The following is a 72,089-nucleotide window of genomic DNA, read 5'->3' on the forward strand; positions in this document are numbered from 1 at the left end:
CCTGGGAAATCATTTTTAATTATCGTCTGTCTCATTTTTAGTGAAGAAAGTGGCTGTTCTTGAATGTGAGACAAAGACAAGCCAAAAAGAATCTATTTTTACTTTTTAAAATCTGACATCTGTAGGTTCTTGATTTACATGGTCTACTATCTAAAAATTAAAGATTTATAGGTAAGTCTGTTATGTTTGAACTTGTCTATATGAGCGTATCTAAATAAAAGACAGCTATCCGGGCTAAAATACCTTCCAATCTGATCCTATTCCAAGGTATACATGGTCGAATAATTGTCTTTGGTTCTGCTGAAATAAATTTCAAGATCCAAGATGGAGCTGACTGTGCCCAGGGTGCCATGGCAGCAAACCAAAACTGAGATAACTTTCGTGTTCCTGTAAATATTCTGCTTGACCAAAGACACAGTATATTCAGTCAGTTAATCCCCAAATGCCAAGTCAATTCTGAGCTCCATACTTATTTCTTTATTCCTTCATAGTTTTCTGTTTTTCTCTTCCTCATTCCTTATTCTTTACCTATAAAGGCTTCCTGCCTTCCACCCCATTTTGCTCTTCTCTGGAGCCTTGGGAATGGAGACTACCCACTTCACAAAGTGTTAAATGGTTTTTTGTGTCACCTAATATTTTCTTAAATCATTTTTAATAGTTCTGACTCATCCTCGGGAGAAAATGCAAACTCCATGAAGACAGGAAGCACGTCTGTGTTCTTCATCACAGAATGGTCAACTCACCACACAGTGCCTGGCTTAGAAAAGACTTAAGAAAATACTTAATAAATAAGTATTTCTTAAAATGAATAAAAACAAGACACATAAAACATAGCTAAAAGGTGCTGAGAAGGAAGGAGAGGAGTTGGCTCTATCAAAGTGAAATAATAAGCAAGAGATCCAGGAGCCCTGAGGACTTTTGGACCAGGACCCTTAGGCTGTTTCAAAGCTGGCATTTCTGCTGCTGCTGCCACCCAGGTGGAACCTAGCAACATGGAACCAGGGAATGAACTCGGTATCCTGCCTGCCTCCGTTGACTGCACAGTCCTCTAAATAACTGCAATAATTGCAAACATTTATTGAACTTTAATGACATATCGAGCCCAGCTCCAAACACAGAATTAGACTTGGTGTCTCCCCATAAAACAAATCCCAAGAGCTACCAAAACACCATCAAATAATGACTTTCAGCTCAATATCTCGAGACAAATATGCATATGACCACAAAGGTTAAGAGCTCTGCTCCCAATTACTTAAGAGTGCCAGTCTTCTTCATTTTTAATCATCTGTTTTATTGCTACTATGTTGTCAGAGTCATCATCATGGTGCCTAGCACATTTTTTATACAGTTAATGCAGATCTTTATCAAGTGTGAGAAGTGTGCTCATTTCCCCTCTTAATGCCAGGCTCCCTCCATGAATTGTCTCTGACGGCTACAATGGGATGAATGCTGTGTGGGATTAATGAGAAGCCACTGGCCCCTCTGAAATCCTTTCATTTACAGGCCCGCTTGAACATTAATATGATCAAAGGATTTCAAAGAGGCCAGGACCACTGTTCACACGAAAGCAAGAAACCCATCCAAGAAAGAACGGCTTTTAAAAACAAATGTAAAAGCCTGTTCTCAAAATTTAAACAGAATGGAGAATCTTAAACAGCTTCACATGCAACTCAGTGTTTGTTAACCAAAGGATAAAGATAAAAAGATTAAAAGAGAGATTTGTTCATCCAGAGTCCCTGGTTTTCTCCCCCTAGCCCAAAAGACCATTTTTGCCAGCGGTACTTTGACATGGAGCTACATGTCACACTCAGAACACAGCATGGTGATTTCAAATTGATAAATCATATGCATGTATTGGTATCTGAATGTATTAAATCACCAAAGCAAGGTGATATTTCAATGCAAGCACATGAGTGGGCTTTAGCATAAAACTTCCAGCAATCAGTACTACATACAAAAGGGAAATGTCAGGGACAGAAATTTTCGCCCTTCAAATAAATAAAAGAACTTCAGTGGAGGAGGCCGTGTCTCATTTCTATCTTGACTTCTGGCTGCCTGATGCCTGCTGTATATCTTCTGGATTTTTACATGTGCCTTTTGGAGAGAAGCCTACTTTGTTTAACAGGACGATGTGACTCCGAATGGAAACCATGGTATTTTGGGGTGGCTGAAGTATTGTTGGCTGAAGGTAAAGGCAGTGGTTATTTTTATCTCTGCAAGTAGTTTTTCTACTTTTCTAGAGGGAAAGTCTAAAGTTCATTAGGTACAAACTGCTATTATGATCTTCAATATTTTTAATGAAATTTTGGTTCTTGCAAAGATAAAGCAAAGATCTTATTCTGGAATGGGAATGACAGACTCAGTGCTGCTAAACACATCAAGCCGATCGTGGTGATTGGTAGCTTTGTAGGAAGCAGCCTAGTTTAGTGGTTTACACTGACACTAGTTATACCTAGGTTCAAATCTGAGCTTCCTCCATTTACCAGCTATGCAACTTAACATAATTTATCAATCTCTTTGTGCCTCAGTTTTCCCACCTGTAAAATTGGAAAGCAGTCTTCCTCATAGGGCTACCTGAAGATTATTTGAGTTGATATATAAGTTGATATATATAAGTCATTTATAACAGAACCTAGAAGGTAATTGTCTCTATATATGTGCTAGCTTGTTATCTCTCTTGGCCAAGTTTCATTTCATAAATTAATTCCCTTTAGGGCAAAAGGAAAAACAAGCTTAAGGGCAGGGAGATAAAGAGACGTTGGCAACAGGGCAGCACTCTGGAGCTGGCAATAGAGTCATAAATAGTAGTTCATGAATGAGGCTTCATTCAAACAGCAGCCATATCTGGTATCCATTTAGATTTCCTTAGTTACAATCATTTTGATTACTCTCAAGTATTCAGTTAAAATCTCTTCAATTTTGCAGGCTCATCTCAATCATTATTGTGGGAGGAGTGATTTCTGAATAAAAAAAACAAAGACCCACAGCTAGACCATGGGCTGAGGGAGCGAGGAATAACCAGAAATAACCTCCATTCTCTGAGGAGTAATGGATACATGCCCTGAGACTTTCCAGGGACAGATGGATGGAAGATTCCGGTAAATGGCTTAACAAGCAGGATGGGGACTTGTACTCTAAGGATTTGGCCATAAAATGGAAGCATGGCTTTATTCCATGATCATGTGTGGATATTTAACTCCTTGGCTGCCTAGTCCCATTTCCAGTATATGAGGCATTCCCATGAGCCTTCAAGTAAAAATAATTACCTTCTCCACCCCTCAACTCTAGAGCCAAATTTTAGCCAGTCTGACTGCCCTCATCTATAACTCATTTTTTAAAAAAGATTTTATTTATTTATTCATGAGAGACACACAGAGAGAAGCAGAGACATTGGCAGACAGAGAAACAAGCTCCCTGCAGGGACGCCTGATATGGGACCCAATCCCAGGACCCCGGGATCACGACCTGAGCCAAAAGTAGATGTTCAACCACTGGGCCACCCAGGTGTTCCCTCATCTGTAACTCCTAATCTGATGGCACAAAGAAGCAAAGCAGGATAGATTTATTATGGGAGAGGTGGAAGCAACACTGAGTACTACTAGGAGCTAAGGTTGCGGTGCTTCTGGCAACACAGTCCCCTATAACCTGTTGCAGGGTATGATTTGGGCTATGGTCCTGGTTGCCAGGCCTCCCTACATTCCTGTCCTCGCCCAAAATTTGGGTCTTTAGAAATGTTATTTCTGGGCCCTACTCAATGTCCTTCAAAAAAATTTCTTTATTAGGGGTGCCTGCCTGGCCCAGCTGGTAGAGCATCCAACCTTTTATCTCAGGGTCGTCAGTTCAAGCCCCACATTGAGTGTAGTAACTACTTAAAAAAACAATAACAACAACAAATAGAAGTCTTTGGGGCACCTGGGTGGGTCAGTTGGTTAAGTGTCTGACTCTTGATCTCAGCCCAGGTCTTGATCTCAGGGTTGTGAGTTCAAGCCCTGTGTTGAGCATGGAGCCTACATTAAAAAGGGAGGGGGGGGGGATGTCTTTATCTATTTAAGTTAACACAAGTTAGTTTTTGTTGTCTTACAGAAAGAATCTTAACCACTACAATCAGGTCATTTGAATTATACTTGAAACATGAAAACAACTTCATATGGGTCTTCCTTATAAACAGAAAAATAAAACACCAATAATAGAACATTTTGAAAAGAACAATTTAAATTTGGTTCAAAAACACAGTCTTACAGAGAGGACCACAGAATTATTGCCAGGTCCTCAATATTTCTTCAGGTTCAATAGTTTTCACTGAACATAACCACCCTTAGCAGGGTCATTGTGATGACATCTCTGACTGGAACATCATATTGTGAGAGAAGTGTTGTGCAATTCATCAAATCCACAATTGTGTACAAATCCCTGTCAGCTCAGATGGCTGCCTGACAAGCCACACCCCCAGCCAAAGGATGTCCTGTGAGCCCTAAAAACTCTGCTCCTAATATGCCTCCCAGCCATCCAGTTCTATAGCTGAGTGGTTGCCCTATAAAGTCACTGGTCTAAATCAAACATTTTGCTGCAGTGAAATTTTTTTAAGTGGTATTTTCATAAAGCTGGATTTATTCCATTTAAATAATTGGTCTTTGTTAAAATAATTATGCCTATACTCCTTTTTATGCCAAAAATGTCCAATTCTTTGTGAAATAATGATGAATCAAAATTGTAATTTGAAGAGGATCTTAATCTCATTATTTGGCAGAGTAAAAAGTTGAAAACCATTGGTTTTCATTTGCTCAGGAAGTTCAGAAGACCTGGAGCTTCGATTAAATGAATACCCCACCACTCCTGGGGTTCTCAAATAGAGAATAATTGTCATTATTCACACTCTACTGATTTCTCTGGTGACCAACACACTTGAAGAATAAGACCTATATTAAATGGAAGAATTTCACTAGACTAAGGCAAGAATGATAATTAGAGACCCTAGTCATTGAGCATCGGAGACCTCAAAAGGAGAGGGGAGACATGTCAATGATGATCAGAAGTGGACTCCTGCTCTCCTTGCAAGGAACAATCATAGAGCAGTTTGTGCCTAGTAGTGCTCTATCATGGGGATGTTTTTTACTACATGACTTCATTTGTGATTAATTTTTTACAAATTTCTTTTCATTGGCAGACTCACCCAAGGAAGAAGCCCTAGTGGTGGTAGGGACTTCCAGAATGATGCTGTCCTCCCCTACCCCACCCTGGATACCTGCTACTTTTGAACCATAAGCCATGACCATATGGCCTTAGGAAAGCTGAAGGATCAGCCTGGGAACTTGTCTCTTTATTTAGTCCCTAATAAGACAATAAATGTTGTTTTTAGAGGCCTTCAAAAAAAAAAAAATCTGCCCTAGCTCTACCTCCAATGCACCAAAGAAGCTACATGTAATGAAAATAAACTTGTCCCATCAAGATTTTTTCCTTCCTGGCATAGCCCAATCAGATTCTGCTGCTTTCCCATTATCCCAACAAGTGCCTATGAGAAGTTTAAGACCTTGTTCTTGTCTTCATGAATATGAGTACTTGTGTAGAAGTTTTCCTTTGCCTGCTTTCTGCATTTATTCATTCAATATTAATGGAGCACCTACCATATGCCATGCACTGCGGTAAGAAAAGCATATAGGACACAAAGTCCCTACTCATCAGTGGCTTGTAAGCACTCTAAGGCCTAATTTGATCTTCTTCAACTGATACCTTTAGAAACACACTATTGTAGAATCAGCTTTAATAATGAAAAAAATGTAAATATTTATTATTAATCACTTCTTCAGAAAAATTCAAAATTTATTCAATATACATCCTAAATACACTGGCTAAAGTTGGAATACCCCAGGGAAGTTTGTAGGAAGGGTGAGTGGAAATATTATTTGAAGTGTGAGGCCCAGGACACCACCTTTCTCCAACTTGAGGTAAAACCACAAGAGATATCTGAGGAGAAACTGGCAGGGAGTATAGACCTAAGGAAAAGTAAAAATATGATTGAATCATTATGATTCATTATAATCATCAGGGGAGCAGAAAAGGGAGAAAGGGACAAGGGTCAAGGAGAGGAATGGAATATCTACAAAGGATGTCTGCTCTTCTATAAACCCTACATTTGAGCCATGAAGAAAGCAGATAGACACTGCCATGCCCCAGGGCGTAGAATTAGGACAAACAGGACCAAGTGTGGTGTTTCATTTGAACAATTACGAAAGGAGAGTGCTTTCAGAGGATCTGCTTCCAAAAGTGATGTGCCTCCCATTGCTGGGATTGGTAAACTGGGGCTGGAGGAAGCCCAGCAGGCATACAGCTAAAGAGGCTCCCACTCGGAGTGAAAAGGTAAATAGTACAATCTACTCTCTCAGTGGTAGAAACACTAGCAGAAGTGCCTGAAGAATTACACCAACTAATTTTACATATAAAATAATCCCTCCCAATATGGAGTTTTTATAGTTATGAATAAGGAGCTGGCTTTTTATATATCATCACAACACAGTGACTCTCTCCAAGGGCTCTGCCATTAGAACATTTCTACCCAAAGGGAGCGCAGACCCGGGAAGTCATTTATTACAATGTCATCTCTTTTATGAAACAAACATTCTTTAGTATTCCTTTCATCACAAGAGACCTCCTTAGGACTAACACTTTAGTTATGAGCATGGTAACTAGAGCCAGCCAGGGACCTGAGTAAGAAATTTCATTTTGTCACCATTTGCTCTATTCATTATTCCTCTCTTTATATTTCAAATCTTTGCCAAGTTAGAAGATTTTCTATAGCAGAGTTAGTTACTACATGGTTGTGTCTGACAGTTAAAATGAATGAAAACAGAAGCTTTTCAAAGGCCTACTAAGTCCCAAAGAGCTCAGCGTGGCTTAAGTGATAATTAAATGAAAAGTAAAGCCAACATACATTCTCTATGTTGTAGAATGAGGCATGATATTCCAGTATAGAAGGTACATAAAATGGACCAAACAAAACATTCAACTCATCAACCTCCTCATTATTTTGTGTGGCTTCCCATTTTACAAATATTTTGACTCTTTTGCCCTCATAAAATTCTCAGAACAAAGCTGCGAGTTGTCAAAGAAAGAATTGTTATCCCTGTTTTAAGTGAGCCTTTGAGAGGCTGGTGAGACCAAGATTGCAGAACTAACACTTCGACCCCAAAGTCTGTGATCCTTTCTGATGACCTTCAGTAAGGAGCCAGATCTGTATTTTTTAAAACATTCAAGGATGTGTACATCTGAATGATTATTCCCAGCGGTCACAGGTGGATACTCAGAGACAACTACTGGTGCTGTCTGGACAAAATTACATATGTATTAGCCAGTAGTTCTTCTAAATCTATAGGATGGTCTTTGCATTTTTTCAGAGGTTGCAAATCTTTGTTCACAAGAGGGAATAACCATATTTGTAGCTGGGCAACCTGGGGCTAAATATATTCCACTGTTCAATGTAGTTTTATAATTGGTGAGACTAAATATAGGAGCCACCCTGTTCTTATTTTCCTGTTCCATCTCTTTTCAATCACAGACTAAAAAACACAAAATCGAGTAAATACTGCAACTGTTTTACTACCTTCCTCTCCATCTAGGTTTTCCACTAACTTCTGAGTTCAACATGTACAAAATGTAAATCATCTTCCCTCTGAATCTATGAGCCTTCCTTTTTTCTGTGAATAGACCCTAGAGCATTCGAAAAAAAATTTTTAAAGATTTTATTTATTCATGACAAAGAGAGAGAGAGAGGCAGAAACATAGGCAGAGGGAGAAGCAGGCTCCACACAGGGAGCCTGACATGGGACTCGATCCCGGGTCTCCAGGATCACAACCTAGACCGGCCTTCGAAATTCTTGACACTTTCTTCCCTACATTTCCTTCTCCCCATTCCCATGTTCTCTTGCCCCACAAAGCCACCCATTCTAATGTGTTAAATACATTTTTAGATATATTTATATCTTTGAAAGATGTTTTCATTCATTTATTCAACAAAATATTATTAAGTGCCCCTTTTATCTGCCAGGTACCGTTCTCTAAGCTTGTATAGCTGCTAGCTTTTGCTGCATAACAAACTACCCCAAAACTTGGTGGCTTAAAAATGACCATTTGTCTAGCTTGTGATTATGTAAATCAATATTTTAAGCTGGGCTCAGCTAAGCAGTTCTCTGCTAATCTTAGATGATTTCTGTTGGCCTCTCCCATGCTCTTCCAGGTCATCCGCGGGCTGGCTCTATCATACCACCAGAGCCTCAGCAGCTCCCTGGAGGTCTCTCATCATCCAGGAGCCTAGCTTGGGCTTCTGCACATAGCCTTCTCAGGGTCCAAAAAGCAGCAAGACCAAATAAGCCCCAAGGCACAAATATTTGCAAATCTCTAACTGAATCACATTTATGATTTTCCCAGCAGCCAGAGCAAGTCACACGGTCAAGTCCAGAATCAGTATGAAAAGGGACCACCCAAGCACATGGGTACAGGGAGGTTTGATTAACTTGGCATCTGTGACCGCAAACCATCTTAATTATACTGGAGATTCAAAAATGAACAGAGATGATGTCCCTGCCCTCATGAACCTTCTTTTCTCACATCATTCATCAGCATTTTGCATTTATCCAATTCCTAAGGCTGGCCAAGCAGAGAGCTATAAGCCAATATTCCTTTGTGGTTTTAATTTATCTGATAAATGATATGGACAAACATTTCTTTATACACTTAATAGCCATTACATTTTCCCTTCTATGAATTGTCTATGTGTCTCGCCTATTTTCTATTCGATTTCCTATGTTTTTCTTACTGATCCTAGGAACCCATTGTACATTAGGTAACAAACTCCTATATTCATAGATGAAGGAAGCTGTGTAATAGCCAAAAGTCCCCTTAGTTTGCTAAAACAGGATTCTCACCATGTATATTATTTTACTTTGAATATATCATATAGAGACATTTGTATAAAGCATATATGTAGAATTTAAAGAATAGCTATAAAGATCCTTGTACCACTGCCCCAGTGAACTTAGCATATCTTATTCCTCTATGATTTGAAATGCCACCTTTAGCATATATGATTGTCATTGTACACCTAGATCTATTTCTGGACTTTATTTTGTTTATTTTCCACTTTTGAGTGCTTTTATCAAGAATTAATGTTGAATTTTGTCAAATGTCTTTCAGCATAGCTGACAACGGTCATATGATTTTCCTCTCATATTAAAGAAATATGAGAAATTTCTTCTCATATTATTCCTGGAATAAACTCCGTTTAATCATGTTGTCTCATTATTTTAATGTGCTGTGGAACTCTCCTTGCTGACATTTAACTTAGGATTTTGCCTCAATATTGGTAAATGAGGTTGATTCAAAGTTTTTATTTTCTGCATTATTTGCCAGATTTTGTTACACTTGTTATAGAGTGGTATGCCTATTTTTCTATGAGCTGGAGCAGTTTAAATAGCTCTGGAATTATCTTCATTTTAAAGATAAGGTACACTTTGGAGGTTTTACCAAAGAAGAGCTCCTTGACAATTCTATATCCTTCATGAAAATCAATCTGTTTAGAATATCAATTTTTTTCTGAACTTATGATAAATTGCATTTTCCTAGACATATGTAATTTTTACCAAACTTTCTATTTGTTTGCAAAGATTTCACCAAAGTAGTCCCTTGCCTTTTAACTTCTTTTGTTTTCATGGTTATTTACCCTTTAACCATTCTTTATTATTCATATTTTCACTTTTACCTTTTTTTTTTCTTTTGGCTCAGGTAGGCCTCCCTTCATCTAATTTATCATTGACTTCAAAGAATAATCTTTTGCTTTTATTTATTAGTTATGCCATTTACTTATTTTCTAATTTACTGATTTATTCTTATACCTCTACTATTTTTCCCGTACATTATATTTTCATTTATTTTGTTTTCTTCAAACTTCTTGAGTTGAATGCTTAATTCTATTTTTTTCATTCTTTGATATAGGCCTTTAGGTTGTATCTCCTGTTAACACCGTTCAGCAGTGCCCCACAGCTGCCAGTGCACAAGGTTTTCTCTTCTCATTAGTTTCTGGAGGGTCTGCAATTTTGATTTAGATCTTGTGTTTGAACCAAGAGTTGCTTAGAAAAGAATATCTTACTTCCTAAGAGATAAAGGCTTTCATTTTTTGAGATTTTTAAAATTAATCTCTAGTTTTTCTAGTTTATTAAAGAATGTTTTTGTATATTTTTTCCTTTTTTTTTTTTTTAGTTTATTGTACTTATCTTTGTCAATTTTTTGACACTGGTCCATGAGTACTTGAAAAGGAAGAATGAAAAAAAAAAGAAAAGGAAGAATGTTCTGTGTTTGCATGGTATAGAACTTTACGTAAATGTATATACCAATATAAAAATAAAAATATTAATGTTGATAATACTATGCATATAATAATTAGGTCCACTTAAAATCTTCTTAAAGTCTCCTATGGTCTTACTTACTTGCTGATTTGATTTTAAAATGTTTTTAGAATCCTTTATAGTAGTAGTTATAGGGATTGTGCTAACAGTGGAGGCTAACTTTTTTTTTTAGGGTTTGAAAACAACATTTATTGGTTATAACGTTTGTATCTTAAATGTAGATTTCTTTTTTTCTTTTTAACTGACATGTAATATTGTGTTAGGTTTTAGGTATACAACTTGTTGATTTGATACACTTATATACTGTAAAATAATTACCACTGCATTATTAGTTAACACCTCCATCTTGTCACATAATTACCATTTCTTTTTTGCAGCAAGAACGTTTAAGTCTTACTCTCCTGTCAACTTTCAAGTATATAATCAGTATTATTAACTATAATCACCAGGCTATACATTATCCCTAGGACTTGTTAATTTTTTAACTGGAGGTTTGTACCCTTTGACAAATATATCCCCACTTCCCTTACCACCCCCACCCCCACTCCCAGGCGACCATCATTCTACATTCTACTGTTTCTCTGAGTTCAGCTTTTTTAGATTCCATATATTAGTGATATCATGCAGTATTTGTCTTTTATTGCCTGAATTATTTCACTTAGCATAATGCTCTCAAGGTATATCCAAATCATCACAAATAGCAGGATTTCTTTCTTTCTAATGGCTAAGTAATATTCCATTATATATATATTAAATATAATACATAATTTTATATATATGATTAAATATAAGAGTATGTGTATATATATGTATATTATGTATATCTATATAATATTTTTTATCCATTCATCTGTTGATGGATGATTAAGCTTATTTCCATGTCTTGGTTTTTGAATAATGCTTCAATGAACATGAGAATGCAGGTATCTCTGCAATATCCTATTTTCATTTCCTTTGGATATATACTCAAAAGTGGGGTTGATAGATCATATGGTGTTTCTATTTTTAATTGTTGAGGAACCTTCTTACTGTTTTCCATAGTGATTGATTTACAGTCTCACCAACATGTACATGGGTTCCCTTTTTCTACGTCCTTGCCATTACCTCTTGGCTTTTAGATGATAGCCTTGTAAATGAAGTGATATCTCATTGTGGTTTTGATTTGCATTTCCCTGGTGATAAGAGATGCTGAGCACTTTTTCATGTACATGTTGGCCATCCATGTGCCTTCTTTGGCAAGAATGTCTATTCAGTTCCTCTTCCTATTTTTAATTGTGTTGTTTGTTTTTTTGCTATTGAGTTGTATGAGTTCCTTATGTATTTTGATTAGCCCCCTTACAGACCCAAAGTTGCAAATATTTTCTTCCATTCAATAGGTTACCTTTTCATTTTGTTGATTGTTCCCTTTTCTGTGAAGAAGCTTTTTAGTTTTACATAGTTTGCTATGTTTATGTTTGTTTGCTTTTGTTTATGTTTGCTTTTGTTTATGCTTGCTTTTGTTGCTTGAGCTTTTAGTGTCATATCAAGGAAATTGCTGGCAAGACCAACGTCAAAGAGCTTTTCTTCTGTTTTTTTCTTTTTGGGATTTTGTAGTTTCATATATTATATTTAAATCTTTAATCAATTTCAAATTAATTTTTATGAGTGGTGTAAGATAGGGGCCAATTTCATTTTTCTGCATGTAGTTAGGTGGAGGCTAACGTTTAGGCTAATATTTATTTATTGAATGTCTGCTTTGTGTCAGATAATGTTCCAAATTCTTTAACCCAGATTATCTCATTATCCTGCTAGCACTATTCTTGTTCAAGCCCTCATCTTTCACCTAAACAACCACAGTGCCCTAAATGTGTCTCCCAATCTGGCTATGTCCCACTCAAATTCCTACTCTACACAGCATAGCACCTAAATGATCATCTAGTTGTGCTCTGAAAACTTCAGTGGTGATACTCAGGTTATGCTCCAACAATTCAGTCCACTGAGGGTCAGGCCCAGGAAACTCTACTTTTAAGAAACACCTTGGATGGTCATTTTGCAGACCAAAGTTTAGAACCAATTGTCTACAGGGGAAAAAAAGCATAACATCTTTTCAATATAGCATAGTATTCCATTTTTTAAAGAAAAATATGTATTTAAAATTACTTATGTAATAAGTTAATATTGGGTAATGTGTACTGGGTAATATTACTTGGGCAATATATTACCAAATATATGGAGTGAACAATGAAAGTCCCATTTGATCATCCCCCAACCTCAACCTCATTCCTCTCCCCAGAGATAACTAGTGTTTGGTGGGCACACAGTCCTCTTTTTGTTTATTTAGATCTATTTAGGTCTACTTATATATACATTCTATATATAGAGAGAGAGCAAAACAGAGAGAAAGAGAGAGAGAAAGAGAGAGAAAGTATATGTATAGTAATAGAGGTCTACTTCGCTCTGTTCAATAGCTGCATGTGTGAATCTACCATAATTTATTTACTGACTCTTCAGTTGATAGACATTTAGATTATTTCCAATTTTTCACTCATTATAAACAGTCCTGCATGTGCCCAAGTATTTATTTACTGTATTTATTTACTGTAGATTCATAGAAATTAAACTACTCAGCTAAAGCATATGCACATGTATCAATTAGGAAAGACTTGAAACAATGGATTCCACTTCTTCGCAACCAACCATCTTTTCTGCCTTCCCTAATATTTACTTCTTCCCAAGGATAAATCACCTCATGAATCCCAGTCAGCTGCCAACACAGAGCATCATGTTTCCCATCTACTTCCAGCAAGAATAGAGAAAGGGCCTTGGCTCTGAATTCTAAGCAAGAGTCTTGAGATCCTGCTTTGATTAGTTTAGGCCAAATGCCCACTTCTGCACTATCAATCATTGTGGCCAGAGAAATAGAATGTTCTACGGACATTTAGAATAGCTAGTCACACATCGCCCCTCTGTAATTGTAGGTAGAACCAGCTTACTTGGAAGTGCTTTGTTTCCCAAACAGAAATCACCAGAGAGAATTTTTTTTTTATTTTTTTACCAGATAGAATTATATATTTGGACATATCAATGACAAATTGCCTTCCAAAAATTTACATGACCATCAGCCATGTATGTAAGTAGCCGTTTCTCAATATTCCCACCAAAATTTTCTGTTATTTATATTTTATTCATTTTTACCTAATTTAGTATTGATAAGCATTTTTTCATGTTTATTGGCCTTTTATATTTCTCCTATAAACTGCCTATTTACAACCTCTGCCCATATTTCTATTTTTGAATGATTTATAGAAGCTCTGTATACAATCTACACATAATCAGTCATCCATTAAATGTGCTGCAAATAGTTTTCTCTGTATGTTACTCATCTTTTAACCTTATCATGCTTTTCATTGTTCAGGGATAATTTTTAATTTTTATGAGGTTATATCTGTCAATCTTTTTCTTTTATGGCTTCTGGTATTTATGTCTTATTTTAAAAGGCCTTTTCCACCTCCCATTTTATTTTTAAAAATTTGTTTCAGTATGATCTCTCTTCATATACATTTATAATTTCTTTTGTACTCAGCTGCTTAACTCACCTGAAGCTTACTTTTATGGATGGTTAGGATAATAGTCTACTTTTCCTTTTTTCTTAATCAATAACTAATTTTTCCACACACTATTTATTGTGTAGGTTATACATTCCCCCATGGATTTAAAAATACCAATTTTATTATAACCTAAATTTCTACAAATGAATGTAGATCTCTTCTGGTCTCCCTATTGCACTGATTGGCACTCTAATCTATGACACCATTTTAATCATGTCTTTAACATGTTTTTATCATTGCAGAGCAATATCTATAGGACATGCCAGGGCCTAACTCTTTAGCATGATATCTGATAATCTCTAAGATGTGAAGACTATTTATGACTCCAGTCTTCTCACTCATCATCTAGCCTCTCATCTTTTAGAGCTTAGTAAAACCAAAGGTAGATCATTCCAAATAGAGATAATTGTATTTATTCTATTCTATTCTATTCTATTCTATTCTATTCTATTCTATTGTTTCTTTTTTGAGGAACATCCTCCCCCTCCTTCCTTACTGAGTGACTCTTACTCATCCTTTAGAACTCAGCTCAATCAAAATTACTCTTTTACTAACCTTTCCTGAACTTCTACTGTCCCTGTTTTCCAATTGTGTCATCTACTTCTCTTAGAAAAAACCTCTTCATACATGTCTTTCTTGCCAACTTTCCTATGACAGAGCTCATGTTTATTTTCTTTATACTTCCAGCAAGTAGTACAGTCCTTATACATAGGAGATACTCAAAAGATAATTGTTGATTGAGTTATGTACTTTCCCTCATTTTATTATGACTTATATTCTATAAAGTTTATACCTCTATCATCAGTAGAATAAACTAGTCTTTTTGGAGACTAGATTTGCAAAACAAATGGTAAGAAAAGGTTATTTTTATCTTTTTAAAGATTTTATTTATTTATTTTAAAGAGAAAGAGAGCACAAGCAGGGAAGAGAGAGAGAAGCAGTTTCCCTGTGAGCAGGGAGCCCAATGTGGGTGCTTGATCCTAGCACCCTGAGATCATGACCTGAGCTGAAATCAAACACTTAACCAACTGAGCTACCCAGATGCCCCAAGAAATTTATTTTTAGAAATTCATGTCAGCTTCATCCACCAAAAAGTTTCTTATGATTGAGGGAATTTCCTTTTCCCTAGCACATGCTACAGAAACAGGTTGTAAGCACAGCTCTAGTTCAAATATCTGATAACTGAAAACAAATATTCCACTAAATCCAAATCACAGGTGTTATACTTCATTCTGCTTTTTGTTAAATTGCATTTTATTCTTCCTGAAGAATAATCCCCTTAAAGTTGACTGTGTGAAATCCATTGCCTAGAAATTTTGAGAACTTTCAAAATTCAAACCTATCATTGATTATTGACTGAGTTTCATATATATGCTGGAACCATATCAGGGGCTTGAAAAATGAAGAGAAATACCCTTGTCTGTTAGAAGTAGAACCTCATGAAAATAATATAAGCAATAATGACTTATCAATACTAGACTAAAAGTATGTAGGGAGTTTGGAGGGGCATAAAGTATTCTTACATTTCTTATATTACTAGATCAGGAAAGTAGACTGTAAACATAGTACTCTAAAAAATGGTTGCTCATCTTCTGGAACAAAAAGCCCTTATGACATCCAGTATTCTCTTCTCACCAAAAATGCATATTTTAAGTTTTATCACTGAAGCTTGAACCGAGCTACAGTGATTCTAGGATTCAGGCATGTCTGAGGATAGGTGGGACAAACCTAGCAAAATTACCTTCACAGAAGAGAACCAGCAACCACTTCAGAGGGAAATTCTAAGCAAGGAGGACAGAGGAGCAGAAGTCTCATTCATCCAAGGACCAGAGGTGAGAGTGGGAGGGAAAGAGTGACTTTGAGCACAGCAGAGATTCTATAAATGAACTCACTCTGCAGGCTCTTTTCCACCTGTGCAGATCCGTTATCGGCTGAGTAACTCATTCTCTTCCTGATTCATCTCTAGTGAATGGTCATTTCAGAACAAGTGTCATGTTCCTCATTATCCCTTTTTCATCTCCCACTCCAAGAAGAGGAAGCCTGTTCTAATAGGTCATGTTCTTTTACACTGATCTATTGTGTGGCCTCGAACAAACTGCTTAAACCATTGTGTACCTCAGTTTCCTCACATGCAGTAAAAGGTTAATGATAGTACTTACCTCCCAAGACTAAAAGATGAGTCCAGAGGTGCCTGGGTGGCTCTGTCAGTTAAGTGGCTGACTCCCGATCTTAGCTCAGGTCTAGATCTCAGGGTCATGAGTTGAAGCACCAGATGGGGCTCCATGCTAGGTGTGGAGCCTACTTAATAAAAAATAAAATAAAAAGATTAGTCCAAAGTAAATTTTATAAGAAATAGTATTCAAAAAGATTAAAATATTAATGAAGGATTAAAAGAGCAAATACATAAATAGTAATTAAAATAGTTTAATACATCAAGAACTGAAAACAGAGCTTAACACATAGAAAGCTCTCAGCAAATACCAACTATTATTATTCCCTCTCTTCCTCCACTGCCTCTCCCTTCCTCCTCCATCCCCCACCCCTCTTCCTTCTTTCAATAAATGTTTCCTCCACTCCCTACTTTCTCTTTTCCTATTCTTCACTCCACAAGTAAAACGGGAGGGAAGAAAGAGGAGGACAGCTGCCAGGCATTATTTGAGCATTCTTCATACATTCATATGAATTCATATTCATATATCTCTTACATGAATTTCATAAAAGTCTTATCAGCTAAGTACTATTATTAATATTTTTTCATTTTACAGATGAAAAAATGAGGCACAAAAAGGTAATTAAGTGGTTCAAAGAAAAGAAAATTAATAAATGTCACATTTGGCCTCTGAAGTTTCCACGTTTAGCAATGTAGATATTTGGCTATCTCTCTCTCTCTCTCTCTCTCTCTCTTTCTCTCTTTTAATTGAGATATAATTTGCATGTACCATTATATTAGCTTCAGGTGATATTTTTGCAATTTTATTTTTTTATTGAGGTGTAACCAATATATAACATTATACTAGCTTTAGGTGTACAACATAATGATTTGATATTTGTATATATTGTGAAATGATCACCACAATAAGTCTCATTAACATGCATCACCATACATAGTTACAAAGTTTTTTCTTGTAATGAGAACTTTAAGATCTATTCTCTTAGCAACTTTCAAATACGCAATACAATATTATTAGCCATAGCCACCATGCAGTACATTAATCCCCAGGGTTTATTTTATAACTGGAAGCTTATACCTTTTTGACCCCCTTTGCAATGCATTTTTAAAGTTTTTTATTTCGCTAGCATTTTTAGGTGTTTTCTGATGAGGATGATTTTTCAGAGAATCTTGTCATATGCTACATAGGGATTTATGGTCGGAATTTAAAGGCTGAATTGCAGAGGTGGGATTGATGGCTCTCTTCCTTATTAATTATTAATGTTTCCCTCTCAATGAGGTCCTTTCCACCCACGAGAAACACATTGTAATATCTCCTCTCTTAAAATAAATTCTCTTGACCCCTATAGTGAATGCTACTGGCTTCTCTCCTTGATCTTTTTTTTTTTTTTTTTTTAAACCAAGCTGATGGACCCATCTCCAGCTGCAATGTTGGATGCTAATAGTTCACAAATGCCCTTATCTTTGGAGTCTTGTCCTTGGCCAAATGGGAGCTGCCTGGACCAAAAGGTTACACACCTCCAAGTGGGAACAGCTCACCACTCATGTCTGAATTACATGGGATTACAGCCAACCCTTTGCAACAAGGTAGGACCAACTTTGTGGTACAATTCATACTCCAGAGTACCCTGCAGGATCAAGACAAAGCCAATTCCAGCTGAAATCTCATCCTTGATTAGCTCCTTCCTCTTCCCTCTCCGGCTTCCTTCATTCCGTCAACCCAAGGCATGCCCTCTATAAATCACAGATACCCACATCTCCATCTCAAGCTCTTCTTCTAAGAATCTCAATGTAACATGTTCTCTAGCAACTACACTATTTCTCTGCTACACCAAAACTGAAATAGTCATCTAAACTTGCTGCCTCAGACTCTTCCACTTCCGTTCTCTCTTGAACCTACTCCAATGAAATTTTCATACCCACTGCTTTACCAGAATAGCTCTTGGTCACAAATGATGTCCATATTCCTAACCCTAAGGACAGTACCCATTTTACTCAAACAATTAGTTATATTTGACAGAATTGATTATTCCCTCCTTAGAAACACTATCCTCTCCTTGCTTCCACAACACCACTGTCTCTGTTCTGTGCCCACATTCTTCCTTCACCTCCTTTGCTACTTACTCCTGCACTCTCTGATCTCCCAAATCTTGGACTTTTCTCAGCACTTGGTCCTTGAACCCCTTTTACTTCTTCATCGATATTCACTCCCTGAGTAGCATAGTCCTGTGTCCAACTGACACTCCCAAATTTATATCTCTAACCCTGATCTCTCTTCAGATCCCAAAATCATATATACAACTGCTTGTTCAACATATGTATTTGGATGCCTACGGGTATCTTAAACTTAAGATGTTCCAAAGTCAAACCTACAAATCATGACCTATACTCCAGCCCAAATATGTTTCCCTCACACCTCCTTCTTTCTCATACCCCCACCTTCACCATTTTAGTAAATGTCAATTCTACCTTTCTAGTTACTCAGGCCATAAACCTTGGAGTTATATTGTATTTCTCTCTTTCTATGACACTTTACACGTAGAATCTGTTGAGACACCTAATCAGATCTGCTTCCAAAGTGAATTGCAATTAGCCCTTCTCCAATGTCCGTGGCTATTATCCTAGTCCATGGCACCATCACTTTAGCCTTAACTATTGAAATAGTATCCTAACTGGTCCCTTGCCTTCACCTTATACCTGATGCCCTGTTGTCCACACAGCACCCAGAGTGATCTTATTAAAATTCAGAATACATTATTTCTATACTCAAGTTCCTCCAGTAGCATAGTGTGGTGGCTGAGAGAATGGACTCTAAGCAGCTTTGGGTCAAATTCCAGACATCTCATTGTGCCTTTGCTTCGGATTTCTTATCTATAAAATGGAGGACAACAAAATACCTGCCTCTTAGATTTGTTATGACAGTTAGAGGAGTTTCTATTGATGACAGAGCCTGATGTCATATGATTCTTTGATAAATGAAATAGTGGCCCATCTTGCTCAGAATGAAAGTATAAGTCCTCTCTTCTCTTACCCCTCATTCACTCCATTACAGCCAATTTGGTCTGTTTGCTTTGGAAGGTACTGCTGAACAATGAACACATCAAGCCTGCCCCCACTGCTGCTATCACACCAAATATATTCATGGCTCATTCCCTCAGTTCCTTTCAGGGTTGTGCTCAAAACCTGCCTTATCAATGAAATTTTTGCTGGACATAAAAATGTATTCTCTGACACTCCATATTGCCCTGCTTTTTTTTCTCCATATTACTCATTATTTTCTAACATATTATGAATTTTCCTCTCTTTTTTATCATGCCCTCTGCCCCACTGTAGCATATGCTCTTTAATGGGAGAGATTTTTTGGTCTGTTTTGTTCACAACTATATTACAAACACCTAAAATAGTACCTGGCATATAATAGCATTCGATATTTACTGAATAAATGTACCAATAAATGAATAGAAAGGGAGTAAGGAAATTCTTAAAATATTTCACTGGGATATGAATGAGATATTAATTAGAAAAACAGCAGTAGGAACTGAAGGGATGAAGTACATGATTAAAAAGATATAGTAAATAGGATCAATGACACAGAGTATAGAGGAAAATTATTTTGAGATGCAAGCCAAAGTGAAAGGCAGACTAGGATGGTGGTGCTTAAAAGCAGAATAGAAAACCCAAAGGGAGAAATCCATTTGAGGGAGAACGTAATAAACCTAAGTTACAAGAAGCAGACAAACATCTGTGGCTAGCAGGTGGTTGGAAATTCAGCTTTATTAACAAGAGAGATGAGCTCTGTAACTGGGTTTGAAAGTCACCAGGATACACTGTCATTCAAAACCAAATGACTGAATGTGGTTGCCCAAGGGAAAAGAGTGTGATCGAGAAAAAGGGAAGACAAAACTTGGAGAATATCTGTATAATGTACAGATGAAAGAGAAGCTAGTCATGGAGATGGTAGGAAAGAAACATGAACAAGAATGTCTTAAAAAGTACTGAAATGTATGAAAACCTAGTATAGATTTTAAAAATACCTAGTATAGATTTAAAAAATTCTAATGTAATATTCAGTAGCTGCTGAAATGATATAAATTGTGTCAACTAGAAACTTTTTCAATCTCATCAAAAATCACTACAGTGGAAGTGGCAGGATGTAGGATTTTCATACCTCCTGAAAAGATTGAGCAAATGGGGCACTGTGGCCTGTCCGTCTAGAAACAGGGAGCTTTCCCAAGCTCCTCTCCTGTCTTCCAGGTCAGATCCACCTCTAATGCGTTTTCTAAGACCCTCAGGACTTCTGTACATTCAGTACAGAATTATGCTTTCATTATCTCATTACCCTTTGCCTTGGCTCTCAAGACTCTCTTCTCTAATAATGTTCTTACTGGTTCTACAAGGTCCCATTTCATTAACCCTTCTTTGTTCCAGAAATGTAATTACCTTGTGGCCACTACTTTCCCACAGTCCTAGCTGAAAACTTTTGTTCTCTGAGTGCGATTAGAAGCATCTTCAGGATTGAATACTCCTTTCTGCCTCCTCCATCTTTTGGCATAGGAGATTATCCTCTCACTCTAAGGTCTCCAACAGTAAGTAATTCATGATATCTAACTACCCACATATTTTGTACCTAACAAGCTATTTTACACAGTGATGGAAATGGCAATTATTTACTCTGGGAGTCCTGTCAAGGTCACCACAAAATCATTGCCAGACTATTAAATTGGACTTGGAGGTTCCTCTTTTCCACTATTGATCTTATGGGTGAATTACCCCAAAAAAACTTCCTAACGTGCTATTGGCTAATTCATTGTCAGTGCAATATATATTAAGTGGAATGGGAACAGCATACATCTTACTTGCAATATGTTTTAGATGCACAAATTTGAAATTTATAGCAATGTTCTCAAGCAATGTAATATAGATGAAAAAATACAATTTCTAATGTAATATTCAGTGTTCATAAATATGCCAGCTTGGAAATTACAACAGGCAATGTACAGACTAAGAAAATCAATAGACTCTGGGCACTAATACTATTTCTCAGGACAAGGGTTTATCTTATGTGGCAATAAATGCACCTCCATTCTAACAAGGAAAGTTGTATTGTGATGAAAAAATGACAATACCATATACAATCACTATGTTTTCATCCCCCAGTTGTCAAGTGTATGGGTGGGGCAGGTCTTTATAGCTGCTCATTCATGTGTTGTCATATCAGGGTGGGGGGTGGTGGCGGTGGTGGCAGTATAGTGATGGAAGTAGTGAGGGGTCTGGGGACATGAAGAGAATAGAGTCATGTCCCTGCCAATACTGTACTCTCAATTAACAGAACACGAAGCCTATTTAACATTTTTTAATTGACTTGTAAAAATTCCATATCCATGTATTATATATATATGATTTTATATATATGTATCTTTATATATGTATGTAAAAATATATATGTATATATATGTAAAGATACATATATATAAAATCATATATGTATATGATTTTTTGGCCAGAAAATTACGGCTTCAGTCATTCATTCCACATACATTTATTGGGCATCTCCATATGCTAGACGCCATGAGAGATTCTGGGATACTATCAGTGATCACTGACATCACATAGCTTACAGGCTAGACAGACTGAGAACATTTTGTCCACATGCAAAACACGATTAAGAGAATTGAAGCAAGGGCATTTGTATATATACTTATTTACTCAACAAGCACCATCAGGTTCACATTTAGTGTGTATTTTCAAAACACTAGTAGTGCAAAAAAAATACATACAGACCTTGTCCCAATATTTCCAACATATTAGAGGAAAGAAATATTTGTTCAGCAGACCCGGGGGAAAAAAACCCTGAAGCGCAAACTAGAGAGATGCAGAGCAATAGTAACCTCATTTCCTACTGCTCTCCTTCTCTCTCCCTCTACTATGAACACTCATCAACTATTTTTTCTGCCATGAATACTTTTCTGCAGATATCTGCATGATCAGCCTTCTCATTTACTTCAAGTTTTTGCTCGAATATCTTCTCAGTAAGGCCACCACACTATATAATATAGCAATTCCCTGGCTTCTGGTATTTTGGTCCTCCTTACCCTGCTTTCCTTTCCTTTTCCCATAACACTTATCACTTCTTAATACACCAGGTCATTTGCTCACTTATGATGTTTACAGTTTTTTGCTTGTGTCCCCCTATTAGAATATAAGCTCCAAAAAGGCAAAGATCTTGTTCTTCCCCTGGTGAATGCAAAGCATCTAGGATAGTACCTAGCACATAGCAGATACTCAGAAAGTGAGTACAAAGCACCTAGGATAGTACCTAGCACATAGCAGGTACTCAGAAAGTATTTTTTAAATGAATGATAGTGATGATCATACTAATATTAATTGAGTTTTGAAAATGTGCAAGACAGTATACTAAGCACTTTAATATATGACCTCTTTAAATCCTCATAATGCCAGCATAATCCCTTTTTTAACCTCAGAATAGATACTACTTCCAGTTTTTATTTACAGTTAACAAAAAGGAACTCGTTGAGCATTTATCAGAAAGTTCAAAGAATGAATATGAATGCTAGAGAATCTGGCCCGTGAAAGAAACAAATGACACAAAGCATTACTGGGATTCTACATTCTACCTGAGGCAAAAGTCTGCTGAGGACACCATCCTTGGTTCAGTCACACAGGACACTTTCAGCCACACAGCTGGACTCTGCTGTTTCTATGGTCTCACCACTGTATGATGAGATACCAGGACCATTCCCTCCTTCTTGTAGATCTGAATTTCCACTATGCCATTATTTCCTTTCAATCTAAAGAACTTCCTTTGGCACTTTTTATGTGTGTTTCCGCTGGTGACAAATCCTCTGTTTCAATTTATCTGAAAATGTTTTTCTCTGTCCTTCATTTTTGAAATATATTTTCACTGGATACAGAATTCTAGGTTGATAGTTGTTTTCTTTCAGCCTTGTAAAGTTTCAATTCCATTGCTGTCTGGTTTCTATTGTTTCTGGAAAGAAGTTAGCCATTACTGTTATTAACATTCTCCAGTATATAGAAAATCTTTTTCTCTCCTGTTGTTTTCAGATTTTTTTCTTCTGCCAGTGTCATTATTGAACTTCCTTTGTATGTGGGTTGAATGGGATTTTTTAATCAAATTTGGAAAAATTGGAAAATTATTTCTAACCCACTCTCTCTTTCCTTTCTTTTTAAGTCCCACTGTGGATGGAATGCTTGATAATTTCCCCTAGGTCATTGAAGTTCTATTTTCAAAGTTTTTTCTGTGTGCTTTAGTTTGAATAATTTCTATTGAATTGTTTTCTGTTGGGTTTAACTGATTGTTAATCCCATGCAGCAATTTTTTTTTAATTTCAGAGATTATATTTGTCGGTCTTAGAATTTTCATTTGATTATTTTTTAGAGTTTCCAAATCTCTCCTGAAATTTCCCACCACTTCATCCATTGTAGATTCAAGAAAAATGACAAGTTTCTAGCAAGACTCATAGACAAACACATACACACGCGTGCACGGGGTGGGGGGGGCAAATAGGGGAGAAGAGAGAGAACAAATTACCAATATGAAGAATAACATCCCAGATTTTGCTACACCATCCTGCAGACACTAGGATAATATTATGAACAATACCATGTTAATAAATTTGCTAACTTAAACAAAATGTACAAATTCTTTGAGAAACATAACTTTCTAAAATCAACTTATCAATCAATCATGCAAAATCTGAATAGGCTGATGTTTATTTTAAAAAATGAAGTTGTCGTTTAAATCTTCCCACAAATTCAAGGCCCATATGGCTTCAGTGGTAAATTCTATCAACAACTTAAGAAATAATACTGAACTAAGCCCATTGTTTCAGAAAATATGAGTGAAGACAATTCATCTTATGAACTCAATATGCTGATGCCAAACCTCACAAAATCAATACAAGGAAACCAACATAGTTCAAGAACATAAGTACAAAATTCCTCAACAAAATAGTTGCAGTCAAATCCAGCAATATAGGAAAAGTAAAATAAAGCATGACTAATACAGTCAATCTCAATAATGAAAGTTCATAGTTCATCAATCAATGTAACTCACTATAGTACTAGAATTTAAAAGTTATATGATCATCTCAATAAATACAGAAAATCATTTGACAAAAATTAACACCTATTCATATTTAATGCTACAAAAATGAATGCTTTCTCCTCTAAAATAGAAAACAAAGCAAGGATATCTGTTGTCACCACTTCCATTCCCATTTATGTGGATATTCACAGGAAAGTAGAGTCAAAATTATCTTGGGAAAGAAGAGCTTACACTACGTGATTTTAAGACTTACTATAAATCTATAGTAATAAAGAGAATGTGGTATTGTGTGAGAATAGACATATATATAGATCAGTGGGAACAGAACAGAGACTCTAGAAATAGACCCATACGTGTAATCAGCTGATTTTTAACAAAGTGTCAAGGTAATTTAATAAAGAAAAGATAGTCTTTTCAATAGATGTTGCTGGAACAACTGGAAATATATCATATATATATATCATACATATGTCATCTATATATAGATCATCATGTATATCATACATATCATCTATATATATATCATAGAGACATAAATGAGCATCAACTCTTATCTTCTGCTATACACATAGATAAACTCAAAGTGGTACAAAGATCTAAACATAAAACTATAAACCTTCTAGAATAAAATATAATGAAAACTTCATAATCTTGGGATAATAATTTCTAAGCTAAAACACAAGAAAACATAAATCATAAAGACAAAAAATGGCAAATTGCACTACTCAAAATTAAAAACTTTTGCTCTTTTGGAAGAAGACTACTAAGAAAATGAAAAGGCAAGCCACAGGCTTGCAAACACATATGATTGAAGAAAGATTGGATCCTGAATATCTAAAAGAACTCCTATATGAAAAACCCACAGTGAACATCCTATTCAATGGTGAAGAACTGAGAATTTTCCTCCTTAGATCAAGAACATGACAAGGATGCCCACTCTCACCACTTTTATTCAACACAGTCCTGGAAGTCCCGGCAAGAGCAACCAGACCTGAGAAAGGAATAAAAGACACCAAAATTGGTAAGAAAGAGTAAAACCTTCACTATTTGCACATGATACTATAATATAGAAAACCCTAAAGACCAGCAAAAAAACTACTAGAACTGATAGATGAATCCTGTCAAGTCACAGGATATAAAATCAATATGCAGAAATCTGTTGCATTTCTCTACACTAACAATGAAGCAGCAGAAAGAGAAATTAAGAAAACAATCCCATTTACAATTGTACCAAAAATAATAAAATACCTAGGAATAAACTTAACCAAGGAGGTGAAAGATCTGTACTGTGTAAACTTAAAACATTGGTGAAAGAAATTAAAGACAATACAAAGAGATAGAAAGATATTCCATGTTCATGGATTGGAAGAATAAATACTGTTAAAATGTCCATACTATCTAAAGCAATCTGCAGTGAAATAAACCAGTCAGAGAAAAACAAATACCATTTGATTTTATTCATATGTGGAATTTAAGAAACAAACGAAGCAAAAAGAGAGAGAGAGAAACAAATCAAGAATCAGACTCTTAATTCTAGAGAACAAACTGATGGTTACCAGAGGGAGATAGGTGGATGGGTTCAATAGGTGATGGAAATTAAGAATACACTTGTGAGGAGAACTGAGTGATGTATAGAATTGTTGAATATATAGTACACCTGAAACTAATGTAACACCGTATGTTAACTATACTAGAATTAAAATTAAATTTTTTTATTTAAAAATAAAAATAAATAAAAGAACTCTATAAATCAACAATAAAAGAGCAAACAACTCAATAAACTACTGGGCAAAAGACTTTGGAGACGTTTTACAAAAGAATCTATATAAATGCCTGATACACAAATAGAGGCTCAACATAAGTAGTCATTTAGGGAAATTAAATTGAAACCATTATGATATATTATTTCACACACACTCAAATACTTAAAAGTAGGAAAACTGACAATACACATATTGGTGAGGACATACTACTACTAAAATCCCCACTGGTGGAATCATAAAATGGTACAACTTCTTTGGAAAACATTTGGATAGTTTCTCATAAAGTTCAATACATGCTTACTGTGAGGTCTAGCAATTCCACTTCTAGATACTCCATATTAAAGAGAAATGAAAATATATGTTCACCAAAAACTGAATATTCATACATTTTTATTTGCAACAGTTTCGTACCAGAAACAGCTCAAGTGTCCAACAGCAGGTGAACAAATAAACAAATAGTCATGACAACGGAATACTATAATAAAAAGAAAAAATCTACTGGCAACATGGATGAGCCCTCAACTCAGCAGTTCACTCACAGGGACAGACTCAACCATAATCACCTCAGTGTTTAGATGTGCAGCAAAATACACTACAGGAATGTTTACACCAACATTATCACACACTGGAATCGACTCAAATGAACTTCAACAACAGAATGAATAAACAGTGACATATTCATTTAATAAAAAATATAACTGTCACACACAGCAATATGAACAAATCCTATCGCATGATGTTGACGGAAAGAAGCCTCCGTATGATTCTATTCACATAAAATTCTAAAAGAGGCAAAACTAATGTGTGGCAATGAAAGTTGTCTCTGGCTGGGAAGCAGCACTGGGGAGGCTTGTGGGTGCTGTGAATGTCCTCTATCTTGATCTGGGTAGTGATTCCATGAGTGTGTTTACTTTCCTGTAAATTGCCAAGCAGTATACTTAAGATTTTTGCACCATATAGTATGTGTGATATATTCAATAACAACAAAAGCAAAATGAAGGAAAAAAAGCAGCTGATATTTTCATGTTTCTATTTTAGCCCCATGTAAAGCATTATAGAGAATATTTGAAATATTAGAAAAGGACAGGGGTCCCTATCTCTAAAGACTTAGGAAGTAAATAGCCAGGGCTAACACAGATACATAAAAAAAATTAATACAGGGTCTATTAGTTTTTCATGGTCACTATAACAAATTACTATAAATCTGATGGCTTTAAACAACAGAAACTTATTTTTTCACAATTCCAAAGGTCAGAATGCCCAAATCAACGTGTTTGCAGGGCTACACTCTCTTCAAAGGTTTCAAGAGAGGGTCCCTCCTTGCCTCTTCCAGAGTAGCTCTTGCCATTCCTTGGCTTGTGGCAACACCGCTCCAATCCCTGTCACTGTCTTCACGTGGCCTTCTTCCCTGTGTGTGTCTCTGGGAGCTTTCTCTTCTTTTCAGGACACCAGTCACTAGATTTAGGGCCCACCCTAATCCAGACCTCATCTGGAGTAATTACATCTGCAAAAAATGCATTGTTTGTAAATTATACAGAAGTGCTGAATTGTTTGACCATTGGAATTCAAAGAAAAATATGATCCTTGTGATCCTAAAAAGTGAGAAGCAGTGTCACTGGTCAGCTGACGCTAGAGTTCTGCTATGGAAACAGCACGATTCGATTCCGGTGAGCAGCATCACATGATCTGGCGACAGAAGGGGAGAGACACGGAGGCCGGCCTTACTGACAAGGAGAGTTCTAGCTGAGGAGTGGAAGAAAATGAGATTGAATAAATAGAGTGAAGCCAAGTTATGAGAGTCCTTGAAAGCCTGGCAGATGAATTTCGACTTGATCCAATAGGAAATAAGAAATGACTGTAAATTCTTGAGCAGAGCAGTGACATGGTGAAAGCCGTGTTTCAGGAAGATTATGCTGGTGACAGTATGCTGGATGGATTGGGAGCCAAAAGGGACTGAAGGCTGATGTACTTTGTCTTTCTGTTCTGGATGAATCTATGGTAGCAAGAGATATGAAGTTTCATTTTAAAAGAAGAAAATGGATGGCTAGAATTACTCTCCTAAATCTTAATAAACTTCCTAAGCTCATTCTGAAACAGAAAAGTAGCCCTAGTAGCATTGCATTTGAAAATGCTGATTGCTCTCCAGATTGAAACTCCTATTTGGGGAAGAAAAGGCCAGACCTTAGCACAGGTCCTTACTACTCAAAGTACAGCGACAGAAATCGCCTGGGACTCTGTGAGAAATGCAGATCCTCAGGCCCCATCCCAGACCTACAGCATCAGAATCTGCCAAGATCCCCAGGAAATTCATCTGCCTTTGAACAGCATATTAAAGTCTGAGAGGCACTGCCACTGTTAATTTCTGCTGAGCTTCGAAAGTTTGGGAAAATGTAGATATAGAACTATTGCAACTGTCACGGTAACTTGAGGGAAAAAAGTATGAACCATGTGCTTCCCATGATGAGACTGTCACATCACTCGCCAGGCCCAGAGGGGTGGGGCTCGCTCACCCACTCCCCTGTCTCATGGGGATTAGCTGTTACACGGATGAAACAGAGCATCTGGTTGCCTTGTGAAATGTGTCACTTAGTACGTGTAGTTGCAATTGAGACATCTGTTTGTCTCCCCACCATTCTGTGGACTCTTGCTCTAAAGTGACACTTTTTTTTCTCATTGAAATGTAGCTTCATCCTGCAGTGGCCTCATTGCCTTGCTGTGAAAGTATGAGAGAGAGGGGAGTACCAGATTGGTGCAGATAATGAAAATCAGCAGATAATCCACTTATCCAGAGCCTTGGCAGGACCACTCGCCTTGGGAACATGGTTCTAACCCAGCTGCACAATTTTTTCCCTGGCACTCTTTTCCCCCAATTGCAAGTATCAGTGGTTGCCCCAGGACATCAACAAAGGGAAGAGTATTTGGTAACTGTCCTTTCTGTGTCCCTGTTGCTAGGAGAAATTAAGTTTGCCAGGCCACACAGAAGCAGAGTTTCTCAAACTTTAACATGTCACCTTGTGAAAGCACACATTCTGAATCAATAAAGTAAGAACTGAGATCCTACACCTCTTTTTTTTCTTTTCTTCTAGCTTTACTGAGGTGTACTCGACAAGTAAAAATTGTATATATTTAAGGTATGCAACTTGATGTTTTGACGTACTATACGTTAGGGGAAAAAATCACAATCGAGTAATTAACATATCCATCACCTCACATAGTTGCCATTTTTCACGTGCTCTTGTGCACACATACGTGTGTGTGTATGTCTATGGTGGAAACACTTAAGGTCTACCCTTTTACAAATTACAAGTATCCAATATTGTTGACTATAGTCACATTGCTGACATTTGATTTCCAGAAATTATTCATCTTGCATAACTGAAATTTTGTACTCTTTGACCAATATCTCCCTTTATCTCCCTGCATTTCTTTTTTTTTAAGATTTTATTTATTTATTCGTGAGAGACACAGAGAGAGACAGAGGCAGAGACATAGGTGGAGGGAGAAGCAAGCTCCATGTAGGGAGCTGGATGTGGGACTTGATCCCAGGACTCCTGGATCACACCCTGAGCCGAAGGCAACACTCAACCACTGAGCCACCCAGGTGCCCCTCTCCCTACATTTCTAAGAAGCCTGCAGATGACACTGGTACTGGTTGTCTAAGGACCACACTTCAAGTAGCAAGGCTACTTGCTTAGCAAAGTTACATCAGGCAAATAGAGAAATCAAGAGCAAAATGGAATCATGGTACAATTATCTCTGTGAGTGGGAAGAACTAAAGTCAAAGATGAAAAATGATGTATACAATGGAATATTCCTCAGCCATTAGAAACAACAAATACCCACCATTTGCTTCGACGTGGATGGAACTGGAGGATGGAACTCGTTATGCTGAGTGAAATAAGTCGATCAGAGGACATACATTATATGTTCTCATTCATTTGGGGAATATAAAAAATAGTGACAGGGAATAAAGGGGAAAGAAGAAAAAAATGAGTAGGAAATATCAGAAAGGGAGACAGAACATGAGAGACTCCTAACTCTAGGAAACAAACTAGGGGTGGGGGAAGGGGAGGTGGGGGTGACTGGGTGACGGGCACTGAGGGGGGCACTTGATGGGATAGGCACTGGGTGTTATTCTCTATGTTGGCAAATTGAACACCAATAAAAAATAAATTTACAAGAAAAAAAACAAAGATGAGAAGTGAAATGAAAGAACAGAAAAGTAGTTTAAAAATAACTTATAAAAATAAAAATGTCAAAAGAGTTTTAAATGCATTAGAACTAGGTTAGTCTAATAGCCTAGAATCTGGTTAGCAATAGTCCTTCTAGAGACACCCACAGCTAGCTATTCTTGATAGGGATTTTCAAATCCCTGGGCCAGCAGGATGGTAGGGAAAAAATATTGACTCTGGCAGAGAAGATCTTCCTCACTGATCCTGGACATCTGGTCACTAAATCTTTCAGAAGGGCAGATTAGAGATGGTGAAATGAAAACCCCTCCAGCAGAGGCACCAATAGTGATTTTTAAATGAGTATGGAAGCTAGCCAATCTCTTGCCATCAGATCTGTAAAACCACATTATATATTCAATTTTGCAAATGGAAACAAAAGAAGAAATTTTGCCGGACCACATTTTTTAAGACCCTGAAGCATTATAAGGGCAACAAAAGAGTGAAATAAAGACTTATTAATTCACTCACAGTACGTCATATGACTCCACTAGGTCAAAGCAACTTTTAGTAAGGTGACCTCCATCTGGTAATAGCAAATCTCTGCAACAAGCTTAACATTAAAAGTAATGACCGTGTATCCTGAAGATGCTCACGGGATAATGACTTTCTAAACTGGACATTTGGCAATCAGTAGAATTTACACTTAAGTCTTTGTAATGAAGTAAACAGCTACACACACGTAGCTCATAATTTTATTTCGGATTTTATGATACACCTTCGTCAGAAACTGAGGACAGTCCTAAACCTGACTTAAAACTTGTCTGTGACACTGCTGCAAACAAAAGGGACAAGAGGACATAAAAATCAAAGGTCAATCAACTCAGAGACATATCCCAATGCCATCATCCCACCACCTAAATGCTGTGGCTATTAGGAGAAACAGGTGATCGAATCTGATGAGCAACACAATTATTTAAGCTGTCAGTAATACTATTTTCCAATGGAAACAAGCTCTACTTAAATTGAACGTTGAATGAGTGCCTTCTTAAATATCCTGATTTTTGCCTTTCCTGATTCAACCTGAAGGCTAAAAACAGGCCTGATCTATTTTACCCTAAGGAGCCAAACACAACAACATATCCTATACCCTGATCCTGCCACAGCCACCCCATGGTGCAGACTCCGTGTCTGAGTCTGATGGTAGTAGTCTGCTCCTTCCACCTCATCCCCCAGTCACAGTCTCCCATGGTGGAGTCTTTAATGGTGGGGAGAAACAAGTGGGATGGGCCACAAACTGTAACCTCTCTTTCCTTCTCACCGTGCCTGGCAGAGACAGCATGTGAGACCACCAGAGCATCCAGCGACCTTGTCTTGAGACCGTCCCATAACCCAGTTCTTGATTCAGATATGAAACTGATTAGGAGCCACGCCCCCACATCCAAGAATTGGTACAGTGGTATCTAGTATGGAAAGTGGGGAGCACGAAGAAGTGCAACTATGGTAGAAGAATGTAGAGACCCAGATCAAGCCCCACTCTCTTGGTTCAGATCCCAGTTCTGCTACTTAACAGCTTTGAGAAGAGAGCACTGTACACGACCTCTCTGAGCTTCTGTTTTCTCCTTTGTAGAGATCATGGTGCCCATATCACAAGTATTTGAGGATCAGATGAATATATTTTCAAGCAGCCAACACATAGCCACCTGCTCTATAAAGTTTTTTTTTAAGACATAATGCAAGAAACAAAAATGGAAGGGAGCTTACAGTTGGAATCGACAACTGTTCGTTTGTTTAAAAAAAAAAAAAAGCCATCTTTGTCTTAAGAGTTTCTTCTTTAAAAGACAAAAATGTCCAAATCCTGTCTCTGATGTTCTATTATTCCTTTGAGACTACTTAATTAGGTCCTTTTTCCAAGACCATTCACAATTTTAACATTTTCTATTTGAGAATTTTACCAACCGCGAAATCTCTGTGAACACATTTGATGGATTACATTAATGATTATGGTCACCAGTTCGGTGTCCTCTTACCTAGTATTGGAATCAAACTCTGCTTTGAAAAATGATGAGAATTTTTTTCTTTCTTCATCCTTCTCCAAAAGTAGGACATTCCTTTCCTTGCCATAGTATCACAGACAGTGAATCATAGTTCCCCAACCTCCTCCCAAGTGCAAGGACAGCACTGAACAGATTGTGAAGACTGCTTTGGGGGAGGAAACCGACAACTCTCAGCCTCATGGCTTAAGGAGGGATTCGGGCACTTGTGCTGGAAGCGGTACTTGCCAAGCAACACACCAGATATGCTCGCGGTTCAGCGACAGAAGCTACACAGCATGCCTCCAGTGTCCAACATGTGGCATCCCTCAGGCCAGCCTGTTTGCCACACATGGCCCTCATCCCCAGTCCCCATCTGGCCAGTCCTCACAACAACTTTGCTAACTTCATACTCAATGTCTTGGGCCTTCCTGCCATGGGCCATGGGACCTTATTTAGAGCCACTTCTTCCCACCGAGGAGTTAATCGTATGTGTTTTCAACAGTGCAACCATCTGGGCATCTGATGCCAGCCACCAAGTAATTAGTGGGAAATGTCGCAGCATAACCAGGGATGTTTAATAAATATTTCTTGAATGAATAAACAAGGCTCAGCAGCTCCATATTTGCTCACTCCACAAGAGAGTAATAGAGACGCTTCCTAGACTCCTCTGGGCTCCACACTTCTTTTCATGCTCTAGGTGTATCAGCCAGTGACCCATCCTTGGCTTACCACTCTTCCCAACTCCTCTCACACTTCTCTTTGGTAATCTCATCCATTGCTTCTGCTCTAAGTATCACCTGTATTCCAATAATTACCAAAATTTCTTTCTAGTCCACAGTACTTCCCCAACAGATATAAAAATCCAACTTTCTAATGGTCATTTCCATCAGACATTCATGGACACCTCAAACTCTACACACACAGTACTGAATTCATTATTTCAGCCCTAAAGCATTCTCTACCCTTAGAGCCCCTCTCAGTTGGCGGCCTGTCATCCACTTCAAAACTCCTGGGACTATTCCTCAACTTCTCTAACTAACTCCTGCCTCCACTCCCACTCAATCAGTTTTCAAGTTTGCTGATTTTATTTCCCAAGTATCATTTGAATCTGACCTTTCTCTTCCCTCCCAAATTCCTCAGCTCAGCCTCAGGCCTTCATCATCTCCAGTGTGGAGTGTTGCATTAGCCACCTAACTAATCTTCCTGCTTCCTGACTTGAATCCCACAGAGAAGTAAGAGTAATCTATACTGACACAAACCTGGTTCTATTATTCCCTTGATTTCTTTTCAATTTACTGTAAAGCTCACCCAAGGGGATTATGTACCAGGCTTCATGTAGCACACCTTCCTGGATTATTAGTTTTTCTCCAGAAGTTGTCAGGGAAAACTTCACTTTTATATGAAAATAACCACTGTTATATAATAGGAGTACAAAGCAAAATTTTCATTAAGCTTGATTATAACATTTGGAAACCAAAGGCCCTCGTATCTCCATAGCCCATACCTGTGTGGTAATATAACTTCCTTCTTTACAAGGTTCCATTTATTATTTCTTATCACTTTCAAAGGATAGCTCCCATGTAGTCCATAGAATTCATGAGTTTCATATATTTTATTCACTACTGTAGTCCCAGAGCCTAAAATAGGATCTTGCATATACTAGGCACTCAATTAATATTTATTGAATAAATAAATGAGTCCACTAACCAGTCTGCTAACTGAAGCCACCATAGGATTAGATGACAACCTATTCTTTCTCTTTGCCTCTGATTCCCACCTTCCATCTCTGTAGCCTACACAGCCACTCAGAGAAACTTCCTGGCTATCACACAGCATCAAGGTTACACCATGGTTCATGGTTCATGGCATGGTTCATGCCAAAGGGCTAGTGCCAGAATGTAACTGGGTTCCATGCAGACACAGGAAGATGGTCACCTTGGCTGTAAAGCAGAGCTGTGCCTGAAGTCCCAAACATCCTTGAGTTTCCATCAGATCCTTACCTCTTTTTTCTACAGGGGATTTAAAGGATTTAAAATTAACCCATAAGACCCTGTAGACTCCACCCAAACTTCCTTTCTCAGCAACAGTTATATAATAAAGACATCCATGCATAGAAATGAAAGCAACATTCCTGAAGGAAGCAGATAACCACATGTGTTCCATAATTAGACTGAAAAAGAAATTCCATGATTTGGGCAAGCCCCTCTACAATTTGGAGAGTTTATCTGGAAAATTCCTACTCATCTTCTAAACCTCAGCTTCCGGGGGATCCCTGGGTGGCGCAGCGGTTTGGCGCCTGCCTTTGGCCCAGGGCGCGATCCTGGAGACCCGGGATCGAATCCCATGTCGGGCTCCCTGCATGGAGCCTGCTTCTCCCTCTGCCTGTGTCTCTGCCCGTCTCTCTCTCTCTGTGACTATCATAAATAAAAAAAATAAAAATAAAAAAAAAATAAACCTCAGCTTCCATGTTCCTACTGTCTTTCCCACACCACCCTCACCCAAACCTGCAAACTCCTTCAACAGCTAGTGCCCATGTCTATTACCACCAAAGCAACTCCAGGTTCATGGGGCCTAAAACTAATACAATTTCTGTGACCCTTTGTAAGCAAAAGGGTACAAAATTACAAATACAAAACTAGATGTAAAACTGAATATTATTTGTAATGAGAAAAATCACATCAAATTACAAATTTTAAAGTCAAAAAACATACTGTCTATAAAAAAAGAAAATAATATCATATTTAGCTTGGTACTTTTCAAATACCTCTGCTATGCGGTTTCCTGCTGGTTAGTTTCACACTCTTTATCACCTTTTCATATGACAATGATTTTGTAAAAGTTTTCATGAGGAGAGGATAAATATAATTTTATCTTTCCATTGCCACAGTTGATCAATATTTGTCTTTATCACTGGTAGTTGACTTCATAAAACATGCTTTATTATACACAACCTCTCTGTATTGCTACAAACACAGAATTTCTGATAAATACTATTTTGCATGATTCCCATTCACAAAACAACATATGGATGTTTATAACTGCATATGAGCTTCCATTTCAATTAGACATCAGTGAGAATTGAAACCTTTGCTTATAGTTTAACATATTGAATGACTGGAAAAATTTTCCACAGAAGAGCTTCTAGCTTCTGATTATTTCAAATCTTGTTTTTCCCCTACCCACATTCTTTCTGTGCCAGGACTGTGGAACACATTCATATCATCTTACAAACTCTGGCTTCACCCTAATGTCACAATGTCAGGTGAGTTGACACAATAGGCAATACAAGCATTCTCAGAAACCATTTCTACACCAAGATGATCAGTAATAGCTTAATTATACATGGGAGTGACTGAAAAAACACATAAGCATATCCCAGCAACCCCTCCCTCCAAAATACTACTCAACTTGACTTCCTCTTATTCAAATCCCAAAAATATCTGCTGCTAGTTTAATGCTACTTGCCACAAGGGAAAGTGAGATGCAGTGGAAGTCAGAGGAGAGAGAGTACACTCTTATCTGAATGCAGTTAAAATAGCTAAAATTTAACAAACATATGATCACGTGAACACATTGGTAGGGCTTTGTAACAGGTCCAGCTATTGGGACCTGCAACTTAAGCTTCATTAACTTCAAGAAAAATCATCTAATCACTGCATTTAACAGATTGTATATTAATTAATTGATTATGTGTCTGTTTCCATCTTCAGATTCTAAATTTCCTAAAAGTGATATTATATCCTATTCATCTTTCCAACTCCAGTACTTAATACTCTCTGGCACATAGTAGGCACTCAATAAATGTGTGTTACCTGCACTAACCCTGAGATGGCAAGAAGCCAAAACATTTCACAGTGGCCATCTAGGTCATTTTTAGGGCATTAAATGCCCTAGAAATAAAAATGCAGGTTGGTATCAACCAGCCATTTTGCATTTAGTGAAAGGTGACTGACCAAGCACAAGCTTAACAAGGGAAAAACAATGCATTTACCTAAAATATCATGGATCTTAAGCTGCCTTACCAAGAGGCAGTATAAGGTCCATCTGGCCAAAGTACTGAAGAATTGTCAGCTTAGCAAAACAGCATGTGCCAAAAACAAAGACAACAGAGTGATGAAAGGACTTATGAAGAAGTTGAGAATGAAATCCAGTAAATATTTTCACATGCTTTGATTACATTTCTAGTCTACTTCTCCATTTAGCAGGTATTTAGTGAGTTCCTGCTATATGCCAGGCATTGTGTGTTAGGGCTTAGGATTTGCAACAGGAATCAGATCAGACATTGTTCCCATTCATATGGAGTATACAGCTTTATGGGGGAGATAGACATTAGTTAAATTGAAATTATCATACTACTAGCAAGATAATTACAAACTGAGATAAGTCCTGAGAAGGAAAGGAACCAGACTCCATGAGAACATAAATGAAGTGCCTTGACCTATGTGTTGATTAAAGATATCTTCTCCAAGACACAGAGATTTAAGCTGAGGTTTAAAGGACAAAAAAGGAGGGGCACCTGGGTGTCTCCATCAGTTAAGCATCCAACTCTTTTTTTTTTTTTTTTTTTTTTTGCATCCAACTCTTGATTTTGGTTCAGGTCATGATCTCTGGGTCCTGGGAACAAGCCACACATCAGGCTCCTTGCTCAGCAGAGAGCCTGCTTCTCCCTCTACCTCTACTCCCCTTCCCCGCCGCTCATGCTCTGTGTTTCTCACCTTCTCTCACTCAAATAAATAAATATAATGTTTTTTTTTAAATAACAAAATGATAAATAAATCTTTTAAAAATAAATGAATAAAGGATAAAAAAGAATTAACTAGTCAAAGAAGATCAGCATCACAGAGGGGTATCTAGACAGAACAGAGTATGTGTCACTGCCATGGTTAGAAAGAGCTAGAGATTATTCTCTGCCCTTCCTAATCCACTCTCTACCCTTCTCTACCCTGCTCTGGACCCCAAAAGGTTAACTTCTATGTATCAGTTAGGTCCTTTGACCTCTGGATTCTATTAATGTTCAGCCAGTTATTTGGGACATTTATTCTCCTGGTTCTCTCCCTGCGTTTCCTTGGGTTAGTAATTGTTGTGGCAGTCTCTCTAGGAGCACAGCTCCTGTTGGATAGTCTTATCCCATAGCTACAAGCAAGGGTCATCTCAGGAACCCAAAATCATTCCTTCCTAAGAAATCTACAGAGACCTACAGTCTTGGTAATAGCTCTTAGCTTTCAGGTGCATCATTGTCTCTTGTTGCCTTCCCTTAACCCTGATTATACCTCTGTAATTAGTTCCTTATAATCTCTCTTCAATCACACAATTTGAATGTACCAGCTGGTTCCTACAATTTGAATGTGTATTAGAAAAAGAAAGACAATGGTTGTAGTGAGAAATAAAGAGATTAGAGATCTCCATCAGAGCTAGACTGTCCAGGGCCTTCTAAGCCACTTGGAGAATTTGGATTTTTATCCTAAGAGCAGCAGACAAATACTGAAGGGTTTTAAGCATAAGGGCTGGCTGCTTGGTCAAAGATAGACAAGAGTGGTTTGAAAAATAAGTTGGAAGTAAGGAAATGGCGATAACAAGGATTGTCATTATTCATAAGAAGTTTGGCTTTGAAGGAAAGGAAGCTTTAGGGCCGTAGCTAAAGATGTAGGATTAATGGAGAGTTTATTAAAAGGTAAAAGAGAAAGAGGGAATAGGAATGTGCCAGTAGGGGAATACAGTAGAATGTGCATGAAAGAAATAAGGGATTGTTAGTGCGTAAGTGTTAGAGGGTAGGAAAAAGCACAATAATGGCACTGGCCATAAATAGAAAGAGGAGTCCCTGTTTCAATTGATGAATAGAAATGTAAATCCTTGCATTTGCATAAGTGTTAGGTACAGGGATATGAGAGGTTTGATGATAGTAGGAATGATTTAAAATATTTGTTGTTAAGAATGGACTTGCAGGGGCACCTGGGTGTCTCAGTCAGTTAGGTGTCTGCCTTCAGCTCAGTCCTGGGATTGAGCTCCACTTGGGGCTCCCTGCTCAGCAGAGAGTCTGCTTCTCCCTCTCTCTTTGCCCCTCCCCCACTAGCATGTGCTCTCTCTCTTTCTCAAATAAATAAAATAGTTTTTAAAAAAGAGTGTACGTGCAACTTGAACTAGAAGAGTGTAGTAGGAGTGCCAAGCAGTTTGAGAACACTTTTGAGTTTGATTACTGACATGCACATTCCTGCCCCCACTCTACTGTAAGCCCGCCCAGCCCCAGAGAATTCAGTGGACCTAGCAGGCACTGGGACTCTACCCTAGGGTAGACCTAAGACTGAAACTTGAGTTATTGGTCCAACGATGAGCACATGACCCAAACTAGGCCAATCAGAATAGTCTAAAACTTTCAATACTGGGGCACCTGAGTGGCTCAGTGGGTTAAGCAAGTTTGCTTTTAGCTCAGGTCATGATCCCAGAGTCCTGGGATCAAGCCCCACATCAGGCTCCCTGCTGAGTGGACAGTCTGCTTCTCCCTCTCCCTCTGCCCCTCTCCCTTGCTCATGCTATCTGTCTGTCTGTCTGTCTCTCTCTCTCTCAAATAAATAAATAAAATCTTTAAGAGGGCAACCTTGGTGGCTCACCAGTTTAGCACTGCCTTCAGCCTAGGCCATGATCCTGGAGACCCAGGATCGAGTCCCACGTCAGGCTCCCTGCATGGAGCCTGCTTCTCCCTCTGCCTCTGTCTCTGCCAATCTCTCTGTGTGTCTCTCATGAATAAATAAATAAAATCTTTTTAAAAAAATCTTTAAGAAAAAAATATTAAAAAATTAAATTCTCACTACCATTGTCAGGAAAGACATTCTTTCCCTCCCACTGCTATTAAAAGTACATAAATAATGTAAACTTAGTTCAAGCTGCTACATGTGATCTTCTCACCAAGCTGGAAAGAGAACAGTGCGTGCCCTGATGATACTGGTTGAATGACTGGAACCAGCCATGCCTAAAGCCTGAACACCTCTTTAGCTTTCCACTTACATAAGCCAATAAATTTCCATTTTTCCTTAAGCTAGCTAAAGTTGGACTTCTAATTGTATGGTAACCACATTGTAATCATAAAATTTATAGCCCTACCAATCCTTCCCTCACCTCGCTTTCTCCAATATGCTTTGCTGCTTGAATATAGGCATGCAAAAACACAAGTGGTCACCAGATTTTATTGAGGAGAAAGATTTTGCCATGAAAGTACAATAAGAAAAAGGTACAAGAGGATCAGCACAAGCCTTACAGCCAACTTTCGTTCTTTTAATCTCTACACTTGAGGTGAGGATTGCAATTGGAAGACCCATATATTCAAGGTTAAATCCCCATGGAGAAAAATCTAACCGGGGCACCTCTCCCTCCCCAACACCACTCTCACTAGCCAAGGCAAGGAGATTCCTGACAATGCTGCATTCACTGCCAACAAGGATGCTTCTGGAAGGACATGCTACTGATATTAAGGAAAGAAGATCAGGAGGTGGAACCAAAAGAGGTGGGGATACAGAATATGAAATAAATCTAATAAACTGAAACAAAATTCAGCCTTTTGCATTTTCAGATATACCCAAAGTAACGGTTGGGATTGTTGATCATGGAATCAACAGTAATTGTTGGGACCAAGAGAGAGTGTGACGCTGAGTTTCACCAAGTGCATATTCTTCAGAGCTTCTTATCAGAGAGGAGAGGAGAGTGCCATTGGTCCATGAATCATCCGCACTTGTGCCTGGCAGTAAACTTCTAATAATTTATACACCCCATCTGGATGCAACTTAAAAGACTAATTACTAGTGATACCAACTAATACCTAGTAAGATTAATGGATGACGGTCCCCAAAATGGAGCCAACAGGAGTCCCACGCTCAGCATGACTACAAACAGACAAACAGTTTTCCTGTGATATAGCAGATGGTATTTAGAGCTTCCAATTTGATACAAGTGAAAGGCAGTCCTCTTGTTGAGTAAATTATTTAAGCTTCACTCCAAGATCAATAATTTAATTTAAAATGTCACTTGTATCTTTGCATTATCACCTCTACCTTTTGAAACTAAGAACATAAAGAAATTTTGAAAGGAGGAAAGGCCATCTGGCCCACCCTAGTTACTACTTATGGTTAATTATTATTAATATTAATAATTTTACATAAAAGCACACAAACCTTGAGGCTTAGAGTCCTTCGGCAGACATGATAGATCAGGTAAGTCTTGCCAAGCCACAAAAGCCGGGGAAGTAATTAGCTAGTAAATCCCACTGAAAAAAAGTATTTAATCAAAATAAAAGTTGAGCTTCTGTACAGTATGTAATGACCTTTTCCTGAAAGACCATATATTTCCTAGTCCCATTTTCATACCAGATCCAATTCCCATTGCCCTTTGAAGTCAAAGTCACCTTTGTACACAGAAGGTACAGATAAAAACTTGGAAGCAAAGGGAGAAGAGAGTTCTAGTTTTATCCTAGCTAGCCTTGTGGGCCATTGTCCATCCTTGGAAAGCACAACTATGGTCACTTTAAAATCATAAGTAATTTCTCTTATTAATGCCCTTTCTTCAAAATTAGACTTTGCCTTAGTATATCTGCTTTGATTATTTTTAAAATATTTCTCATAGATGACAGCAGGAATTTCATTCCATCGTACATTGACGATCAGAGAACTTCTGTGACTTAACCTATTATACTATTAGTAATCAAGTTTACCTAATCCCACGGCATTATTTCAACCCCTGAATCAACTATTCTCAAATTTTTTTGTTCCCTATGTACTTTTTTTCTTTTTAATTTGCAATATCCATGTCTTTATAGCTAGTATTCCACTAATGGTAGACATACAGAAAATCTAAAATTGATCACATTGGAAATGTTCTTGCAAAATAATTTAGAGCACTGTTAGGATGAGAACGAGAGCATTTTCTCATCTATAAAATGGAAAAAAGTCTTATGAGATAATACAGGGAAAGCACCTGACACAGTGCATGACACAGTGTTTCCTAAATAGTAATAATTATCACAAACATAGTTTTCTCTCTTTCTCCTCTTCCTTTGGTCCACTTTTCCATGTTTCCTCTCATCAATCTGAGTTATTTTGTCTTACATATTGCATATCTCCCAGCAACCCAGAGAATGATTATCCATGATAAGAATTATTTACTTTCTTCTTTTCTTTATATCAAGGTCCCACATAGCCTTTCTTTAGACCCAAATCTTACTAATTATTTACAAGCCTCTTCTGTTCATAAATAATTTCCAAACATCTTTGGAAATTCTATTCTCAAAGAACACTTGCCCTGTGTCGCTGTCGTCACACACCTCCCTTTTACTGCACCCCCTTGGGAAGCCTGGTGGCTTCTCCTCACCTGTATAAGCTACAGCATTTACTAGCTGCACTCTCACTTGTTCCCTTTTAGCTCAATAATCTACACACTTGAAGTCAGGTGGAAATTCATCTCACATGAGTAGATTTTACTTCCTTCCCACAGCAGCACTGCTCCCCGCCCCTGCCCTTCTGGCCTCCACTACTCTCGTGCTGTTTAAAATGGAAAAGGAAGAGGTGCAGGATCGCTGAATCAAAGGGAGGCAGCATCTAAGCCCAGTTCTGATTACAAGTGTCAAGTTCTTTCTGAAATATTTCTGAGGAGTGAGAGAACAAGCAGATTTATAGGGTACATACTTCACTGGTTTTTATTTTGGTGGTGCGTGTAGATGAGAAAAGATTAAAAGCCCAAACAAATGTCTAAATCATTGTGCACACTACCGCAGTACATTTCCCAGCCCCAGGCACCACGGACAGCCCCCTACAAGGGAAAATAAGCCCTGGCAACGTAAGGGAAAAAAGATCCCAAAGAATTAGGAGGGAAGTTCCAAATTGTCAAAGCTGTATTTCATGAGAAACAGTGATTCCATTTTTAATATGAGTCTTCTTTGAAGTGTTAAGTACCAAAAACTAATTCAAAGGTTTGGGTACGGCGTGATTCAAGGAATGATTTATACTGAAGTTGGAGGACCTGGGGTGTTATATCTTCCAGAAATACGAGTCTAGAGGAAGAATAGTACAGCGATTAAAGAGCAGTTTTGAAAGTCATGGTTCTGAATTCGAATCCCAGGTTGAGTACTTTCTAACCAAGTGACATGGGACAAGCTCCTTAATCTCCCCAGTGTCTAAGGATCACCTATGAAATGAAGGAATTGCTCTTAGATGTAAATAGTGCAATGTGCATAGTGCCATTCGCTGTCATTAAACTAGCTGATAGTAACTACTACATAAAATTTACTCTGCAAAAGAAAACAGTGGCCATAAGCAAAGAAACGGATGCCTACAACTGGAGTTTCACTGAGAATAACAGGGGGGCCGAGGAGCCAGCCTTCCAGAGCTTCGCAAATGATACCAAACAACAGTAGCTACTTTTCCCACCTGAAATCCAGTCTCCCTTCTACATCTCTATCTGACTCAGTCCCATTCACCCGTGGCATCCAATACCTCACCACTTTCTCTGTTTCCCCACAGACGAGGTTCCTGCCTTTGATACTTGGTTTCTATTTCAATGCAGAACTAGCATCCACTGTATGCAGCCATCTCTCCTGTACAAAAGAATCCAGCATTCAGTGTGCAAAGGAAAGATGTTTACTTCCAGGGGCTTGGGGGATGGTGCAATAATAAGGGTCAGATTACATGTGTGATCAATTTTGGCCTTTTGCACGTCAATTAACATATCGCACTTGAATGTTTTATTGATGGCAAAATCCTATAGTGGGATGTTATTATGCTCATATTTTAATGTCTTAGGGGTCAGCATCTTGCACACAGATATCCACTAGCATATATTCAAATGCAGAATTGCTAGCTTTATCATTTTAAATGATTTAAGCCAATGAAAGGACACTCCATTTGTTTGCTCAGTAGTCAATTGAAATGGAAACGGTTAGCTGAGTGCATCTCCCTTGAAAGTCTCTTCCCCTCTAGTGCCAATTACAGAATATGAAAGGTGCACTCCGCACAGCTTGCTCAGGATAATAAATCACTAAATTGGAAGCTTCAGTTACCTTGCTGATTTTGATAAGAAAATTAATAGAATTAGCAGCTTATCTTCCCTACCAGGAGATTCACATTATGAAAAAGAAGAAAAGGAAAGAAAAAAAGAATGAAAAAGAAAAGAGAAGGAAGAAACCTGTTTCCATGGCTGGGGCTGCCTGGTGACAGGGAGACAGTCTGGATGGTTTCCTTTGGCCCCCTATGGTGATAAAGCTCCACCGAAAACAATGCAAGTAGCATTATCAATTATTGTCTACTTGTTCTGCTTTCATGCATAATTAAAGCAGGACAAAGCCAACCCTGGATCAGACATTAAATCAGGCTGCATCCAGCAAAGTCCAGCAGCGGTCCTACTACTGATAAACAAAAATTCTGAACAGCCCGAAACTGAAAAGTGGGGAGATTGAGATTATTTTCAAAGAGAGGATTTACAGTCTTGCATTTTCTTGGCGAGGGGATGGCTCCTCTTCTTTTTGTCTAGGGAAGGATAATTGTTTGCAACAAAGCTGCTGCTCTCAAACCAGAATGAAAAGATAAGGGTCGTTTATTTAGAAAAAAAAAAAAAAAAAAGAAAAAGAAAAAGATCCTTCGTAGCCTTCCCCTGCTCCTTTTTTCCTTAAATATATATGAAAATCTGTAATTATTTCTTTGAAAAACATTTTTCAACAGCTGTAAATGATAATGAGCCAATCACTGTGTGCTCCTTTTTTTTTTCTCCAGCAGCTGCAGAACTCCCCATTCAAAGCAATTAATTGATATTTTAAAGTGCTTTGAAATTGAGAAGTGGAGCCTCATAAGTGCTAAATATTGTTCTTATTGCTGCTGCATTAGGAATTAGGAAAACCAGCCCCTCTTCAGACAAGCCTCAAAAGAACAGCAGTAATTCCAAGTGTCAAAAACAATCATCTAAAACTCCAAGGCACCCAAAAAAAGATTCAGATTAGCAGACCTTTTTATGAAACATCAGAGGGTAATTACTAAAGATAACTTCACTGGAAATTGTATTTCAAGTGTTGAGCAGAGTAAAGCTTTAGCTGTCTGCTACATTTATCATTTTCACACATTTATACCAGTGTGTCAGCTTGCACCACACTTTTTCTTAAAAGATACTTCTCAAGCAATATACATTTGAGAAGACAGCGCTTGTTTGTACAATATGTCAAAATTAAGACTTTCATAGTTCATCAGGCCAATTTCAAGAAGGTCTGTCATTGTATTACTGTTTTGGGGTGGAAAATCACTCTACTAAACTAAAAGATACTCTAGATTATCTCAGATTTTATTTACTGGCAATATATAGATTTTGGAAATGCTCAAGCATTAGATATTGCAGTGGTTTCCAGCAGACTTCACTGTTTTCATGCAATCTTTCAATTTTTAAAAAATCTTTTCTGATATGGACATTGCTGTTATCTACATCGTCAACAGTGTTGGTCATAAGAAGGGCTGGTCTGTTGACAGTATATGTTTCAAAGCACAAAGTAAAAGAGAATCTTTATAGAGATATCTCATAGAGATAGCTACAATTGAAATATTATTTCTTGGGGCAATAACTCTAGAGATGGAGTCATAAACCTGCTGGCATCCATTGCTGTTAAAAAGAGCTATGGGTGGCAAAATTCTGTCCCAATCACTGACCAAGCACATGGATAGTTTTTCTTTCCCCTGATCCTGAAAAGGAGTAGCTTGTTTAAAAGTCCTATGTTGCTAAGCAATTAATTTTTGACCATCCAACACCACTTCTTTACTGAGAAATGAAGAAAATTACAGATGGTTAGCACCAGCCGGAAATGCTCACACACATTTTGAAACCAAAGATAGATATTTATGAGTCAAACAATGAAATTAGTGAGCATGCATACATAACATCTCTGCAAGGGAAAAAGAACACATAATATTAAATAATTGCCATATATAAAGCAATCTGTTAATTTTTATGCCATTAAACAAAAACTGCAATCCATGCAGTTTATTTTTAAAAGCTGTAACCAAGCTTAGCATTCTTAATTATAAGAGTGCTTATATTTTTTTTTTCAAAAAAGATGGCTTCAATAAAGATTTTGAACACTAGGGAATTTAAGGTTTGAAAAAAAAAAACAATGTTCCCACTTTCAATTTAATTGTCTAAGCAAAATACAAAGTTTTATAAAATTAAAGCAAATATCTGTGGGCTCCTTCTTCCTGTCATCCTGGTTGTCCCAACTTTGGCAAACAGGGCCAAACTTACTCTCTCTCTAAGAGTGCAAGAGTTGACCCAAAAAAGGCCAGTGAATGACCCTTCTGAACTATGCACAGGCTAAAGTAAAAAAAGAAGGGAAATAGTAATAGAGTTCCTCCCATTCCAAATTACTCAAAATCCTAAAGTAGTTCCATGGAATAAGATCTCTGTATCTGATCAGATGCTTTTAGAATATTTATGTCCTTTTTCCTAACATACTTTATACTAGTTTCTCTCCTACAGAGAAGTGATTTTATTTAAAATGCTGAACCTAAACAATGTTGACAGTGTCATCTTCTATGGAGCCGTGGGACAGAAAAGAGAATTACCTAACCAACTTTACCTAGGTTTTAGTTTAAGATGATGGAGCTTTATTTTAGTTTAAAATCACATAATCATGTAACCAAAAAAAAAGGGGGGGGGGATTTGAAAGAAAGAGAATAGGAAACTAATTTTGTTACAAAATTAATTTTGGGCCAGGCACTTTACAGGGATAATCTGATTTAATCCTCACAATACTACAAGAAAAATATTGATGCCCACGTTTCAAAAGTGAGATCTCTGAGATTCTCAGATTAAGAGTTTTGCTCAAGAGACCACAGAGATGACACTGAGCTGTGAATTAAGGACTGTGTAACTTCAAAATGCACGCCCTCCCACAAAGCCACACTGTTGCCCTTCCTGCCACACACCAACTTTTTAGATTCATTGTCCATAGCAAATCACCTGCAAAATAAGAGGCATCAGCATATCTAAGGGGCTGTGCTTTCCCCTCATGATTTCCTTAATAAAGAATCACTATTGAGTTTATTTTTAACTAATAAAGAAACTGCAAGTTGCTGGGTGGCATTACCCAGGGGTCTGCCTTCTAATTTCCTGAAACATTTTCTCAAATAGCAGCAAATGAATTCGGCTTCAAGAACATTTTCATCCATTCCTGGATGAGCATTCTTTTCAGGACTTGGCACATTTGTTCTGCACTAATAATAAAATTAGATTATACCTATTTCGTATAAGCAATAAAAAACTAATCCCTCATAAAGCAGTCTAATAAGTTCTTTTTTTTTAACCATGAATCAACTAATCTGCTGACCAAGAAATCTCACGAATGCCTAGTGAATACTTCTCCTTACCTCATAATTGACTTCCTGCCTCTGTTCATTTCCCATAGATGAACTCAAATCACACATGAAGCATGTTGAGCCTCTGCTCATAAATTTCAGTTGACCTGTAATTTGTGATACCAAAAAGTCAATACGACAGAACGACATTCTTCCTTCATAAAGCTCAAAAACTTTGCAGGTTCATTAAAAACAAACAAATGAACAAACACCGGTTCCAGAAATGTGCCCACATGTTCAGTCATACTTAGATCTTGTTTGCACTGTAGATGCAGCGAAGAAGAGGCATGAGAAAAAATTAGTGAGCAATACACACTGCCTCAAAATCTCTTTAAAATAGAGTTAAATAAGAACAAAGATAAAATAATCCTCTTAAATCCCCCAGAAATTGTGAAGGGTTTACTTCTGGATTGTGACTCTCAGCCCAGAATCTCTTTAACCACACAAGTGATAATGACTCTCGATGCTCTTCCAACTATCACACAGTCTTGTTTTTAGTGCAGAACTGGTTGACCCTGACAGGGTTGCTTTTACACAGAGCTAAAGTTTTCCTCTCACAACTTTAGTGAGTGCCTCTGTTAGAAGTTGATTTGTGTCTCCCCTCCTGCCCCCAAATCCAAATGCTGAAGTCCTAATCTCTAGTACCTCAGAATGCAAATTTATTTGGAAATAAGGTCTTTACAGGGGTCATCAAGGTAAAATCAGTCCATTAAAGTGAGCTCCAATATGGCTGGTATCCTTATAAAAAGGGGAAATTTGAACATACATACGTATATACATGTATTTGGATATACATAGATATGGACACAAACAGAAGGAAAACAGTGTGAAGACACAGAGGAGGAAGAATGACCATGTGATTTGACTTGCAGATGCATCTCTCCATGCTAAGTATTGCTGGCAAACCCCAGAAGCTAGAAGAGTTAAGGAAAGATTCTCCCCTAGAACTCCTGGAGAGAGCACAGCCCTGCTGACCCTTAATTTTGAACTTGCAGACTCCATAACTGTGAGACAATAAAGTTCTTCTGGGTTTATTGTTTGTTTGTTTGTTTGCTTGCTTGCTTGCTTGCTTGTTTTAAGATCTTTTTATTTAGTTGAGAGAGAAAGCATGAGCAGGAGGGGAAGCAGGAGAGGGAGAGAGAGAATCTCAAGCAGACTGCCGCGCTGAGCACAGAGCCCGACACAGGGCTCGACATGGGGCTGGGTCCCAGGACCCTGAGATCATGACCTGAGTCAAAATCAAAAGTCGAACTTTTAACCAACTGCACCTCCCAGGTGTCCCTCACATTCTTCTATTTGAAGCCGCAGAGTCTTTGGTTCCAACAGGCCTGGGAAACTAATACAACAACCATCATGCTTCCATTCCCTCAATACCTATTTCACCTGGGAAAAGAAAACATATACCGAGGGCAGAGAACTAATTCCAATTCACATGCCAATGCTGATGAAGTGTCAGGGACTCCTGGAGTGCTGTGTTGCAAAAGGTTCTCAGATAAAGCCCAGGATCAGCAAAAAAGCACACCATGACTGCTTACTTTAGGTGCAAGAAGATACAAATTGATATTAAGCCATGCATTTGCCATGATGACATTAAATCGTTACCAGTTGGTCATCAATCCCTTAGAGTAAACTATTTCCTCAGAGTCTTTCCAATAGGCTAGTTGACAGTAGAATGTGAAGGAGGTCATTAAAAAGTAGGTTTAAAGAAACAGTTATCATCCCCAAGAAAGCAGGCCTGAGAGCGCCCTGCGTAGCCTGGGATTGCATGAAGACCCTGCAACCCCAGAGATCTAGAAAGGTTATTCAGAAGAAAGGAGAAAAGATCCACCTTTTTTACCTACATCATAGTTTTGTCCAGAGAACCCTGTTGCTTCTCACCACCAAACGCTATGTTTGTCATTAATAGACCCAAAGCATTAGATTCTATCAATTTGCATTCAATGGTCTGTCATTATAAAATACAAGGCAGTATTTTTGTCACACTGTAGTTCCATATTAATTATTGCATATCACAGTCATTTAAAAATTGGGGCACTGGTGCAAGAAAATAGAAGACCCACATTTATCAGGAAAAATTATATAATAAGGTTATATTTAAAATCAGAGGAAGTGGATATTCAATAAAGAGTGGTGAGTCAGGGGATCCCTGGGTGGCTCAGTGGTTTGGCGCCTGCCTTTGGCCCAGGGCGTGATCCTGGAGTCCCGGGATCCAGTCCCACATCAGGCTCCCGGCATGGAGCCTGCTTCTCCTTCCTCCTGTATCTCTGCCTCTCTTTCTCTCTATGTCTATCATAAATAAATAAATAAATAAATCTTTAAAAAATTAAAAAAAAAAAAAAGAGTGGTGAGTCAATTTCCTAATTACCCAGAAAGAATTTTAAACCAGATACTTACCTTCATACAATAAAGAACAAAAAATCCTGACGAATTAAGAGTTTAAATCAAATTTGTAAAAATACAGGTAAAATTATCCAACAATATTTTTATAATTGTTGTTTCAGAAGGCCTCCCAAGCAAGACCCACAGGCGTAAAGTAAACACCAGATAGATTCGGCTAGGTAACAAAATTAAATATTTCTAGAATTTGGGATCCCTGGGTAGCTCAGTGGTTGAACACCTGCCTTCCACCCAGGACATGATCCTGGAGTCCTCGGATCAAGTCCTGCATCGGGCTTGGAGCCTGCTTCTCTCTCTGCCTGTGTCTCTGCCTCTGTGTGTGTGTGTGTGTGTGTGTGTGTGTGTGTGTGTGTGTGTCATGAATAAATAAATAAAATCTTTAAGAAAATATATTTCTAGAATTAAAAAAAATACTACAAAAAGGGTTAAAAATAAATAGCAAACTGGGGTAAATAGTAAACATATGTGTCAATCTAAGCGGACACAAATAACTGCAAAAACAATTATTGCAAAAGAATAATAATACTGCCTTCTAGAGTTCAAAGTATATGCAGCATTACCGCATGACAACAAGAGCACACAGGACATTAAAACAGTTCCTAAAATTGTTTCTTATGCTCAAAAAATTAAGTAGACAATCTATTGAACCCAACCTAAGGGGCATCTGGATGGCTTAGGAGGTTGAGCTTCCACCTCTTGTGATTTCGGCTCAGGTCAAGATCTCAGGGTTGGGCTCTGCACTCAACAAGGAGTCTGCTTGAGATTCTCCTTCTCTCCCTCTGTTCTCCCAACTGCTCCCCCCCATCTCTAAAGCAAATAAATAAACCTGTAAAAAAAAAAAAGACCCAAACTGAATTTTAGAGATGAAAACTCTAAAGGAGGGAGGATAAAAGACGAGTTAAACATATTCTAATAGAAGAATTCCAAAATGAAACACAGACAGAAAAAAAGAATTCCAAAAAGAAAGAAAGAAAAGAGCATCGGTTTGCTGGTTAAGAAGACTAATAATTATGTAACCGGGGTCCCAGGAGAAAATAAAAGAGGAAATTCTGGGAGGGAGAGAGAGTATTTGAAGAAATAGTGGTCAAATATTTTCTAAACTGGACAAAAAAATATAAACTTACAGATCCAGGAAGGCCAAGGAAACACAAGCACAAGAAACATGAAGAAAATGATGCCAAAGCACATTATGATCAAATTGCTTAAGATAAGTGATAGGGAAAATCTTAAAAGCAGCCAGATTTCAAAAGATATGTTTCATATATTGGTTGAGGCAAAGGCTGACTGCAGATCTCTCACTTCAAATCATGCAAATAAGAAAACAGCAGAGCAACCTCTTGAAAGTCCTAAAAGAATAGAATTTACCAGAATTATATACCCAGGGAAAATAGCTTACAAAAATTAAGGTAAAGGGTGCCTGTGTGGCTCAGTCAGTTAAGCATCTGCCTTGGGCTCCGGTCATGATCCCAGGGTCCTGTGATCGAGCCCCACATGGGGCTCCCTGCTCCTGTTTCTCCCTCTCCCTCTCCCCATTCTCCCTGCTTGTGCTCTCTTTCTCTGTCAAATAAATAAATAAAATCTTTTTTTTTAAATGTAGGCAAAATAGGCTTTTACAGAGCAGATAATAATATATCACAAGCAGACCCACATTACAAGGAATGTTAAAGGATGTGCTTCCGGCAGAGGTAAATGATACCGATGGAAATAGGAGGAAATAATGGTCAAATGTTTTCTATACAAATAAGAGCACTGAAAAAATTGTCTCTATTATTAATATATGACATTTGTTATTTGTATATCTTTAAAAATAATTGATGACTCCTAATAGGTATGGGGTTTCCTTTTAGGGTGAGTATAATGTTCCAAAATTAGACAGCAGTGACCATTGTACCACCTTATGAATATACTAAAAACTACTGAATTGTACACCTTAAAAAGGTATGTGGATTATATAGTATGTGAATTATATCTCAATACAAACAAATAAGTATTTGTAATAACTGATTAAACAAAAATGATAACAATGTAGACTAGGATTTATTACATATGTAAAAGAAAATCACATGACAATAATAGATGCTAATTCTCTCCTAAACTGATCTATAGATTCAATGCATTCTCGTTCAAAATCCCAGCAGGACATTTTTGCAGAAACTGACAAGCAGATTCTAAAATACATACAAAATGCAAAGGACCTAGAAAGAGCCAAAACCACAACTTTGAAAAGACAGAAAAAAAAGTTGGAGGACTATCCACTTACCAGAACACAAAATTTTAAAGATTGAAAATGCATTGACAAGGATATAGAAGAACAGAAACTCCAGTGATGTTGGGAGTGTACAGTGCATACCCTTCGACCCAACAATCTCCCCCCTAATTATACACCCAAAGGATACACATGCAGTGTGCACCAGGAGGCATGTTCAAGTATGTTCCAAGCAGCACCAATCATAATAATACAAAACTGGAAACAACTCAAATGTTCATCGGCAGTAGAGTAGATGAATTGTAGTAGATTCATACAATGGATTTCTAAGCATCAAAGATAAATGACATGAATAAATCTTGAATATAATGTTGACTGAAAGAGATCACACATACCTTATGCATAATTCTGTAAAATTTAAATAGAGGCAAAGTTATTCATGAAGTTTATAGATGCCTACATAGATGGAAAAGCACAGAGAAAACAAGAAAATGTTTACCACCAAAAAAAAAGATATTGGTTATCTTTAGTGGGCAAGGAAAGGGAGGGAATGGGCATCCATGGGAACTTCGAAGGTCCTGGTAATGCTCGCTTTCTTGACTTAGGTGGTAGTCACATGGCATTATTTTTATGACAATTCATTAAATTTCTACATTTTGTTTTAAGTATGTTTTCACAAGTGAGGCATATTTCAAAACAAATGCTTGGGGGGAAATCCCTTTGTTTTCACTGTAATGGAGTTTGAGTTGTGGTTATGGGTTGAATTTGCTCTCTCTATTCCATAGACTATTAACACTTCATATAATTCCATACTATGTGCGCTTTTTAAAAATAATCCTGTATTTAAAAAAATAAAAAAATAAAAATAATCCTGTATTATTCTGTGATTAAAAACAATACGTATGAAACATAGGGAAATGAAAGATTCTGCAATTTCTGGAAGTGAATAAACGTGGATAAGATGATAGAGAATGGAAGTTTAATCAATAAGGAAAAATAGCTCCTATTCTCAGCCAGCTTAAAACCTTTGGAAGAATGGTGGTAAAGAACAAACAATTCTTATATGCCTCTTTCTTTACTCAATCAAAAGCACTTAAGCTCTTTCCAGGAGTATAATGTAAATATGAGTAATGGAATTGATTTTTTTATCAAACATACAAGAATAAATCAGATGAGTTCTATTCCCTTCAAGGTATTCATCTCAGGAAGTTAGACACTTTTTCCAATGAAGCTTTTATTAATGCAAACATTTTGGCATGCCTCTTGGAGAATTGCTTTCAGAGCCCATGGCATCCTTTTAATAACCTCAAGGATGGTAAATTCACCCTTTGAGAATGAACTGAGGAAGTTATTTGGATCTATGCCTGATAAATAACATAAGTAAACTCACTCATTCAAAGTGTATTGATTCGATACAAAAGTGAAGTGCGGTTGTAAAGGAATGCCACTAGTTTCAAAGGAAATTCCCAAAGAAAAGTTCCTTCCAAAAAATAGTCTGAGCGATGACAGCATTATTGAAATATACGTTTTGCATCTTAAGTAACCACTCTGGGGACAAGTGCATATTCCATTCACCAGTCAACAAATGCTTAGGGAGGTCCTGTGCATCAGGCATTGTTCCTGACCCTCTAGAGAGAGGACAATGGACAAAAGAGGCCTCCCCTCCTGTAGCTTATTTGGATATAACCTTATTAACAATTCGCCGCCAAATTTAACGTTACACTTTTACTTTCTGAGTCTGTGTATTTCATGAGTACAAGGAACACCTCTGCAACATCTTTACAGCGTTTTCGGTATTATAGGTCTTCTGAGGGCAGATCAGGATTTAGGTCTGGTGGGCCAGCTCAATGCTATAGGCCGCGGAGGACAGATACCCCAAGGGCTTTCCCAGTGGAAAATGAAGAGTTGCTCGTGTTTAACTTGAGTTTTTAGTAAAGAGATGTAGCTGGTACTCAGAAACTTTTGGCTTGACGATATTAGCTTTAAAACCTCACTGTAATAATAATAATAATAATAATAATAATAATAATAATAATAATAAATAAAATAAAACCTCACTCTAAGGGGATCCCTGGGTGGCTCAGCGGTTTGGCACCTGCCTTCAGACCAGGGCGTGATCCTGGAGACCCAGGATCGAGTCCCGCGTCGGGCTCCCTGCATGGAGCCTGCTTCTCCCTCTGCCTGTGTCTCTGCCTCTCTCTCTCTCTCTCTCTCTCTCTCTGTGTCTCTCCTGAATAAATGAATAAAATCTTTAAAAAATAAGTAATGCATGCATAAAAAATAAGGATCGGCTCAGTTGAGCCTTGTAGGGAAGATGTGGTCAAGTGTCCTCCTGATGTCGCAGTCACGCAAAGAGGCTTTTCCAAGGTGACCAAGGAAGAAAGCATCACACTAGGGCTACGCACTCAGCACGCAGCACTGCGACCCCTAAGGGAGTCTCTCTCTCTCTCTCTCTCTGTCTTTCATGAATAAAGAAATAAAATCTTTTTTAAAAATGCCTTTTGTGCCATTGTTAACGTTAATGGGAAAAGCTGTGCTGAACGTTCAAACAGCGTCGCCCCAACCTCGCGGCAGGAGGCGTGGAGCTGCTGTACCTGGCCGGTGAGCGCCGGCCTCTGAGCGCAGCCTGCGGGGAGGAGGAAGGCGCAGGGAACGGCGCCCCACGGGCCCCAGGACCCCCGAGGACCCAAGAGTCAACAAGAGTTGACTTTTGACAACCAAGAGTCAAAGGTGGCAAGGCGACAAGAGGGTAAGAGCCTGGGATCCCTGAATCATCGCCTAGAGTTAGAGCCACCTGCCAATCAGGAATACATTTTGGGGGGATTTACATAAGAAAGAAACTGTTAGTGGATCAAGCCACTGATGTTGGGAGTTTATCTTTTCAAGAATTAAAATAACAGAAATGAAGATAGTCGGTTCAGAAAGCAAGTCCACTGGGCCATATGGTGAGATGACCAGGCTCCGTGTGGAACAGACAGGACTTTTGCGATCAAAGTGCAGATCACTGGGTATTGATGGGTTTCTTTCTGACCATGTTAAGCTTCTCAGAGCAGATGTGGAATACACAGAGTCCTGTTTTGAAGAAAAAAAAAAAAAAAAGGAGGAAGCTGGGAGCTGGGAGCTGGGGAGGAGCCCGGGAGCTGGGGGGCGCCGGGTGCAGCCCAGCCGCCTCCTCCGAGCTGGCACCGCGCCCTGCAGCGCGCTCGCCTCCTGCCTCCCGCTCTGCTTCACACCCAGGGCCTAAGTGTTTTTGTTTTGTTTTGTTTTTTAAGATTTGATTTATTTATTCATGAGAGACACAGAGAGAGAGAGACAGAGACCCAGGCAGAGGGACAAGCAGGCTCCACGCAGGGAGCCCGACGCGGGACTTGATCCCGGGACTCCAGGGTCACGCCCTGGGCTGAGCCACAGCCTAAGTGCCTTTTAATCGTCCTGCATCCCTTCCGGATTTGGCGGGAACCACTGCTGGCAGCCGGCAAACCTGGCTTCCTCCGGCCTCGCCTTTGCCCCGAACAGGCCCTCCCGGCCCGTTCCTGGTACTGAAAATGCACCCGACCCTCCAGCGACTGCGTGGATTGTTCGCCTGTGTCCCTCTTTTCCTTGCCCAGGATCTTCGTGCTTTTGAGGGACGCGTTCTCGCACGCTGAACTCTATTGTTATTTGTCTGGCTTGCCTTTATTTCTTGCCAAGGCTCCTGAATATTTTTCAATGCCATATGATTGGGGGGGCAGGGGGGGATGCCTCCCTATGTTCCTGTAAAGCAGGAATCCAATATGCAGAAAGAATTGGGAATTGGTTTTTAAATTCACATGCAGAGGTTTCAGAAGAGGATGCTTCTTTTCACATCTTTAATTAGTTGTTTGATTATTTTATTTGTTTAAATTGTGTTTGTAATTACAGATGTCCGAATCTGTAATTAATTTGTCTAAAAACTAAAAAGCTTTTTTTTTTTTTCGGGGGAAGAGAATCCTATGGGCAGCTTAGATGAGGACCTATGGTGATCCAACAGGCCTTCCCTTCCTAAGCTGCTTTTCCCTGGTCCCCAGGAGTCCACTGAGCACTTTCCCATCTTGCTGCCTCCCAACTGCCCCTTGGGGTCCTCCACCCACACTCTAACATCCAGGAAAACCCCAGAATTGCAGCAAGTAAGGCCTGGAGAGAGGAGGCCTCTATTAGAAGAGTTTTTGCCCAGCTTTATGAGTAAAAAAGATACACACACACACACACACACACACACACAGGGACAGTTAGTCCCTTAAAAGCAGGAGCCTGTTTTGGGGATAGGAACCATTTTTCTTGGTATTTTTCTCACCAGTTCCTGGGACAGTAGATGCTCTATAATGCTTGAGTAATGAGTGAATTGATTAATTAATGATAAAGGCATCAGTGAATGATGAAAAAGTAAATAATATGCAACGTACTCTATTTAACAAATATGTATTAAGCAGCCACTATGCATATGTCAGGCACTGTTGGAGGAAAAGTCTGTGCCATGGAGGAGCTTACAATTCACTGGGAAACACAGACAAGTAATAATACTGGTGTAGTGGGTTAACTGGACTGGATGCTCACAGAACAATAAAGGAGGGGTCTGGGTCAAGGAGGTGAAAGGAGAGGAAGGGGAGACACCAAACTAAGATCCATTACGAGAGCATTAAGTGCAAGGCCAGGCTGGTGAAAAACAGGGATCGAGAAGTAAGGAAACAGGATCCGCCTTCAGTTATGCAGTAGATCACAGGACAGAGAGGATAAGCCCTTTGCTTATGGCTGAGAAAGGGCAACTGCTTTCATCTCCAGGAGCAGGGCAGGCAAAGGCACTGTTTGCTGCAAGCAGGGATTGGAAGTGGCTGGAATGTTAACAGCCTGAGTTGGCGTGTTGATTGGAACAAGATGGAGCCCAAAGACACATGGCCCAGCCCTTCTCCATGGGGCTTCCACAGGATAGAAGGCTGTGGAACCCAAAGGGCCTGCAACTGGGCACACAGAGGCATAGGAAGCTGGGGGCAGAGCTCGACAAGGTCCACAAATTCCTGGGTGCTTAGATCTCAAGCCTGCTGGAGGGAGGAGCCAGAGCCCATCCTCCAAACTGGGGAGCCCACTGATGTGCTGAAACCGACTAGAGTAGGTGGCCCAGTCCTATCCATGTCAGCTCTGGGGTCCACCGAAGAGACTACGCCTTACCTAGTGACTACTGGACAGAAGAGTGACCAGTGCTCTTCGGGGCAAATGTTCAGTCTCTCCCCTTCATACTCAATGGCCAGCATATAATTCTTTAAAATATGAGATAAGGGCAGCCCGGTGGCTCAGCAGTTTAGCGCCGCCTCCGGCCCAGGGTGTGATCCTAGAGACCTGGGATCCAGTCCCACATCGGGCTCCCTGCTTCTCCCTCTGCCTATGTCTGTGCCTCTCTCTCTCTCTTTCTGTGTGTGTGTGTGTGTATTCTCATGAATAAATAAATAAAATCTTTTAAAAAATAAAATAAAATATGAGATAATCAGGACCACATTGTGACCCACAATTTAAGAAAAAAAATGGGGCATCTGTCCTCCTCCTACATGATAAAGACTCCTTCGACCAAACTTTACTGTTTCCTCTTTTGGACCAGGCCTCTGGACCCTTGGACTCTGCACTTGGCTCATTTAGTCATTTTAGCAAGAATCTTTCTGGGTCCATTTAGTGAAATTCCCTTATCTTTGATATCTCATCTCATTCCTTATCCTCACCCTCAATATCTTACCACCCAGGCCTGCTTCAGCAAAATCCTGTCAAGTTGGTTCAAAAGAATCCCCCCTTACCCCTGAAGTTCTCCACACCCTGTCCCCCCGCCCTGCTGCATGATGATACATCCCCACCTGTCCTCACCACATTCAGAGTTGAGCCCAATCTCTCTCCCCTACTGCAAAACTCCACTGGAGTCGTTCCCCTGAATGAAGTCTGCCCTCTTGTCTTTAACAAGTGTCAGAATCTTTTTCTTCTTGAATTTCTTACATAGTCATTGTGATAACACCTAAAACAATGCTTGGCACAAAGAAAATGCTAGACAGGGTGGCTTCATGGGGTACAACCTGTGCAGCTGTATAGAGTCCCACACTTAGAAGGGCCCTGAGTTTGGTTTAGTATTCCGGTGTTACATATTGAAATTCTTAATAGATTTTTAATAAGGGCCCTCTGGTCTCATTTTGCTTTGGGCCCATAGATCATATCTGATGCTGCATGAGTGCTTGCTATTCTTTGTCTGGGGTTACCCATCGTTCACCTGGGAAGACGCTCCTACCTAACACCCAGATCTGGCTCACCAGTGAGAAATTACCATAAAATAAAAAGTCCCAAAATTGGGTTTCTCTTTTCCTCCAAGCACCTATCTTAGTTTGTAATTATGCTTTTATTAGTGTGATTATTTGAATAATATTTATCTCCCCACTTGTAAATAAGTTCCATGAGAGCAGAGGCTATGAATGTGTTCACCATTGTATTCCATCTGTAAGTGTCCTAAAGCTGAGCAATTTTTTTTTGTTTTTTTAAAGCTTATTAAGCAAAAAGCCTCTTTGTCTCTCTCTTCTATGTTGTAAAGAAAAAATTACCTGGTTATTGATTAGTTTTTCCCCTATGCTGGAATATGTTACATATTGGGAAAAATACCTTTCTCTGGAAGGTTAAAAAATTAACCAAATAAACATTATTTCAGTGCTTTTTTTTGTAAGGATGACTAACTCATCATCTGAGCGGAGTTTAGTCTTTCTGTGTATTTCCAGAACATGTTTAACGTTTGGACAAAGTTATCCTAACTAAATGCAAACAAGACCCCTAACCTCTCTTGGGTTTTAGTTTTCTCAACTCTAAATGAGCTGTTGGACCACATGGTCTTCATCCCTGGGAGTGTCAGCACAATAGTGCACCAGTACTACAGAAAGCATAGGATGAATTCCAGAAATAAGCTATTTTGAGAGACAGGAAACATCTTTTTCAATGTGAAAACAATTTAGGGTTTTAGATGCCACCAGAACAAATGCTTTTAAGATTAAAGCAAAAGTCACAATTTCATTACGACTGATGTAGCAGCAATAAAAAAGGGAATTTATGGAAGCCATTATTATATTTGGAAATAAAATGGATACGAAGTTCTTAGAACATGGAGCCTGTTGTAGTAACCAGTACTGAAAGATAAAATTTCCTTTAGTAGAAAGAAATGCAAATATGGTAGTCTTTGAATTCTCCATTGACACTTTGATTTAACAAAATAACTAAGTACACAGTTGGGCTTTCAATTTGGATAAAGGTAAGTGAAGATAGATCTGCCAATGGTTTAAGTCTTTATTCATAAAAATATGGACAGGGAAGAAAGAATATAAATTGCCTAGCTAAATGAATGAATGAATGAATGAATGAATGAATAAATAAATAAATAAATAAATAAATAAATAAATAAATATCAGCCATGAAAATATACAATACAGAGAGTTTTCTTAGAAACCACTAGCAGGAAGGCTGGTAAAAATAATAATAAGATTGCCTCTTGTATGAAATTCTCTGTGTAATCTCAAAGCTCTAGATAAAATGAATTAGAAGGAATCAATCACACACTCAGCTGGTGGGAGAGTAAAATAGCACAATGATTCTGGAATGCAATTCAGCAATATAGATCAACTGTCCTACACATCTTCATATACCTCGGAACCAGAAATTCTACATTTAGGAATTTAGGCTAAGGAAATAAACATATACTGTTTTTATATATAGTGTTTTATAAATAATATATAACAATGTAAAATATAGATTAATTTAACATATATATTATATAACGCTTCGTGTGTGTGTGTGTGTGTGTGTGTATATTTATATTGCTTAACACAATGTTGTTTAAAATAGTAAAACCTTAGAGATAAATGGGTGTCCAAAGGAAGGAACTGAGTAAATGTATATGTGAATCATTAAAATAATTATTTTTATCTACATTATTAACACGTAAAGACCTCACATGCTAATCACAATAAGGATTTCTTTCCTGGAAAAAGCAAGTTTGAAACTGTTGATATAAATTAATTGAATTTAGAGCCTGTGCATTTCACTGTATTTAATGTTACCTCAAATAAGTAAGAACAACAATAAAAATATTGAACTCTAGTTTATGATCTGCATGCTAAAATGTGTACGCTTAAGTAATATTTGCAACTTTAAAGTATTTCAAAAAAAAAGATGGATTGATGGATGGGCAGAAAGAAGGACAGATACAAAGATACATATTAGAGCAAATATAACAAAAGTTTGTAAGGCAACTCTATATAGTAGTTGCCTACTTTGGTTATATACATTTTTAAAATTATAAATATTTTATCCAACTATTCTCACAAGTCCATAAAAATTGAAGTTATGCAAAGGAGATAAAAAGAGAGAGGGGTGCCTGGCTGGCTCCACTGGTAGAGCATGCAACTCTTGATCTCAGGGTCATGAGCTCAAGCCTCACGTTGGGCATAGGGCTTACTTTAAAAAAAGAAAAAAAAAGAGAGAGAGAGAAAGAGAGAGACTGAGTTCTAGGCCACATTAGGTGCTTAATTCTGGGAGTACTTACCTTTTTTTGCTTTTCTATGTTTTGAATATATTGCTCTCAAACAACAACAACATTGTGGCAGAGACTACCATTGCCTTCCGTGTGCCACCACCCCTTCCTTCTTGATGCAAGAGCCCCAGTATTTTAGGTGGGCTTATTACTGGCCAACCGGCAGAGGTCTCATATGGCCTCTCACTCACTTCGATGTGCCCTTGGGACTAAGTTCTGACCAAGACACAAGAAGATACATCATATTATACTTCCAGGAGGCAGCACACTTCTCTGAGAATGCACACAACACATGACAGAGCAGAAGAGAAAGAGGCTGGATCTCTGACAAAGTGGAACTACTTCCCAGATCCTGGATCACCCACTTCTGGGACCCTTTTGCATGCGTCTGGGTTTGAGCCATTATTTTTCAGATCTCTGCTGCTCACAGATGAATGTATTCCCAGGTCATATAAACAAGTCCATTTTGAAGAGGTTTGGTTTTTGTTTTTTTTTTAAGTATAAATGCTCTTTACAATCTGAATTTCTTAACATTTAGGTTGAAGACCTGCAAAAAATGGGGGGCTGATAATAGGAAAAAAGTGGTATTTGAAAGCAAGGCTAAATTTAAAGAAAACAGGATAAAATTTGAAGGTAAGCCAGGACCCAACTAAATGGACAACTACTCAGTATAAATGAGAGGCAGTTTGGAGTCATCAGTCACTGATCAGCTGTCCTATATTAGTTTGTCTACACTGCACTTAAAATCAGTAGAGTAGGGAGGGAAAAGAGCATTGATGAGTGAAGCTGATGAGGCAGGGAAAGCCCCAGACTGGTTGAGACATCTCAGCCACTGAGGAGGCATGGGACGCACTGCATGAAGGGCTTCTACGTGCCTGGGGAAAGGACCTGGGAGCTCTTTTTTTTTTCTTTTAAGATTTTATTTATTCATTATTCATGAGAGACACAAAGAGAGAGAGGCAGAGACACAGGCAGAGGGAGAAGCAGCCTCCCCCACAGGGAGCCTGATGCAGGACTCCATCCCAGGACCCCGGCAGGGAGCCAAAGGCAGGCGCTCAACCACTGAGCCACCCAGGTGCCCCAGGACCTGAGAGCTTTAAAAGACAAAGAGAAAAACCCGAAAGCAGGGAAAGAAAAAGACAAACACTTAACCATCTTTACAATTTTGCCCAAGGCTCTCTTTTTCACTAAACCTTATCACAACTTCTGTGATGAATATTATCAAATTATTTACTCAAGATCTCATGGTACAATAAAGGACAAGTATGAACTAACATCAAACAGTACTGAATACAGACAGAAAAGGATACATGGTAAAGGAACTCTACAAAAAGAAAGGGTTTTCATCAGTTAAAAGGATTTCCAACTTCAACAATAGAAAATCTTGTAATCTGATTGAGAGGAGGAAACGTTAAAAGTACCAGTTGAGGGACCAGCTAAATGACTCATCTAATCTTCACATCTACTCTATCAAATGGCAGCAGAAGAATCTTGAAGTTTGTACACACACACTCTCTCTCTCTCTCTCACCATTTCCACAGAGATTTGCTGTCCCGAATGTGAAGTCAGTCAATGCTCCACTGCGTGAAGTAGGTGGCTGGGCCGGGAAGCAAGCCCAGGCATCAAATGGACCCAATTTTGCTACTAATTCCCATCGCTACCATTGCTACTAGCATCTCCCAAGAATGGAGCCTGGAGAATGAAAGCAGGGATTATACTACCATCCAGCTAAAGAGACTCCAGACTTTCCATGGATAGGAAAAGGTGAAACCGAAAAAGGAGTAGGGTCCAGGAAAGCATGGAATAAAGCTCAACAAGAAGCCACACGGGGAGCCTTATGTGGGAAAAGAGTGGACGGGGCTGTGAGAACACTGGTAAAGTTGGCTTGACTGTTCAACGTCACAGATGCATGGGTCCCTCTAAACAAGAGCTGTGTTCATGTGGCTGCCTGGTGTGTGAGCTTGGAGGAGCTGCTTAGAAAATGCTACTGAGGACTGTTTGCTGCCAATTAGAAATAAAACATTATAAGTGATGTTAGGTTTGTATGTCATATGAAGAGTTTCAGGTTTTATATCCCTTTGGTGCAGAAGTTCTAAACCCTAGAGAATCTACTCTAAATATGTGGGCTGCAGATTTAAGGTCCCATAATCAGTAAGTTTGAAACACATGAAGCAACATTAAACATTTTACTAAAAGACTTCTCAGAGCCTTTGCTATGCTAATGTAACACTGTGATGACCGAGAGGAGGATATAGTCCAATCCATTTTATCATAGGACCTTTGTGGGGGGCTCCTCCTTAGACAGGCCTTTCACAATTCAAAACTCAGTAAAACACTTGTTTAGAGTGTGAGGACAAAGCACAAACTTTTTTTCAGGACTCACTCCGTATAAAAAAAATAATAATAATTAAATTGTTATAAGTACTTAAAGATGCTTGTGTTCTACAAACCACAGGGCAGGGCCCCCAGAAGAGAGCATATAAAGCACGTGTCCTTATCAGAAAATTGGAAGAGGATCTTATTGGGAGGAAGTTCTTGGCCAAAGGTCTAGGAATATCCTATATTTATAATAGATTCTACTTATTGGCAATGAATGAACAGCAAGGACTTCTAAGAAGCAAACATCAGAAACATTTTACGAGCAAGTTCACCCCCGGAGAACACGTTTCCCCCAGAGATCTGCATGGCTCACTCTCTCACTTCACTCAAGCTCCTTCTCAAATGACATCTTGGGAGGGACTTTGTCTAGTATGGCAACCTAGTAACTGTCTAGCCACTCACCATATTTTATTTTTCATAGCTCTTATTCACCAACATATTTTATATTTATTTATCTGCTTATTGCCCGTTTCCTCACTTGAAGGATGGCCCACTGAAGCCAGAGATTTTGTTTGTCCACCTTTGTATCCTAAGTGTCTGAAACAGTGCCTCTCTGTCACACAGTAGGACCTCAAAAATACGTGTTGGTTAAATACTCAAGATAATTCACCTTGGTTTCTTTGTCCTCTACAAGCAATGTTTTTCCTTGAAGTGTTTCATATATCCAAGCACTTAAAATCCCTACCCCTAGCCTCAAAAAGAGTGAAGAAAAAGATTTATCCATGGTCAATCTGTCAGGATGCTTCAGGTTGGATCTTTTATTCCTCAGATGATTGGCAGGGCTCATTCATTTGACAACATCATCCTTTTATTTGGGGGCAATGGGAGATAAAATATATATATTCCAAGGAGCAAGCGAGCAAACAAAAAAAATCTCATGTTGGAGAACAGATACAAAAACTGCAGAAGATAGTAACATTGTGTCACCTCTTGTGGACTGAACTGTATTCTCCTATCTCAAATTCCTATGTTGAATTTCCCTCAATAAGACCGTATTGGGAGATAGAAACATTAAGGATGTCATTAAGGGTAAGTGAAGGTCATAAGGGCAGGACCCACATCCTAAAGGAATGGGTTCCTTTTAAGAAGAAGAAGGTAAGACACCAGAGCTCACTCTCTTTCTCTGCATGCACAGAGGAAAGGCCAGGTGAAGACACAGAGAGAAAATGGCTCTCTGTGAGCCAGGAAGAGAAGTCTTGCCGGAGACCAAATTTTTTGGCACCTTGATCTTGGACTTCTAACCTCCTGAACTGTGAAAAATAAATTTCTGCTGTTAAAGCCACCTGGTCTGTGATATTTTGTTGCAGCAGACGAAGCAGATAAATATACCTCCTTTTGTTGAAATGCATGCGTACTTTCTTGAGGACACAAAACTACCCAATCCCTGCAAATTCAACCTTTCCTCATGATGATTTGCCTAAAAGTCCATCCTTTTCATGGAGGAAAGAGTATGTTACATGGCAAATGGCTGAAAGGTTTTTAGGGAGGACTGTACAAGGTAGTATGTTTCTCAGCACCAACTAGAACCATCCAAAGCGTTTGCACAAGAAAACTTCAGATAGATTGATGTTTTGAAAGGGCATGTACCAAAGACAGAAAAAAGGGCAAGTGAGTAGCATCTGTAAGATTAGGACAGGAAAGTTAAATAGCACAGTAAGCTGAAGCTTAGGGGAAAATGCTAAGACAACACAAAGGTTAACCAGGTTCGATAAATCAATGAGAAAAAGAAGGAATAAACCCACTTCTTGAGAAAGACTGCATAGTGGTAATAAAAGACTGAGAAAGAAGAGACTCCAAGACCCGACAGCCTTTGTGTTCAGCAAAAAAGAAAGACATTCAGATTAGGAAAAGAACAAATATGGTTAACAGGAAATTGAACAGCTAAGTAAATTACAGTACTTCCATCTTTAGCATATTAGGCAACCACTAAAAATTATGTTTATGAAGAGTTCTTAATGGCATGGAAAAAAACATGGCATAAGATTAAGTGGGGGGAAAGCAAGATACAAAATTGAATCACAAATAATCTTGATTTATGAAAAAATAAAATCAGAGGAAAAAATACCAGATGGTTGTCTGTGATTGGTAAGGTTATGGGTATTTTTTCTCTCTATGTTGTATTTTTATAAAGCTTCAAACAATGAACATTTATTACTTTTATCAACAGAAAATAAAAATAGAAAAGTAAAAACAAACACAAAAACACGAGCCCAAGACATTTGAGGCTGTTTTAAAGGACTTTTAAGTCACTACTAAATAAAGCCAAGATCCCAGGCCCAGAAGTTGCAGTGATGGAATCAGTATCAGTAAGACCTGAGGACTCAGAAACATTAGAGGCTAAAAAGCTCTGGTTTTCAAAATTATGGGAATCTCAAACCCTTGGGCACAATATCTCAGAGAAACTCTTGACTTGATGGCTTTGAAAACCTGGAAAAGGTGATAGAAAAAAAATGGGCTTTTATTTTTAGTCTGTCCACCATTCCCCTCGATGTGAGCTTCATTGTGCTCATGAATGCAAGATGCAGAGGCCACAAAGGCTCCAGCACTGTGGTCTTTGAGTCCCAGCTCAGTCTACTTACAACTGATGACATCTGGGAGTTCAGACATAATTCACTGTTTTTTTTCTGGAGCTACCTTTTTCCCCAGATGCTTACTCCTCTGTGTCTTCACAGCCTTCTACAATCCCCCTCTACTGGTCTTTTCCAGCCTCACCAGTGTTCTACTCTACCCCACTCCACTCCTTTATCGGGTCCTTCCAAAGCTCTATTTGACCATAGGCCACCGAGAGTCAGCCCTGACATCATATTAGGGTATTCCCCATGTATATGCTTCTTGTAACTAGCCCTTGAAAGATATCCATGACTTCCTAGGACCAAGAGGATTTGATGATTTAAATTTGAGAGCCTCCCTTTAGAAGATTCATAATGGCTATTCACATATTAAGTGTTTTAAATGCTTACAATAAAGAAACTTGTTTAAAATTTACCACGTTTCCTAAAACTTTTTTTTAAATTCCTGTTAAATCCAATAAATTAGTGATTTTGCAGTATGCTTTGGCAAGAGTTACGTTAGAAGTTTCCTTCCCAGTTACACATATGGCAGAAATAATTTGCGGCTCCTGTGCCTTTATCTAATATCCGGATGCTATACTTAGAATACTGAGGGCCCTTGAGAACTTCAAACTGCAGCCGCTACATTACCTCGTGATGGGTATCAGCCTGCTGCAACGGTAACGAATCCACCCTACTGTAGCCAACAGACTGGGGTCCTGGTCCTCTCACTTTATTCCTTCTGACTTTTTCTCTTGTGCTATGATCTCTTTCTCCATCCTTCATAGAATTCACCAAAGACCACTGTGCATAAAAGCTCAGAGAAGCAGCAGATACTAACAAAAAGGCAATAACCAAACAACCTATTTCCAGGCTTGCTGCCTACCTATTTTTTTAGAAGGAATCTTAATATTCTTTTTCTTAACATTTTTTTCCCTCAGCTAACTCATCACTTCTTCAGGAACACCTCCTTGATCCGATAAGATCCCCCACCTTATTCCCATAAGAGGAACTACAACATTCTAAGGGTACTATATATCTCTGCATGAAGTACTTGTCACGATCACCATTTTACATTTGTTATATAAATATATAGTGATGTCTGTCTTTTAATACACAACAAATTACTATGTTAATTATTTTACCCTTATTTTTTTTTTCATTACATCCTTACCATAGTTCAATTAAGCATAAAGGTTTGGAAGAACAATGATTATCCCATTTTATAAATGAAGACACTGAGGCATAAAGTGGTCAAGGAACTTGACCAAGATTACATAGCTAAAAGTGGCAGACCAGAATTTGAATCCAAGCATTCTGATTCCAGAACTCTCACTCTTAACCACTAGGGCATATAGTCTGATATAAATTCCATGAGGGAAGGAGCTGTATCTGACTTTGCTCACCACTGTATCCCTAGCACTTAGCACATACAATCTTTCACTATATTTTTTAATGAAGAAATGAGTGAGTGAAGAGATAAATGTAATTCAAGAATTTCAGAAAAAAACACTCTATAATGTAAAATTTAATCCTACCACCACTCCCCCCCCCCCCCCCCCCCCCCAGAGAAAACATCTCTCAGCAGTTTTCTAACTGTCCCTTAGGATGCAAAATTCCATCAGGCAGTGTCATGAAATACACCAGGTATATGGTTGATTCCATGAATTTTTGAGACTTTATAAGAATAAGAACTTTTCCCCCCAGGGCATTATCATTGTGTTGATACACTGTTTATTCACATTACATCTCCTACTACCACAAACACTCATGTTTTGCCCAATATTAACAGATGATGGATAAGCAGATGCTTATCACCTAAGCAATAAACAACATCATTCACAATATCTAAAATCAAGAAAAAGGACTATAGGCTGGATAAGAATACAGATATGTAGAATCAAAACTGAATAAGCAATAAAACACAGAAAGGAATAATTAATAAATGTTAAAAATGGAGAAAGAACCACAGCAGCATGCCACATAGCTAGGTCTCTGTTTCTAGCTTGTTCCACATTTCTAATAACTATTTCAATGAAAACAGAAAACATGTTAATCATTTCTGAAGATAGCACTAAACCGGGAGAGACAGATAATATTTCAGATGACAAAACCAATCTTTGAAATTATTCCAATAGATGGAAGATTAAACTTAGCAGGATTTAATCTAAACTCTGAATTTAAGTTCTAAAACTCAATAATACAAGTTTAGAATGGGGGCCCCATTTTTTTTTGATAGCGTATTGGGGGAAAAAACTGTACACAGCCAAAGAATAATTAAGCAGACCACACTTATGCAACAGATATGTATGTCAGTCACCAAACACAGATGTGCAGGAAATATCTATTTGCTTTCTATTACTCTGTTTAACTTATGATTTAGAGACCTAAATCTGCCAAGCAGGCAGAAAATTTAATCTCAGTCACTCTTGAAGATTCTTCACCACCCAGGAAGGTCTGGGAATTCTTTACAGTGTCAAGGCTTGGGGAGTAGTGTTGCCCCTCCTATCCCTTGTCATCCTTCTGCACACCTGTGTTGACCCAGGGGCCCCCTGCTCCATGGCACTCTAGGCCATTAGGATCTTTGCAAACACTCGGAACTCTTGAGTCTGAGTTCTCCCTGTTTTCAACCTCCCTGGCTCTGCTGCCAAGCATTCTAAGTTTCACTATGAGCTTGGGCTTTTGAAAAGTCCAGAAGTCTACAATATATTTCTTCAAACTTTCTTTTTTTTTTTTTTAAGATTTTATTTATGTATTCATGAGAGACACAGAGGGAGAAGCAGAGACATAGGCAGAGGGAGAAGCAGGCTTCCCACAGGAAGCCCAATGCGGGACTTGATCTCAGGACCCCGAGATCATGACTTGAGCCAAAGGCAGATGCTCAAATACTGAGCCACCCAGGTGCCCTCCTTCTACTTTCACCTTGACATACCTCTCTACTAAGGCGACAAGGGGAGTGCAGGCTGTTTACTTGAATTAAAGGAAAGAACGTGAGAAAATACAAAACAAAACAGAACAGAACAAACTAGTAGCTGATGATATGCACCCCTGGAGATAATGGAGTACCATTGTACGGCATTAAGGGCAACTATATGAGATGTGAATTTAGAAGAAAATTTGTACATCAGATAATGTTGAGTGAGAAAGATACATGAAAAAGGACATAAACTGATGTAACAATTTTATGTAAAATTAAGTGCATACATAACTCTTGAGTAAACCATACCAAAGAAGTACAAAACCAAAAAAAATATTTTATTTATAATTATTATAAACTCAATATGAGCTAATAAATGAAATGTGTGGGGTTTTTTTAGGAAGGCTAATGCAATTTTGAGATGTACAGTGGAAATTATTAGCTGTCTAATAAAACTCATTCTTCCTTACTCCTAATGGGAGTAGTCATGCCACTCTTGGAGTGGGTGTAGTCACATGACTTTCTTGTCAAAGGAACCCAACTGAAAGTGTTGCGTGCCACTTCTGATCCCACAGTGGGCCTGCCTTCCCCTTGCTATCCTTTCCTCTCTCTCTAACTAGAACCCACACATGGCTGCTAATCGGCTTCAACCAATGAGATTACCAGCCTGAATGTTCACATCCAACTGCTACATGAAAGAGAACTTACTAAGTTAAGGGATCTTTCTGTTTCTACAACTTTAGCCTACCCTAATCAATACAGTGGACATCACTAGAAGTCTTACATTTAGCTGTGCTCAACTGATTGTATCTCAGATCAAATCCGTTCCACTGATATCCTGAAGAGATAGCTCCATTTCTGGGAGCTATCTAGCCACATGTTAAAAGAGCCCTAAAAAACAAAAAGATGACCCAAAGGAAAAGTCTAGGATGGTGCCCTTCTGTTGGCAGAAGGAAACAAAAGAGGGTGGAAGCAAACATTCATTCGTTGACTCATTCATTAGCACTTTGCAGAGCATTTCACTTATGCCGTTCAATTCTGGGAGCTAGGGTTGGGTCTGGAGCAGAAGATTCCATCTTGAAATGTTTGAAGGGCCATTTTAAGGGAGAGAAAATTCTCTCTCTTTTTAAAATCTCTTAATGTACTTTTTATTATGCATGAATATGTTCTCACTTCATGATAGTCCCTACTCACCCCTCTTTTCTCCCTCCAACTCCTCTCCTCCAGAATAATCTTTGTTAACAGCTCCAAAGGTCTATCCATAGATTATTTGCAGTTTTTAAAATATTTTATTCATTTATTCAAAAGAGAGAGTGGGGAGAGGAGCAGAGGGAGAGGGAAAAGCAGACTCCATGCTGAGTGTGGAGTCCGACATGGGGCATGATCTCAGGACCCCAAGATCATGACCTGAGTCAAAATCAAGAGTCGGACGCTTAACTGACTGAGCCACCCAGGGGCCTCTGCAGTTTTATATAAAAATCAAGCAGTTCAAATGTCAGACATCCAGGAATCCTTCCTTGAGCCCTCAAATGAACTAAGGAAGCTTCTCTTGTACCATCACAGCACCAGTGCCATTCTCCATCCTTGACTTAAACATGATGCGCAACTTTATTTACCTATCTGTCTTAGATAGTGTGTTCTCTGAGGACAAGAAGCCTTTTATTTATTGGATAAATGCATGGAGACTACATAGTAAATTCAATAAATGTTTGTCAAACTGAAGGGAGGTAAAGTTAAAGAGAGGCAGATTTTGTTCAACAAAGCCAAACGCAAAGATTTAAGCAATTGCTGTTCACAGTAGAACCAAATGCTTGTGAATTCATCATCTTTAGAGGCAGAGTTTTTAGTCAAAGTGTGTCTTACATTGTGAGGGCATCTGGCTCTTTGTGACCAATATCTCTTAACTCCAAAATTTTAATCTCCTATAAATACTTGTTCCCCTTAAAACATTTTTGCGTGTGTGATTTTCAGAAAGCTGTAGAAAAATAAGTATATTTTTCTACTTACACATTCTTAACTGCTAGTAATTTTATTTTTCTAACATGAATATTTCACAAGAAACTGCATTGTCATAAAAGCAAAACATGGGCATTTCTTTTCTCTTATAGGTAAAGAAGAACCAGTTTATGTGTCATTGAATCAGCTTCCCCCACGCCTCCCGTTGTCTCTACTCTTTTACTTACTTCTCCTAGATCTATTGTTCCCATTAAAATTTCATAATATTCCATTAACTCACTGAAAAGAATCCTGCAAGGTATTGAGGTTAGAAGGAAAGCATTTCCTTTCATTATTATCATGAGAAATTTTTTTTGACAAAAGATGTTTTTCTTTTTCCTGTGAACCTTTAGTTTGCTCTCTTTCAGAATTTCCATAATTATTCCGCCGTTATCAGTTCCCCCTTAAGCCCACCGCATGGTTTTTATATAAAACTGCAATTGAATTGCTTTGAGTTTATCTCCGACCTTTAGTATTACTTTCAAATTACTGGGTATCTAATTAGAGAAGGTTTTTTTCATAAATAACATTTCAAAACTGTTGAACTACTACTGCATGGCCAAATACCTGCTGTTTGCTCCTCAATCTTTTTTCTGAGGTTCTCCTAAAACAGCTTTCACTGAACAGTGCACACTGTTGCTGTGTTGCAAAGATGAAAGCAAAATTCCATGTGTGAAGCCCAAATTGAAATCACAGAAGGCAGGATTCACACTGCTAATTGTTGCTTAGCAATAAAATGTGCAAAACATGCTAATGGAACAGTGACATTGGGCACCAGAGGCATCTGCAAATCAGAGAATTAGAAAGCCAACAGTAAAGGTGAGAAAAGGAATTCCATCCCTTAGGCCCCGGAGGAAGGTTCCTGCCCTTGCTCCTTGCTCATAGCTAGTGTGCTCTGTTGAAAAGAGACAGGGTCCCTTCATCCATTCGAGACTCCAGCTGTGGGACCTGAAGATCACATGGAAATAGACACTCAGAGGCTCACTTTACCCTAAAGCAGTTCCTGATGGAATTCCTCACATCTACAAGAACATATCATCATTCTCTCTTCCCTGTTAAAAAACAAAAAACAAAACAAAACAAAAAAAGAGTCTCAGGGCACCTGCGTGGCTCAGCCGGTTAAGTGGTTAAGTGTCTGCCTTCTTCTGCTCAGCTCATGATCTCAGGGTCTGGGGATTGAGCCCCATGTGGGGCTCCCCACTCAACAGGGAGTGTGCATCTCCTCCCTTTGCTTCTCCTCACTTTCTTTCTTGAATAAATAAACAAAATCTTTTAAAAACTAAAGAATTACTGCTATAAACATTGGGGTGCAGATGTCCTGCTGTTTCACTGCATCTGTACCTTTGGGGTAAATTCCCAGTAGTGCAATTGCTGGGTCATAGGGTAGCTCTATTTTTAACTTTGAGGAACAAAGTTTTCCAGTGTGGCTGCACCAGTTCACATTCCCACCAACAGTGCAAGAGGGTTCCCCTTTTTCCACATCCTCTCCAACATTTGTTGTTTCTGGTCTTGTTAATTTTCACCATTCTCACTGGTGTGGGGGGGTATCTCATTGTGGGTTGTTTTTTTTTAAGGTCTTATTTATTCATTCATGATAGACACAGAGAGAGAGAAAGAAGCAGAGACACAGGCAGAGGGAGAAGCAGGCTCCATGCAGGGAGCCCGACGTGGGACTTGATCCCAGGAGTCCAGGATCATGCTCTGGGCCGAAGGCAGGCACCAAACCACTGAGCCACCCAGGGATCCCCCTCATTGTGGTTTTGATGTGTATTTCCCTGATGGCAAGGGATGAGGAGCATTTTCTCATGTGCTTGTTGGCCATATCTATGTCTTCTTTGGTGAAATTTCTGTTCATGTCTTTTGACCATTTCATGATTGGATTGTTTGTTTCCTTGCTGTTGAGTTTAATAAGTTCTTTATAGGGCAGCCCTGGTGGCTCAGCGGTTTAGCGCCGCCTTCAGCCCGGGGTGTGATACTGGAGACCTGGGATGGAGTCACACGTCGGGCTCCCTGCATGGAGCCTATTTCTCCCTCTGCCTGTGTCTCTGCCTCTATCTCTCTCTGTGTCTCTCGTGAATAAATAAATAAAACTTTAAAAATAATAATAATAAATAAATCTTTTAAAAAATTTAAAAATTTTTAAAAATTAAAAAAAATTTAAAAAAATAATAAGTTCTTTATAGATCTTGGATACTAGCCCTTTATCTGATAGGTCATTTGCAAATATCTTCTCCCATTCTGTAGGTTGTCTTTTAGTTTTGTCGACTGTTTCTTTTGCTGTGCAGAAGCTTTTTATCTTGATTAAGTCCCAATAGTTCATTTTTGCTTCTGTTTCCGTTGCCTTCTTGCAAGATAGATGTATCTTACAAGAAGTTGCTGTGTCCAAGGAGCCTCGGTGTCCATCGAAAGATGAATGGATAAAGAAAGTGTGGTCTATATATACAATGGAATATTACTCAGCCATTATAAACAACAAATACCCACCAGTTGCTTCAATGTGGTTGGAACTGGAGGGTATTATGCTGAG

The 72,089-nt window shown here is 38.5% G+C and overlaps 1 long non-coding RNA gene across 1 annotated transcript; it reads left to right on the plus strand.

Moving 5' to 3' along the window:
• Positions 1-11,015: 11,015 nt before the first annotated feature.
• LOC111092725 lies at positions 11,016-47,565 on the plus strand. Its single transcript, XR_005379659.1, has 6 exons — positions 11,016-11,068; positions 13,429-13,500; positions 15,728-15,810; positions 17,553-17,735; positions 20,577-20,734; positions 47,438-47,565. It is a non-coding gene; the product is annotated as an uncharacterized LOC111092725 (long non-coding RNA).
• Positions 47,566-72,089: the final 24,524 nt, after the last annotated feature.

This window comes from Canis lupus, chromosome 27 (genome assembly GCF_011100685.1).
Source record: "Canis lupus familiaris isolate Mischka breed German Shepherd chromosome 27, alternate assembly UU_Cfam_GSD_1.0, whole genome shotgun sequence".
In the NCBI taxonomy this organism is placed as follows: Eukaryota; Metazoa; Chordata; class Mammalia; order Carnivora; family Canidae; genus Canis; species Canis lupus.